The sequence below is a fragment of the Stenella coeruleoalba genome, assembly GCF_951394435.1.
Source record: "Stenella coeruleoalba genome assembly, chromosome: 2".
NCBI lineage: Eukaryota > Metazoa > Chordata > Mammalia > Artiodactyla > Delphinidae > Stenella > Stenella coeruleoalba.
Genome location: NC_137147.1, coordinates 120437026 through 120509114, shown reverse-complemented (window position 1 = coordinate 120509114; position 72089 = coordinate 120437026).

Below are 72089 nucleotides of genomic sequence, written 5' to 3'. Positions count from 1 at the left end.
AAAACCAATTGTAAAAAAAGAAAATGTAATGTTTCATACATTTCTACCATTTTTCCATGTTTATTGTTTGGAGTATTGATTCTTTTTCAATTATTTTTATTATCTAAGGAAGAGAGTTTGCAGGTTCCCATTAACTATGAAATATATGGTGCAAAATTCTAGCTATCCCCATTTTATAATGACCAATATATGTACCAAACATTCCCTCATTTAATCCTCACAGAAAAATCGTGTGCAATATGAATTTGTAAGCTTATACATAGGGAAATTGAAGCTATGACTTGCCCTACATCTCACAACAGTAAGATGCAAGACCATCACACTTCAAATCCGGCATCTACTCTACCCTAATGCTTGCTGGTCAAGTTAGCACCTGTTTTCCTTGGCATCAGGTCTGAACAGCTTAATATAGAGTAGTAAGGTCCCTGAAAGTCAGAGGATTTGCTGGGGTTTATGCCAGAGCAAAATTTCCTGCATTTCCCAAGACACACACTCAGCACATCACCTGAATTCATCCTTGAGCAGGGGGCTACTGCTCCTGGCAGCCAGGCAACCCCACACTAAGATCTGCCTCTGTTCAGCCCTGGATTTCTGCCACCCACCCTCCACTTCTGTAATTACCTCTAAATTTAACACACGGTCATTAATGATGATGCCTATGAGAATGTGATAATGTTTTCCTTCTTTCATTGGATAAGTGCACCTACCCGTCTTACCCCACATTTTTAACAAGTGCAGCCTTAGATTAGCAAACCACAGGTTTTCTTTCTGACCGTGCTTCCATGGAAAGCTTATAGTTTTCTCTATTCTAAAGTTCACTGAAGTACTTTTCTGCTTTCTTGCAGTTTTTAAGGAGATAATAAGTTCCAAAATTCACCAGCATTTCGCTGAAAGAAGCTTGTCACGGTGGTTGGTAGCTAATGAAGGCCCCTTTAGTTTATCTTCATCAATTGTCAAATATTTGAGTCCGTGAAGTGGTGTGATGAGGTACAAAGACAGATATTTGAAGGGATTTTAACTCATTTGAGCAATTACATGCTTAACTGCCCTGCGATAATCTGCCAGTCTGAGTCTTTTCTACACAGCACAAGTGGAGAGTGTTAGAATAGATGGATTTAGAACATAAAGGCTTAGTCTGAATGGAAGAAAGGCACCAGAGAGATTAATTGCCAATAACAAACAGCAGGGCTGCTTGCAAGTTATATATCACATAGTTACCTACCAGCAGTGATGGAGGCCAGCTCACAGAGAGCAGGACAGGTTGGGACAAAACAGGCATTACACAGAATCCTGACTACCAATGACCACCAATTTACAGGGAGGTAGAGAATTCACTTTTTAAAAAGAATATACATACATAAAATATATATATATATATATATATATATATATATATATATATACACAATATATACATACATTCACAAATGCAACATATACATTAATGCCTGCACCATACACATACATTTATAAATGCAATATATACATATGGTTAAAAAATAGCAGCTTTTGTCAACACACACATTTAGAGATTTTAGAGGCTTCTTCTAGGGCCATTCTTCTAATAGTTAACTGAGTCTACTAACACATTACTCCTATAACCTAGAAGTTAAATGTCTTTTAAGTATTAGAAATTAAAATAAATGTGATTCAGGATAGATCATATCTTGGGTCAACAAATCAAGTCTTGGTAAATTTAAAAAAATTGAAATTGCATAAAGTCTGTTTTATGATCACAATCCTATGAGACTAGATATCCATTACAGGAAAAAAAAAAACTGTAAAAAATACAAACACATGGAGGCTAAACAATAAACTACTTAATAACCAAGAGATCACTGAAGAAATCAAAGAGGAAATCAAAAAATACCTAGAAACAAATGACAATGAAAACACGATGACCCAAAACCTATGGGATGCAGCAAAAGCAGTTCTAAGAGGGAAGTTTATGGAAATACAATCCTACCTTAAGGAACAAGACACATCTCAAAAAGAAAACCTAACCTTGAACTTAAAACAATTAGAGAAAGAAGAAGAAAAAAAACCCCAAAGTTAGCAGAAGGAAAGAAATCATAAAGATCAGATCAGAAATAAATGAAAAAGAAATGAAGGAAACAATAGCAAAGATCAAGAAAACTAAAAGCTGGTTCTTTGAGAAGATAAACAAAATTGATAAACCATTAGCCAGACTCATCAAGAAAAAAAGGGAGAAGACTCAAATCAATAGAATTAGAAATGAAAAAGAAGTAACAACTGACACTGAAGAAATACAGAGGATCATGAGAGATTACTACAAGCAACTATATGCCTATAAAATGGACAACCTGGAAGAAATGGACAAATTCTTAAAAACGCACAACCTTCCAAGACAGAACCAGGAAGAAATAGAAAATATGAACAGACCAATCAAAAGCATTGAAATTGAAACTGTGATTAAAAATCTTCCAATAAACAAAAGCCCAGGACCAGATGGCTTCACAGGGAAATTCTATCAAACATTTAGAGAAGAGCTAACACCTATCCTTCTAAAACTTTTCTAAAAAATAGCAGAGGGAGGAATACTCCCAAACTTGTTCTATGAGGCCACCATCTCCCTGATACCAAAACCAAAGATGTCACAAAGAAAGAAAACTACAGGCCAATATCACTGATGAACATAGATGCAAAAATCCTCAACAAAATACTAGCAAACAGAATCCAACAACACATTAAAAGGATCATACACCATGATCAAGTGGAGTTTATCCCAGGAATGCAAGGATTCTTCAATATACACAAATCAATCAATGCGATACACCATATTAACAAATTGAAGGAGGAAAACCATATGATAATTTCAATAGATGCAGAGAAAGCTTTTGACAAAATTCAACACCATTTATGATAAAAACCCTCCAGAAAATAGGTGAGGGAACTTACCTCAACATAATAAAGGCCATATGTGACAAACCCAGAGCCAACATCGTCCTCAATGGTGAAAAACTGGAACCATTTCTACTAAGATCAGAAACAAGACAAGGTTGCCCACTCTCACCACTATTATTCAACATAGTTTTGGAAGTTTTAGCCACAGCAATCAGAGAAGAAAAACAAATAAAAGGAATCCAAATCAGAAAAGAAGAAGTAAAGCTGTCACTGTTTGCAGATGACATGATACTATACATAGAGAATCCTAAAGATGCTACCAGAAAACTAATACAGCTAATCAATGAATTTGATAAAGTAGCAAGATACAAAATTAATGCACAGAAATCTCTTACATGATGAAAAATCTGAAAGTGAAATTAAGAAAACACTCCCATTTACCATTGCAACAAAAAGAATAAAATATCTAGGAATAAACCTACCTAAGGAGACAAAAGACCTGCATGCAGAAAATTATAAGACACTGATGAAAGAAATTAATGATGATACAAATAGATGGAGAGATATACCATGTTCTTGGATTGGAAGCATCAACATTGAGAAAATGACTCTACTACCCAAAGCAATCTACAGATTCAATGCAATCCCTATCAAACTACCACTGGCATTTTTCACAGAACTAGAACAAAAAAATTCACAATTTGTATGGAAACAAAAAAGTCCCCGAATAGCCAAAACAATCCTGAGAAAGAAAAATGGAGCTGGAGGAATCAGGCTCCTGGACTTCAGACTATACTACAAAGCTACAGTAATCAAGACAGCATGGTACTGGAACAAAAACAGAAATATAGATCAATGGAAGGGGATAGAAAGCCCAGAGATAAAGCCATGCACATATGGTCACCTTATCTTTGATAAAGGAGGCAAGAATATACAGTGGAGAAAAGACAACCTCTTCAATAAGTGATGCTGGGAAAACTGGACAGCTACATGAAAACAAATGAAATTAGAACAATCTCTAACACCACACCCAAAAATAAACTCAAAATGTAAGGCCAGACACTATAGGCAGAACACTCTATGACATCAATCACAGCAAGATCCTTTTTGACCCACCTCCTAGAGAAATGGAAATAAAATTACAAATGAACAAATGGGACCTAGTGAAACTTCAAAGCTTTTGCACAGCAAAGGAAACCATAAACAAGATGAAAAGACAACTCTCAGAATGGGAGAAAATATTTTCAAATGAAGCAACTGACAAAGGATTACTCTCCAAAATTTACAAGCAGCTCATGCAGCTCAATAAAAAAAAAAAAAAAAAAAAAAATCCAAAAATGGTCAGAAGACCTAAATAGACAGTTCTCCAGAGAAGGTATACAGATTGCCAACAAACACATGAAAGAATGCTCAACATCACTAATCATTAGAGAAATGAAATCAAAACTACAATGAGATATCATTTTCCACCGGTCAGAATGGCCATCACCAAAAAATCTACAAACAATAAATGCTGGAGAGGGTGTGGAGAAAAGGGAACCCTCTTGCACTGTTGGTGGGAATGTAAATTGATACAGCCACTATGGAGAACAGTATGGAGCTTCCTTAAAAACCTGAAAATAGGGGCTTCCCTGGTGGCGCAGTGGTTGAGAGTCTGCCTGCTGATGCAGGGGACATGGGTTCATGCCCCGGTCTGGGAGGATCCCACATGCCGCGGAGCAGCTGGGCCCGTGAGCCATGGCCGCTGAGCCTGTGTGTCCAGAGCCTGTGTTCCGCAATGGGAGAAGCCACAATAGTGAGAGGCCCGCGTACCGCAAAACCAAACAAACAAAACAAAACAAAACTGAAAATAGAACTACCATATGACCCAGCAATCCCACAACTGGGCATATACCCCAAGAAAACTATAACTCAAAAAGAGACATGTACCACAATATTCACTGAAGCACTATTTACAATCGCCAGGACATGGAAGCAACTTAAGTGTCCAGAGGCAGATGAATGGATAAAAAAGATGTGGCATATACATACAATGGAATATTACTCAGCCATAAAAGGAAACAAAATTGAGTTATTTGTAGTGAGGTGGATCGACCTAGAGTCTGTCATACAGAGTGAAGTAAGTCAGAAAGAGAAAAACAAGTACCGTAGGCTAACACATATATATGGAATCTAAAAAAAAGGAAAAGATAAAAATGGTCATGAAGAACCTAGGGGCAAGACAGGAATAAAGATGTAGACCTACTAGAGAATGGACTTGAGGACACGTGGAGAGGGAAGGGTAAGCTGGGACAAAGTGAGAGAGTGGCATGGACATATATACACTACCAAATGTAATATAGATAGCTAGTGAGAAGCAGCTGCATAGCACAGGGAGATCAGCTAAGTGCTTTGTGACCACCTAGAGGGGTGGGATAGGGAGAGTGGGTGGGAGGGAGATGTAAGAGGGAAGAGATATGTGGATATATGTATAGCTGATTCACTTTGTTATAAAGCAGAAAGTAACACACCATTGTAAAGCAATTATACTCCAATAAAGATGTTAAAAAATAAAATAAAATAAATGTGATGATTAGAGAGCCAAAATAATTTTGAAAAAGTTGAACAAATCAAATGATCTGATCTCAAAACTTACCATAAAGCCATAGTAATCAAGATAGTGTGGTACTGTTATAAAGATAGATGTATTGATCAATGGACAAAATAAAATCTTGACATAAAATAAATAATTTCATAAATGTATCCAGTCATTAAAAACAGAATTCTAAGAAATCAAATATCAGGAAAATATATTTTTATTACTGTTGTTGCTTTGGTTACTGAATCTTGATTTTCTGCTATCTTTCCCGGATTGCTGTTTGATAATTTGTTTTTCTAGCAGGAGTTATCTAGAGTGATACCATGTTGATTACGTTAGAACATTGTGGTATATGATGAGATATTCTTCAATTTACTCGTTCATTCACTAATTCATTTGTTTTATTCATCTAGCTAATGTTTCCTAAGCACCCCTTGAAGTTTTTTCCGCATAGGAATGGAGATCAGGAGAAAATGGGTGGAGGGGGTGGCATCTCAGGGGACTTTGAAGACTAGTAGGATTCCCGAGAAGTGGCGAGGGTCAGGCATTTCATGTGGGGGGAAGAGTATGAGCAAAGAGCAAAAATATGGAGAAAAAGTGCAGTGGATTAGGAGTGAAGGGTATTTACTCTGGGAGGCCAGAGATAACATACCATCAGAGAGTTAGGGGAGTAAGAACTGTGCTTCAAGAAGGCTAACCTGATATAAATTGTGTCAGGAGAAAAAATCGGTGGGAGTGAGGAGACCAGTAGCATGGCTTTAAAGATAACCTAAACCAACCCACAATGAAGAGCAGCTGTGCTATGGTTAGGAAAGTGCGGATAGAGTGAGGGAAGGATATGCAGAATTAACAGCGGTATTTGTCCTCTGATTTGATGTGGTGGATGACAGAGGAAAGCATAGAAGATGGCCCCAGGTCTTGAGACTGGTGCCAGAGAGAGGAGTTGATGCCATTAGAAAGGAGAGTGTGGAGGAAAAGGATGGAGAGTAGATTTGTCAAAGTAGATCACTGTTTTCCTTCAGAAAAAGTGTCGGTCGTCCTGGCTCTGGTCCTCAGCTGATCAAAGAGTGGAGCTAGTGCCCTCCTGTGTCATGAAAGAGGACACAGATCTTGAATTTCTACACTGGCATGGTAGTTGAACTTGGAGCCTGGGTGAGATGAACAAGCAAAGGGGACAAAGATCAATTCCCTGGGGGTCAACCTGCCTGAGGGAGGAGGGTGACACACTGATGCTCACTGACTATTTCCTCTGGGAAAACACTGAGTTGAGGGCTTGCACATGATTCCTTTACCTCATTTAATATCCACAGCCACCGTGTAAGACATATTCTTATTCTGACATGGCCAGTAAATGTCATAATTAGGTCTAGTCTGATGTCAAAGCAGGAAGAGACAGGTAAGAGGGGAAAGGGAGAGAGAAAACAAGGGGAAATCTCATCTGTAGCAAAATCAGTGTGTTTAGGACATGAAGGTGTTTTCCTTCTCTGTGCTTCAGTTTCTTCCCCTCCAAACAAGTGACAATCTTGCTCTACATCTCAGATGAGGTTAGATGAATGAAAGGATCCCACACTCATCAGTGAGGAGCTAGCAACTTAGCCCTTCTCTAGAGAATAATGCAAAAATAGATGTGCAAAATGGAGAAATAGTCATTCATAGCCATACACTTTTTACAAATACCATTGAGTCATCTGTATTTGTGTACTTATTGATTAAAACATAGTAAGTGCTCAATAAATCTTTACTAAATGAGAGGATTGACAAAAGGCTGAACAATCATATTTTCACACTTATGGGCTTAATGTATGGATCTATGCTGGGAAGAAATTAAGATCAGTAACTACAGTGTCCCATGGACAGTTTCTTAGTGTAATAGTGCTACCTACTATCTGTCTCCATAGGAGGTGCAGGATGAGGGAGGTCATGGATTTGTTGTTTCTAGGGAACAGGTGGAAAATCTGCATTCGAAGGGAAAAATCAGTAGTGAGGAATTAAATAGTGTGAGAAGGTAGAGGTGCATCATTATTTAGCCAGAAAGTGTGCATAATGAATTAAGTTATTCCCAAGGTATTTTCATTTAATGGAATTTGATACCCTTTATCTGGAAACAAAGTGAACTCCAAAAGCAAGCCTCTGGCATCATTTACCTATAGGACAGACAAATTTGTGCTTCCCACTCATGCTTCTTACCCAGCCTCCTTTGAAGTCAATATATTTGGAATTAGTTTGCCACCATTAGAGTACAGTTTTTAACACTGGAGCATAACTGGCCAACGGGCCCATCCAAACCTTTACAAGACTTGATGACTGACTTGGCCTAACTAGACATATAATGTACTGACGACTACCTGAAAAGCACTGTGTGTAACTAAACTTTTCCCTCCTTAGTCCTTTCTTGCCACAAGCAAGTACTAGACAACTAATAACTGCTTCTAGGTCTATGAAAGAACTTCCAAGAACAGAGGACATGAACTGGTCTTTCCCTGATGCAGCCATGTGTAAGAGATGAACACAACCCAACCTAAAAATTTTTACAAATGTCTGTTTTACCTCAGCATGCCATTAAATATCATACTGTACCCCTTCATATGTCCAAACACTTTATTATAAAACACTTGGTTTCCAAAACATTTGCATAAGATGGCGTCCCCACTTTGGCATACACTTTGGCACAAAAACACCACCAGACCCACTTCACCCCAATGTGGAAAGCATGGTCCTTGGAAAAAGAGAAGTAAAGTTGCCACTCTCCAGTACCTGACAGTCTAGCAGGGATAACAAATGAGGAAGCGACAACAGAGCATGATAAAAGTTATGCGAGAAGTGAGGGTCAGAAACCAGAGCTATGGTCTCCTTTCCCTTTGCGAATACTAGCACACAATCAGAGGATCAAATGACCTAACTGAGCCCCTGCCAGAGAATCTGAAAACAAGCTAGGAAGGTCTTTGATCCACCATGATAATATAGCACATCATTTCAGAAAGTTGTACAGATGACACTTAGTTTTGAACATGACAGTACTGCTCAGGGCCACTTCCAGGTGCTATTTCCCATCTGCCTGCATCCAGAGCATGGTTGTGCACACCCTCAGACTGGCACAGGGTCAGACAATATGTGCTCTGCACTCATCTTTGCCTCACCCAGTCAAGTCTGTCTCCATGGCACCACTAACCAGCAGCTTGGTTCTCCCTTTCCACGTGGGTGCTATTACACTGCCTTAAACCATCCGAGTCACATTGTTCCTCCTCCAACTGGCTGCCACTTCTCAGAAGGGCCACGCTGATGGACACGGCTCTCCTGTCTTCATGCCATCACCACTCATGTGATTTTTCATTTGAAACGATCACCTTTAGCTGAATTTCAAAGTGCTCTCAAAGCAGTAATGAGATTCCCGGGCACTCTTTGGAACCCAACTGATTCTCTTGGAAGCAGCACATGAACTCCACATAATCTATTTATTCCTATTGTTCAGGTGGTAGCATATGGCGATGGCAAAGAGAGTACCTGTGCACTGATATTGTGAATTGCCATCATTGGCAGTCATCTGATGCACTTGGATGACAGTATATGGATGCAACATGGCCTAAGAAAAAGCCGTATCAGTCAGCAAAACAACACACACCTCTGCTGTATGGAACCAAACCTTCCTAAGTCATATGGAGCACATTGTGCTGATGCTTTACTGCTAACCACGGCAAGCCTTCCTTCTAGTCCTTAGCATAGCTCACCTTTCAAGGAAACTACATGTCAACAACTGTGCAAAGGCTTCTTTTTAAAGGTAAACCTGATGGGTTACTTTTCTGCTTAATGTCTTAGAGGTCACCCCTCCCCACCCTACTATAAATGTTAAAGACCGCACTCCATGGTGTGAGCTGGCACATGAGTCATCTCCCATCATCTTCCATTCTCCCTCCATAAGGAGCTATTCATCAATTGCCAAACACATGCAAGTTCTCTTGTGCCCCTCTAGGCATCTACTCACAATGTTTCCTCTCCCTGGAATGCCATTCTTCCTCCTTCTACATAAAAAACATCTTCTTGGGCTTCCCTGGTGGCGCAGTGGTTAAGAACCCGCCGACCAATGCAGGGGACACGGGTTCAAGCCCTGGTCCAGGAAGATCCCACATACTTCAGAGCAGCTAAGCCGTTGTGCCACAACTACTGAGCCTGTGCTCTAGAGTCTGTGAGCCACAACTACTGAGGCCGTGCGCCTAGAGGCCGTGCTCCACAACAAGAGAAGCCACCGCAATGAGAAGCCCGCGCGCCGCAACGAAGAGTAGCCCCCGCTCGCCACAACTAGAGAAAGCCAGCGCGCAGCAACCAGGGACCCAACACAGCCAAAAACAAAATAAATAAAATAAATAAATTAGGGCTTCCCTGGTGGCGCAGTGGTTGAGAGTCCGCCTGCCGATTCAGGGGACACGGGTTTGTGCCTCGGTCCGGGAAGATCCCACATGCCGCGGAGCGTCTGGGCCCGTGAGCCATGGCCGCTGAGCCTGCATGTCCGGAGCCTGTGCTCCGCAACGGGAGAGGCCATAAGAGTGAGAAGCCCGCGTACCGGAAAAGAAAAAAAAAATTTTTTTAAATATTAATTAATTATTTTTTAAAAAAAGAAAACATCTGCTTGGACTTCAAGGTCCAGTTTAGGTACTGCTTCCTCTTTGTAGCATGGAGAGTCCCTCCTCCTTTAGTGCCCAGACTGCTTTGTACATGTATCTCTTGTGCTATTCCATCCTTATTTATCTATATATTTGAATCTCAGGCCAGTCTGACTTCCTTGAGAGAAGGGTCACATCTTTCTGATCTTTGCTTAGGTCCCTAGCAGAACGTGTAGCACATGGCGGATCCTCTAGCATCATGTTGTGAACTTCAGCTTTCTTTAGATCTGTGAAATGCAGTCAGGGCTAAGACTTCCTTTGGGATCAAAGTCAAGCACAAACTCAAATCTGTACAGGAGCCAGGTGAATGGCAGAAGTGAAATGAGTAATGTACACTCAGTAGAGACTGCGATACACTGAAGCACTCATGACTCATGACTGGCCCCAAGGCAGCTGTCACGACTCAGCTCCAGTCAATCATGACTGTGCAGGACTGTGGACTAGGTCTTACTAGACTGTTGGATTACCACCACCCCAACCCTCACCACCTCCCCCAAACCGAGAGACTCCAAATTTTTTAAGATTAGTTTCTCTTACTTAACAATCAGAAAAATTCAAACTTCTAAAGTAATGTGTAAACCAAATATAACACATCTGTGGGATTTTAACCTCCACTCTACCTAACCTCTTTTAATCCTGTTCCAAGGTGGGGTAGGGAAGCTAAATCAGTCTTCCCCTCCCCCAAGCACGTGCCTCTGATGTGCAGAGGAGAGCTTGGAGCTGATTAATTATGAGTGTTAATAGCCTGACACTTAAAGTGATGAAAAGAAACAGCTATATCGTTAAAGGGTTAGTTTAATACACTAGTCTAAACGTTACCTTTTCTCCACCTAACACACCCTCAAATTGTCACCTCCAAATATTGAAGCATAAGTGTGCTTAGAATTTATAACACTGAACACAGCGGAACAAGGTCAAGCCATAAGTCTAACATTCCATATGTCTGAGTTCAGTATCTGACATCCCCATTCCCTTGGGGTACAACTTTTTAATTATTATTTATAGATCATCTTTTTTTAACCACCTGAGAAGTGCAATTATCACCCTGAGATGCAATGTCTGAGGTATCATTTTTTTCTGAAATGGAAATTTTCTATCCAAGTAGAGATCGAGGCATACAACTTATTACTATAGTACCCCTGACAACTAGTCAGACATATGAGTGTGCAGATTCTGAAAACTAACTCATAATTAACAGTGGAACTGGATCATTTAAAAAAGAAAAAACAAACCAAACTCCTTTGCTTTCTCATAAGATTCCTTTTTCCTGACTTATCCCCATAGCTATTCCTATTATTGATGGAATTTTTGCCCTTATTACTATCTTGGTCCTGAACATAAAGTGTTAGGATAAATAGTTTTTATAAAATTTAATGAATGTTAGGTGCACATTTATTTTTCATTCCACATTTTGCTGACTGAATATTCTCCAGAGTGCTGGCATATTACCAAAATTGACAGTCATGGCATGCATGGAGCTCTAGCTAACATCTGAAGGGAGCATAACACCCAATGGGTTTTAAATCCAAGACTTCAGAACCAGCAGTCAAGACACTCAGGACTCATTGCCAGTTTCCCAAGATGAAAGATGTTCAAAGCTAGCAGTATGTAACTGCATTAACAACTCTGTAATTTTGAATGGATGATGCTAGGGGAGAGAATGGAGTTAGAAATGTATAGGAGGAGAAAAAGAGACTTGACCAAAACTTTGATGACAGAAACCTGGCCAAAGGACATAACTGTATATGATGCATTTCAATCCCTGTGTTCCAGATGACTACTCTATGAAATGTAGGCAATATTATGCTATATCCAATTAATTCATGTCTTGAGTAGTAATCTTGGTTTGCCCTTTCCTGGAAAGAGTTCATACCAGACTTCATTCTCCTAAGAGTAGAGCTAAAATCACCATTGAGCTCAGCAGCTAACTTTCTATGATCTGCTTTCACCTGTGGGTTGGAAAGGACCTTGCAGTTCAGCTAGTGACTTCCACCATCTCACTAGTGTCTGAATCCCCTACATGACAAGTCAACAAAAGGCCATCCATTCTGTGGTTCTGTACCTCCTGTAACAGGGAGCTCAGAAATATCTTTCCTATACTGAATCTTTCCCTTTTAAACTTCTATGTGTTGATCTAAATCTGAGCTGTTGAAGATATACAAAATACAATGAACTTATCTATATGACATCTATTGGACCTTTCTTCAAACAGCTGATGACAGCACCCATGACCTTCAAAATCTTTTAAGTTCCTAGTTAAACAACCACAGTTCCTTCAGTTGCTCTGCATATGATATGGCTTCTTGACCTTTGCTTGACAGAATAACTCCACCCTGGAAAGTAGTTTCTAATCTCACATTAGTATCAGCTGACTATGAGCCTTGTGCCAGCCATTGCTTATTAGGTAAGTTTGGAAATTATCTTCATCTGGATTTCTCTGACTTCACTTTTATTTCTGGAAAATTATTTATAATTTTGATTTTTTTTTCTGCTGAGCCATAGTAGTCATACAAGTCAGACTATTCAGTAGCATTTTGATTATTCATTTACTTACCCACATTTTTAAACATCTACTCTGTGCCAGGCAGTGTGATAGATCAGTACTGAGGTTATAGCTGCTGACAAAACATTGTTCCTGCCTTCATGGAGCTGTCATTTCTAGCTAGATCATTGACCCAAATCAATTCCTTAGTAGTTATGGTCTCTGTATCCTAGGAAAAAGGAAAGACTGGAGAGAGAAGTTGTTCCTTCAGAAAAGCTCTTACCCATGAGCACTTGCATGTGGTTGCCTTACTACAATGCAGACAGAAAGTAGAAGACCATCACCCTTTTCTAGAGTCTATGAGTGAGGCAGGAATTGGTAAGTTGACAAAAGAGTACATTGTCCATGGGCAAAGACCTTCATCAAGAGAGCCAGGCCAACTGGGAAATAAAACCCCTCCCTGAGAACTTCATTGGCCCTTGCATGTATCTCTATGTGGCCCTTATCATTTGTAAAGTAATTGTTTGTTTTCATATCTGCCTTCCCTGTTAAACCCTAAGGCTCCTGAGGGGAACGGCTCCATATCTGGCCAGAGGATGGCGCCCAGTGGACAGTCAAGGAAAGTTTGTTGAACACATGCCTTAGCTCTCATCTCCCCTAAGTGATTTGTTGACCAAGATCATTCATTGTTCCAAGTTATTACTTTATGTTGCCATTGTGAGAATTCAGGATAAATACTTTGCTTGTGGAGAAAGAAGCTCTGGAAATAAGGGTTTGCTTTAGTCCTCTTTACTATGCCACTTCCATAGCTATAATTACTTGGTGATACTTGAAAATTATATCAGATTAACAATTAGAATGACTCATAATATGCAATAATTGTCATAGCTATCATCTAGATAGTCTCTTTGATTTTTCTTTTTTACAAAAGTATGAAATGGAAAGATGGAAATAATATATTGAAAATATATCAAATAGTTTTTAAGTACTTGTTGGAGTCAGTTAATGGGTTATACTCTTATTTACATTTTAAATGAACCTAAAAAAATCAATCATGCAGGGTAGCCTTCTAATGGATACACTTATGAATATACAATGCATTTGATATGGCATGTTAAACTTAAAAAGGATAAAGATGTTTGCTGCATCTACCGACAAATCCTATTGATAAAATTGGTTCAATGAAGTTGTCAAAATTTACCAACAAAAAACAAATGACCTCTAAATTTATCATCACTAAAGTTTCCTGCTAATTAGCATCTAGAGATATTGTGTTATAGATGCTTCTTTAAAAGCTATCAGCCCTCCAACTCTGCATAGTGACATGGTATCTATCAACGTCTCATGGTGCCTGCAATTCTGACAAAAGGCACTGGGAAGAACTGGCACGTACCACCATATTTGCATTTTTGCATCTCATTAAGGACATAATTGCATACCAACACAGCAATTCTCCTTCACTGTCTCAAAAAACATTATCAGCAATGTCTGAAATAAATGCTTAAATGTCAGCTACTGACAAGCAAGAAAAGCTGACCTTTGAAGGTTCTCATTCTTCTGAGATGTGCCCTACTATGACTTACTTCTTAATTTTCTGTCTGTGTTTAATAACAGAAAAGGGACACAGGGACTCTTAAGAATTGTGATTGAGTATGGAAAACTAGAAGGGAATCAAGAAATTGCAAAATGGCTACCAACTTACTATTCCTACTAACAGTCATCTGGAATTGATTGAATATTTGCAAAGACAAATCCTTAAAACCACAGAAAATTTAAAGAGGGTGAACATCAACATTTTTTTGTTTACAATGCAATTTCTGCAAAAGTATAGAGTGCCTCCACATTAATAACTAAAATGAGTTTATCCATGATTAATGTTATGACAACCAAACAACATTTCTCCTATAAGCATGCAACCCATTTTACACATTGTCACAAGTGGAGGCTAAGTGTTGGACGAGCACCAACAGCTAATCTAAAACTGCACAGAACCATTTACACCCTCTCCTCCAAGACCTCATCTCACTAGAGTGCCCTTAGTCTCATGGATCTCCTATCCTATTGTATGCCTTTATCCTGTCATCATCCCCTGTTTGGAGCTACCTCAATCTGCACAGCCATTTGGTACACATTTTTTCGAAAGCATTTATCAATTTTAACTCACGTTGAAATGCCATAGAAATGTCTGCCAATGTCCAGAAAATGCTAATCAATTTTGAAAATCTACATCATGGCTTGCATCCCAGATTTTCTACCCAATCCACATCAAATAGAAATGATAGAAAATCATGTTAACATGTTCAGCCGCTTGTTTGCTTGTTGTCGCTGAGGCATTGGTCATGCTTCAATGGCAAACTAACCGCCTGCTTGGAAGCTCATCCAGTTTGCACTACTTTGGGTGGCTATGTGGCGACAATGTGAAGTGGCTGTCACACTTCACGTTCAAAGATTGGGATTTCCATATGAATCCTTTCCCCCACTTCGATTTTGAAGAACACAAGGGATGTTTTTTCCTTAGATGGAGAAATATGCATTTTTAATGCTTCTATTTCCCCCAAAGAACATCCGCTAGTGGGAACGCTGCTTCTGTGGTAGACATGACACATAAATTTATATTTCAGACTCACTGAGTAAATCTAGATACTATAGAAAAGAGAGAACAGTTTTTAGTGTGCAAAGCCCATACAAATAAGTCTCTCCCAGCAATAAACAAACAATCAAAAATCCCTCTCAGAATTTTGATTTGGAAGGGAGCTCAAAAACCAGCTGGTTTAACCTCCCCATCATAAGAAAGCTCTTCAAAGACCTCCCAGAAAGACAGTCCTTCCGATGATTAGAATTCCACTACTCCGCGGGAAGGGAAATTTCACTAAGAAGTCCATCTCTTGATTCAAAAATTAATGATAAATCTAGGCTCAAAATCTTCTTTTATTGAAACCTCACTTAATTGGTGCTCAGCTGTTCTAAAGGAACAAACTGTTGCCCTGTTTCTTGACAGTAATTACTTTGCCACTAAGTTTCCTTGGTTCCAGGGAAAGCATAATCTCATTCAGTCCTTGACTTCTTGTGAGATGTGGGTCCCAGATGACCCCTGGCTCTCCTGGTCAACTTCCCCTGGTCACTCCCCAGTTGACCAACAGTCCTTTTGAAACACCCAGAACTGCCCCCAGGACTGGATCTGATTGTCCCAATGGGACAATTGCTTCTGGGACTCTAGATGTTATAGTACTAGGAAAACAATCTGAGGACATTTTAGCATCCTTAGGAGCAGGAATGCCCATGTTGGTGCTAAGAAGTTCATAATCTGCCTTACTTCTTCAACTAAAATCAGTTTGATTCACTATTTTTGTCATAGCTTCTTTTTTTTCTTTCTTTCTTTCTTTTTTTTTAATGAAGCTAAAGAGTCTACAATCTTAAGAGGTCCTCAGTGCCAAAAAGAGGAACTCAGCTTTGTCCTGGGTCTAGCAAAGTGCTAGCATGTCTTGATCATCATCATTGCAGCAATAACAGAATCTAACCATTATTAAGCACTTAATATCTAAGCTCGCTTTATCACAAGCCCATGAAGTAAAGATGATTATTATGCCCCATTTTTGTTTGTTTGTTTTTTTAATTTTTCTTTTATATTGGAGTATAGTTGATTAACATGTGTTAGTTTCAGGTGTACAACAGGGTGATTTCATTATACATTTACCTGTATCTATTCTTTTTCAAGTTCTTTTCTCATTTAGATTATTACAGAGTATTCCCTGATGCAGTAGGTCTTTGTTGGTTACCTATTTTAAATATAACAGTATGTACATGTGAATCCCAACCCCCTTTTGGAGATGAGGAAAGTGAGATCCAGAGAGGTTAAGTTACTTGCCTAAAGCCACAGAGCTAGGAAATGGTGATTCTGACTCCAGCGTGCCCACTAACCAGTGCAGAAAGTGGTCTCAGAAAATAGCAGAAGCTCAGAACCTATTTGACACACTAAACTGAAGGATTTTCTTCCTGTTATACATATGTTTTCCTACTGAAGGAAAAGAGCCTAGCCACCGAGGTGACGGCAGCATTGGGACTCCAAAGGCAAGCTGTGCTTTGTACTCTCCATTCTGCACCAATGGAACAGTGAGCAAGGTTAGGGTGAGACAGGAAGGTGCCATCTGCTGTTAGTAGAAGACTATGCTTCACAAGCATGAGCCCATCTCTTTGCAGATCACAAGGCTGGCAGTCTTGAACCAGGAGCCTATCATTTCTCCCGAATTTGAAGTGCCCAGAAACACCAGAGAGCCCTGCCTCCCAGATCCCCATGGTCCCCACTTCACCGTGCGGTGCCAGCTCAGTGATGGAAGTATCCAATGATCCCCAAGCCCTGCTGGATTTCAGAGGACTGGTATCAAGTGACAGATTGATTTCCCGTGGTCATATGTTTCATGCTAAGACTCAGTCTAGAATTCTTCTACGTGGTTGTATTATTTGAAGGAGAAAATGACGGCCAGCAGGTAAAAATAGCAGAACTGAAAAGAAGCGCTACATTTAATTCCATCTAATTTATGCTGCTGTGGGTGGGAATCAAAGTTCATCTCCTAGACATTAATTAAAGCAGAAATGCAGGGAAATGTCAGTCCTCTGGCTGCCAGGGCCCTTTTCAGGAGGAAGCCAGAAGCTGGGAAAGTAGGTCTGCTATTTCCTTGCTGTCACAGAGCTCATAATAGAGGGCAGCAAACTTCGTGGGCTCTCAGAAACTGTCCTGTCTCCCAATCAAGAGCGTTTCAGAAGGAGAGGACCTTGGGCCTGGAACCCAGCAGCTGTATCCATGGGAATTCCACACTGACAGGGAGGAGAAGGGATTCTGTGCAATTAAGGGCTCGGCAGTCAGCCCTGATCACATGTTGGCATTCCCAAGCATCCCCCTAAAAGCGAATTTTTTATTTTATTTTATTTTATTTTTTATTTTTTATTTTTGGCTGTATTGGGTCTTTGTTGCTGCACGCAGGCTTTCTCTAAGTTGTGGCGAGCAGGGTCTACTCTTCATTGCGGTGTGCGGACTTCTCACTGCAGTGGTTTCTCTTGTTGAAGAGCACGGGCTCTAGGCGCCCGGGCTTCAGTAGTTGTGGCTCGCGGGCTCTAGAGTGCAGGCTCAGTAGTTGTGGCGCATGGGATTATTTGCTCTACAGAATGTAAGATCTTCCCGGACCAGGGAACCAACCTGTGTCCCCTGCATTGGCAGGCAGATTCTTATCCACTGTGCTACCAGGGAAGCCCCCAAAGTGATTTTTTTTCACCCACCCACACCCTTTGCACAAACAAAAATACTGTGCTCTTCTGTTTGTACTCACCGCCCTGCCCTTTGTCCAAAGGTGAAAAAAACCTTTTTATGGTGAAATAAATGAACATACATGACTGTATACGTTTAAGGGGTACAGCGTGATGGTTTAATTTACATCTATTGTGAAATGGTTACCACAAAAATGTGAAAAGGAAAAGGAAAAAAATAATTTTCCTTGTGATGAGAATTCTTAGGATTTACCCTTTTAACAGCTTTTCTATGTATTATTACACAGCAGTGTTAACTATAGTCCTGTTGTATATGACATCTCTAGTATTTATTTATATTATAGCTGGAAGTTTGTGTCTTTTTTCTTCTTCAATTTAATGAATTGTCAATTAAGAACCTTCAAGGAGAGAGGGGCAGGGAGATGCTGGCTTTAAACTAGGGGAAATATAAAGAAAAGGGAAAAGTAAGACCAGAGTAAGGCAATTTCTTTTCCTAAATTTAGAAGGCCTTGACATCTCTGGGAAAACGTGCTGTGTTACAGTGTGCAAAGTTCTGCAGGAAGGGAAACTGACTTAAATAAATAATTCTAGAAAAGCACTACGTTTTGAGGCCAAATTCTCTCTAGACCTGAGGCACAGGGCCACACCTGAAGGCAGTGTGAGATGAGGAATAAAGTGCTCAGCCCATATTGGTCTTTCTTTTCAGAAGACATAAAATGTGCTCTACCATTTTATCCTAGAGATTTGGAGGAAAAAAAAAAAAAGAGAGCACCTGAAAGAAAAAAGACCTGAGCAGTGTTTCTGTGAATATCTTTCTGCCGGACACGGAACCCATTTGGCAGTAATACCAATAAATACTTTTATAGAATGCTGTTCACCTCAACTGCTTTTTGCTAGTCAAGCAATAAAAACAAAACCAGGTTTATCATTAAATCAAGGCACTACTGTTTTGTTAGACCAGGCAGGGGTCAACATATTTTATCTGTAAAGGGTAAGAGAGTAAAACATTTTAGGCTTTGCAGGCTATGCACTTTTTGCCACAACTACTCAGTTCTGCTTTTCTAGCACAAAGTAGCCAGCGAAAATATATGAATGAAAGGCCTGGATGTGTTCTGATAACACTTTATTAATAAACAATGAAATTTTTATTTTGTCAAATTTTTATGTGTCACAAAATATTATTCTTTTGAATTTTTTCAGCTACTTAAAAATGCACACACAAAAAATGTAATTCTCAGTCTGTACAAAAGCAGGTGATGGGTTGGGTTTGAACCCTGGGGCACAAATTGTCAACACCTGTCTTAGTCCCTGTTGAGCTGGTGGAATCCTTTCCTACCTAATTTTGTAATCTGGGTTTGCTACAGCATGTGTGCTGACAGTGTAATTTAATTTCATTATCCTAAATACTGATGCTGGTTGGAGACTATGTTTCTTATACTTGGGCTGTGGGATTCAGGCAATGTTTAAATATATGCAGTTATTTTGGTCAGTGTTGATCAGCTGCATATGACTCGGCAGGCACTGTGCAAGATAATGCATACATGTACCTATATGACATGCAAGATGAGGCATGACCTTACTGTGATTTCAATGGTAATCATGGAAGGTACAAGCTGGTGGGGTTTACATAGGATTTGACATTATCCTATGCGTAATCCATACCACAAATCTGTGAGAGGGTGTTATTTTGCATCTTCATTTCACAGATGGGAAAGCTCAGTATCAGCCCTGTCATTTACATAAGATCACTCAACTTGTATGTAGTAGAGCTGGAATTTGAACCCACGCGTTTCCATTCTCTCTCCTAGGGCTCTCATCCCCTCAGGTCTTCCACACTCAAGATCAAGACCTTAATTTAATGTCATGACTATGACCTAACTTAGCATGAACTCGTGTGAGGCTACTTCTGGTCTCTAATTTCCCATATAATTCAGGTATTTCCTTTAAGAAATACGAATGTGTAGAGGCATGGAGCTTATGTGCTCTGGAGAAAACTTTGTTAAGTGAAAGAATACAGCTACAAAATTATTGGCATCTCACAAGTAGTTAAAGGCATTTGTCAGTTCAACTGCCAAATATTTATATTTGAAGATCCACCCTGTGCTAAACGTTTGTCTAGGCACTGAGAATGCAGCAGTAAACAAAATAGACAGAAATCCCTGCTCTCAGGGATTTATGTTATACTGGGGGGAGACAGGCAGTAAACAATAAAATAAGTAAAACATATGCTATGTCAGATGGTGATAAGTGCTGTGGGAATAAAACGAGCAGTGAAGGGTGATTGGGAGTGCCAGAATGGTATGGGGGTGGGAGAGAGAGACAGGGACATGATTTCGAAGAGGCTTGTCAAAGAAGTGTCACCAAGGAGATAATGTTTGAGGAAATACCTAAAGGAGAAGAGAGACCCAGCCATGTTTCTTTCCAGGAAAGAGGACTGTCGGCAGACGGAGCGGGCATGAGGGTGGGGGTTGAGAAGTGGAAGGCAGAGCCTTCCAAGATTCGGTGCCCAATGGAAACATTTTGAAGGAACCATTGAAGCATTTTAAGCAAAGGAGTGGTATAGTCTAATCTAACTTATAGTGTGATAGTATTACTCCAGAAGCTGTTTTAAGCAGAGACTGTAGAAGGCAAGGGTCAAAATAACTGTAATTGTTTAGGGAGAAATGGTGGGACTTGGACGAGGGTGGCAGCTATTAAAGGTAGCATCTTAGTTCTCGCTGCAATAACAAAACACCATAGACTGGATAGCCTACAAATGACACACATTTATTTCTTACAGTTCTGGAGGCTAGAAGTCTAAAATCAGGGAATGGCAGATTTGTGAGCTCTCCTCCTGACTTATAGATGGATCTTTCTGGAGTGTCTTTTATAAGGGCACTAATCCCATTTAAGAGGTCTCCACCCTCATGTCTTAATCACCTCCCAAAGGTCCCACATCTTAATACCATCACATCAACATATGAATTTTGGAGGGGACACAAATATTTAGGAGGGGACACAAATATTTAGGAAAGGATCAGATTGAAATCTAAGCCGACAGGATTTACTGGCCATGAGATATGGAGCATGAGAGGAAGAAGGAATTAAGGTTGACCTCCAGGTTCTTGGCCCAAGCAATGTGAAGGATGTGACTCCATCCACCAGTACCTGAAATTGGGAAGACAGTGTCAGGGGCAAGTTGCAAGTGGAAGATCAAGGAGTTTGCTGTGGATACGACAAGTTTGACTTGTCTATTAGACACCGAAGCAGGGGTGTAAACAGGCAGTCTGAGGTAAAGGTCAGAAGTTCACACCATAGTATATACCATAGGTTCAGGGATAGAAGCAGGAGAATGAGAAAAGATAAAACTTTGGTCCTGGTCCAATTGAAACTTGCAGATGAAGAATGCAGCCAGTACAATCCCCTTTACATCTGCTACCTTATATTTTTCTTCAACAACTTGAAAGTTTGGCCAGGGTCCACTCATTTGAGGATGATGCTGTTCAGAAATTATCTGCACTCCTTTTACTAAAATGTTTAATATGATTAGCTGGAGAATTTGTGCTTAATTTTATCACCTGGAGATTAGAGATTAGAGGTTCTTTACTATTGACACTTCATAATTTTCTCTTAGGTTGCTCAACTCTGTGGTGGTCTTTTTTAAATCTTGATATTTAAAGTGTACTTAATATCACTGAACTCAGCTTAGCACAAGTAGTATGACATATATTGCTCAAGTCACCAAATCCATTGAAATGCTTAAAATGAAAAGAAAAAAAAAAGTTGGATGATGCCTGAATCCAATACAGGTGGTATATTTTTGCATTTTTCTCTCCATGAAGAACATCAAATGGATCATGTTTTAATCTGCTGTTATTAAAATGTTGGGATACATCTCCCACGTGATATCCATGTTTTTAAAAGGGAATCTATTGCATGAATGGTTGTAATTTCCTTTCACTTTGACAACACTGAGATGGCAAAACCAGTGTCAGCTGTTGGTCCAGGCTTAAAGGATCACACTCTGCTGTCTGTTTGTGTCTCACAAACTCCAAATGCTCATTTGCAAAATATCCAAGGAAACAGTCACATCTCTCCCTGCATTCCCACCTTCTTCTTTCATTTTATAGAAATAAAGGCAAATATTTCATAATTGTATTTTACCTTTTATTCATGTCTGCTAAATTTAATATTAGAAAATGATCTTCAAGAGGACTGTGATTTGGGATAAAACTTAAGTTTCAAGCATAGATTTTATACAGCAGGAAAAGAAGGTGAGAGTATAAAACATGCCAAGGTATATTACACACAACTGGCTGCTCACCGCTTCTCCTGTGAGTTGCAAATGTAAAAGTCTCAGGATTGGGTAAGATTACTTTCGGGAAAAGTGAGAGACTTTCTCTAAACATGACTGTTCTTTTTGGAAAATAAATTGAATTCACGAAGGATATGATTTGTTGTTTTTTTTTTGTTCTGGGGTTGAAGTGAACCCTCAAGTTAAAAGAAAAAAAAAAAAAAAGCAATGTTTCATTCACCTGAATTTTAACTGGTGCATTGGGAGAAAATGCCGGCTGGGAGAGGAAACTTACTGGACAAATTCCCACGCTCCGTGTTGGGCAGGAAGTCTCTAGCGGCTCAAGGGGCAAGCGCAGAGGAGCAAGCAGTCCTGGCTGTCGGAGCCTCGCGGTGTGTCAGCCACCTGGGTTGAGCCGAAGCGCGTTTCTTCGCCTTGATCTCGGCTTACATTTGAGACACGGTGTTACCCATCCTGTTGCCCACTCCGCCCTGGCTTGAGATTTAAATAAAAACAAATTACAGGTCTTAACAGTGATAGATGGACTGCTTTTACATTTGTGTAGAGTATTTTTGCTCTAAGATTAAAGGCTTACGCATTTATCTGCATAAACTAACCCCTGGAGTAGGGTACTGCTGACATTTTCCAAGAAAAATGAATCTCCTAACTTATTCCAAAGAGAAGACTTGGTATTTGTATGGCCAGAGTGACCTTTGCAAGTGCCCTTTCAGATTAGGTGCACTACATGGAAAATTGTGCTCTTACAGTACTCCATAAATCATACCTACCAATTTTCTTTAAAGGGGTATGTAAATATCAGTGTACCAGGTGGGTAAACAACACCAACCTCATACAAATGGCTTGAAAATTGAAGAAAAGCACCTTATTCTGCTGCTGAAATTGCTTTTGAAGCCCAACATCGGGGCTTGGTTTGTAGAATGCATGAAATGATTTGTGCACGGGGAATAGAAAATGGGCTGATGATAACCACCCTGGACACAGTCCCCCTATTTCTGAGTTCTTTCCAGGATCAAAGATACCATTGCTATTTATTACTTTTCTTTGCATACCCCAAATGCATGTACATTTTAACTGACATCTTCATAATCTGCATATTTCAAAAATGATTAGACAGCTATTTTAGCTGGTTAATATTTCTAGAGAAAATTCATGGAAGCATTCTTGTTTTGATCACATAACACTTCATTTAAGAAGAAAGGGGGAAAACTAGAGAGAAAACTAAAGAGAGAAGCTATAGCTTTTGAAACTTCCAAGGTCTTAATATGAATCAGTACTATTTTTGTGATTTAGTGAAATCTGTTCATTGCATCTCCTTATTTTAAAATAGGAATAGGCAAATGGAAAAAAAAATTTTCCTGCTGAGACATTTTAAAGGAATGCCTGTGGCATAAGATACAGCTTGTACTGCACCCAATTGACATGAATAGTTTGAAACTCAGTTTTGTACATTTTTCCATGAGCCAGAAATCCTTGACTTTGATACCTTTGTTAGATTGTGGCAAAAATCATGGTTCATATCCTGAGAAGAACTTTACATATAGTAAAATTCACATTTCTTAATCAGATAACTTGCCAAAGGGGTGAGATTTTTATATCACATAGGGTTTAGGTAAATAACTCTTGATGTTCCTGTGTGCTATATAGATAGTTAGGAAAACTGCAGAATCATTTCATTAAACATATGTCATTTGCCATCGAGCATGCTAGTTATTTTTGAATGAATGGCTTATCTTTAAGGGGAAAAACGGGCTCTGTAATACACTTTTTTCTTCACAATAATTTTTATTTTCTATGTGCCTTCCACTGAGGAAAATATTCCTAGAATGAAGACTTTGGTTTTCTAGCTCTTAAACAATGAAAAATGAGTTTCTGCATTTTTTTATAAAATGAATTTCTAAAACTTGAATCACAAAATGGTACAAGCAACATGTGGTCATCTACATTGCTTTTCTAGTTCTTCTCTAGTTAGTTGCTATGTGTGAGTGCCTTCCATTCTTTTCTACCTACTGGGCATAACGAAGAAGAAAGAATGCCTTCTAAGTCATGGGGGAGGGGTGGAGGGTAGGCAGGGTGTACCAAGTTAATTGCATTGTTTGCCTTAAGCACATTTTCATCTTTGGTTTCTGTTCTCCATCCTTGAGCACAGTATTTCACCATCTATACTTTTTGACTTTGGTTCATCAATTTCCTGTTGCTCATAAGCACAGTCCTTAAGACCCCTTGCAAATAATATTTCCCTGCCTCCCTATGAAAAGGTAAAGGTTGAAAGCTTTTACTTCATATTTTTGTTAGTGGAGATTAAAAATAGAGTGAATGAAATTTCAAAACTTAACCCCATTAATTATACTTTTCACTGTTAATGAAGTCAAAAAGTCTCAGATTAAAAAAAAGAAATTCTTTTTGAACACAAAATTTCAGAGCATGAAAATTCATAACTCAGTACAACTCTTTTTTAAAAAAATATATATAGACCTCTATATTAAGTACCAAATTACAAAACAGTAACTTAAGCTCATCAGCCTACAATTTTTATCCTGCCTATAATGCAGTTCATAATAACTTCTCCAGTCTACACCAATATATGCTACTTGTCTGGAGAAAATGAGATTATTGGAAAGTATATTTTCATCCAAGGAAAGGGACTGCTCATCTGACCTCATTGTCATTGTGCATTTCTATGGCACCTTGTATTTCATAGAATTTTCTTCTAACGCCCACTCTTGTCTTGCTTCGTTCAATAAGTATTTATTGAGTACCTACTCTATGCCAGGGACTGCTCTAGGCCCTGAGGATACAGCCGTGAAGAAAACAAAAAAACATGAACAATAAAATCCTTGCCTCAAGCAGCAGAATTAATAAAATTGTAAAATGAGATCAGCCATTGTTTAAAAATTGAATATGTAAAAGAATAGTCAGTATTTTGCTCTTTACCATATTTTCAAATTGTCTCCATAAATAAAACATTTTGGGGAAATATAATATTTATTCTTTAATTTATTTCTAAGAGGGCTTATTCATTTTCCTACAATGGGTAGATTATAGGAATCATTAATATTCACATTTTATTAGTATACTTCTATTATTAATCATAATGCTTAGCCTTGAGTCCTTCATACCTTTTATCCAACTGGTTTAGTCCAAATCAACTTCTACCATCTAGGTTTTCTACTGAATTTACAGGAGGTGTTACAACTCAGCAAACACTGATTTTCTAGTTTTAATTCCATGACCTGATATCCCTTACTGTTTTGGAAAACCCTGAAAGAATGGCTAATTTCTTTCACTTTATGTCCTCTAGCAGCTAACATAATGCAGACAGTAATAGCTCAATAAACACATTTCTTTTCTACTAAGTTCTATGTCAGGGTCTTCTTTTTTCTTTTTGTCCCAGGACTCACCTGAGACCTGGGATGTGACCATCCTCTCCAGCCCCACTTTCTTTCCCATAACATTTCCATAAGAATTTATGTACAAAAACAAGAGGTGGGCTGGCATTGGCCTGGAGGCCACAGTTTGCAAACACTGTCTAGCTTAATCAAATAACTGAGGGCAGGGGTTGGGGGGGAGGCAAAGGACAGAGAGGTCTTCCAACTCCCATAAATCCATACCACATAGCTAATTATTCTCATGAAAAGTCATCCCTGAATAAGTGGGATACCAATGGACCCAGCCATTTTCTGGCAACAATTATTTAAATTATATTAAAGACATTAAATGTCCAATGTCTCTATGTAATTTGCCTCCCAAATTCTGCTTTTTTTTCTTTTTTTAATGGAACACAGCCAGTGAAATACTATTTCTCTCCTTATAAGCAAACGGGCTTCTTTTCATTACAGCGAGTCAATCCAGCTTCTCTCTTTGCCTTGGCCATTAGAAAGCTCACAGAAAACTTTTGCACTCTATCACTGTAGCTTTTCTCAGCCTTGATAAAACGTTCTCATCTTCTTCCTCTTTGGCTTAACTTTTTTCTCATTCATTTGTTGTTAATGGTTTATTGCTATCATACGTTCACTGCAGCTACTTCTAATCCTTTTGGGAAGTACTGAAAAATAAAATAGAGACCAAAGAGAAGTGCACGAGAAACATTCTGGAAGGAAGAATGGTGCTTTTGCTTCCTGGTGAAACTGAAGCCACTTTGTAAACCATGTCAGCCCAACATATGCTTCAGACTAGTATGTTTGGCCATATTGCAGGTTGAAAACATTTCCCTACTATTGTGCTGATAGACAAAACAGTCTGTTAGTCCAGACGCCTTATGGAAGGTGTATCACATTCTATGTTTGTAAGTGACCTAACTCTGGTCACTTAGAGATCACATCTGACCTCTGCAGGGCAGGCTGACAGGCAGGGGTGGGGTTCTGTCAGGAAGCTGCTGCTGCAAGGCTCAGATAGGAATTAATTCCCTACTGATAGCACGGGGTAGCCTAGGGGCACTGGATGGCTGCCCCCTGGGGTCATTAAAATAAACTCTGAGGGCCTGCTGATGACAGCCAATGTGCTGGGATGGGAGAAGAGGTACAGGGCAGGGGGGAACCATTGCTGAGCTAGCTGAACAGTGCCCCTAACATGGGGCTACCCCTCCTAACTTATCTCAAGGTCCTGGAAGCAGCATGGCAGGCCAGGAGAGGTAGTGGACCAGCAACTAGAAGATGTGTACATGATCTGGCCTCTGTCTATGACATGGTCACTGACTCAACTGCTATGCAATCAAGGATAATTTACAACTGTAACCGAACACTTTCCCCCAAATGACCAACATTAAGCAGTAGAGGAATATTTCTCGAATGAGAGGATGACTCTCTCCCTGTTTCCGTCTCCAGTCCCACTTCCCACTTCTCTCAACTCCTAGCTACACAGCTGAGCTAACCTGTGGTCAACTCTTATGGATAATTAACTATTGCAGTGTAAAGTCTCTTGTTAGATAAGTACAACCACACTGGGGGAAATTATGGATAAAAATACCAACAGTGTTTATAATATATATATATATATATATATATATATATATGTACTAATGTGAATGTACAAATGTATGTATGTATGTATTGTGGCCAACTACTTAGTAGTTGAATGCCATAAGGCACCTTGTGCAAACAAATAGAGAGCTGATGGTGTTTTTTGTTTGTTTGTTTTTTGCGGCCTCTCACTGCTGTGGCCTCTCCCGCTGTAGAGCACAGGCTCCGGACGCGCAGGCTCAGCGGCCATGGCTCACGGGCCCAGCCGCTCTGCAGCCTGTGGGATCTTCCCGGACCGGGGCAGGAACCCGTGTCCCCTTCATCGGCAAGTGGACTCTCAACCACTGCGCCGCCAGGGAAGCCCCGAGAGCTGATGTTTTTAACTATCTCCAGGTAAATATTTAGGATGTCAGACCAGTATTTTGGTAATGACTTGTGTTCCTCCCCAAAACCCTTCTTTTACGTAACAGGCAAATCCAGGCAGAAGTGTTTTGGTCCTAAAGACTGCCTTGCTCAGATATTGTCGGGGCTGTGAAGCTCTTCAAGGATGTGAGTCAACCCCAGAGCCTCTGGGACCATAAACAGATCTCTTAGAGAACCCCCAGCATCCCTAAGACCTGGCTGCAGCACCCAGGATCAACTTTAAACCACCTTTACACCCACGATGACAGGTATCGGTCTGGGTCATGCCTTGAGGAAGTACTCCCAGCAACTGAGTGGAGGAGATGTCAAGACTTTGCATGAAACACAGAGTTCTTAAAATATGTGGCACTGACTACATTATTCCCAGGTCTGTCATGTATTGTTTTAATTCGGTGCAGACAAATCAGCTACAGTTAAGCAAATAGCTTGGAACACATTATTGTGAATAAATGCAGTTTTTTTGACGCTTTGAAAATATGAATGATACAGCTTGGAAAAATACCTTTACTATTATTTTTTTCAATTCCTAAGGGTCAGAGGCGCCCCAGCTGAGAATGCAGAGCTCTTCATTATGACACACCTTGTGATGCGGCGAATATAATGGACTGGAGTTTTTGGAAGCGAATGGAGAAGAGGAAGGGGAAGCTGGCCGAGCTCAGTCAGGTGCTGTACGGATAGTACAGTTCTAAAGTGACATTGTGTTGTCAGGCTTGGCTGATTCTCAGATCAAAAGAGCCATCCATCTTCCCCAGATCTATACAGATCTGTCCTGGGTCAGAAGAATAATCAATAACCCTTAGTTCTCACTTCACAAAAACAAAGGAGCTGTTGGTTTGTTTACCTTTCAGATTGTGTCTTGATTAAGCATCATTAATGGGCATTGTGGAATGAAACTATGTGTGTTGCTAACTCCTCTGGTTTACATTTCAGGATGCAGCATGTCACACAGAGGCAACCCATACATAGTGTTCAGAAAGAGCTCTCAGGAACAAGGTGCACACACGCCAGGGCCGGGATGGCGGGACATAATGAAAAAGCTATGGAGGATTAGAGGTGAAGGGACATTAGAGATAATTCAGCACAAACCTCATATTTTACAGATACAGAAATTGGGGCTCTGAAAGGGCATCAACCTACTCAAGGTCACTTAGCTGGATAAAGTCAATATGAAATGATACACCTGCTTATAGATATATAGTTATTTCTTGCCTGTTACGGACAGTAGTTAGGGTTTGTTACTATGGGTTGGAGTTTTTTATATACCTGACCACTTGTTTTATTTTCTTAGTGAGGTGTAGTCTATCGTGGAAAGATAATAAGCTTTAGAGTCAGAAGGGCTTGAATTCAAAGCCTGGTCTGCCATGGACAAACTGAATAACCTTCAGGGAGTTACTTACCTCCGAGAGTCTGCTTCTTCATTGCCATCCTGAAGATAATAATATCTGCATCTTAAAGTTGTTGTAAGAATGAAACAGAAATATGGTTAAAATCATCTAACATGATTCATGGCACATAGCACGTGTTTGACCCATATTTGCTTCCTACTCTCTCTCCCTTTCCTCCCACTGTACTACAAGTTGGCTCTAACTATTTTATGAGAATTTGTCTTTTTCTTTCACAGCTGCTCCTGAAACGTGGATAACAGAATTTCTGTCTGTCTGAAATTCTGTATAGATGATATATAGGTAGATGGATAGTTAGATAGACAGGTAGAAAGATAGATAGATAGATGCACATGTATGCAAAATTGAATAACTTATGCCCATAGGTAAATGTATGCATACATGTTATGCTTGATCAGCATATCCATATAGGCAAATGATGTGTGCTCAACAAGAGAAAAAAGGTAAAAATTAAATACCAAGATGTAAACTTTATGAACATTTCAATATAAACTAGGAGAAAGAACACAAATTACCTCAGATAATAAGATAAAAAGAATCATCACTAGGAACAAAACTACAACAAAAAATAACTATTCTAACTGAATCCCACTGAGTTAAGATCCATATAAAAGTAATGTTCTTTAGAGTAACAGTCCGTGATTATATTTTGAACCAAACAATGATATGATAGCTAGTTTCCCTGCATATTGAAATAGTGCAGCTGAATTAGGCCTCTGCACCCCAACAATGAATTAAATTCCAGAGACAGAGTTTTGGGTGAAGAAGAGAATAGCTTTATTGCTTTGCCAGGCAAAGGAGGCCACAGTGCGCCAATGCCCTCAAAACTGTGTCCTGACCTGGAGGGGTTAGTGAGAAGTTTTATAGTAATGGTTCAAAGAGGGCGTGATCAGCTCATGGACACTCTTCTGATTGGTTGGTGGTGAGATAAGTGGGAGTGAGCATCACCGACCTTCTGGTTCCAACCAGTCTGGGGTCTACCTGCTTGTGGGCAGCATACAGTTAACTTCTCCCACCTGGTGGGAGTTTCAGTATCTGCAAAACAGCTCAAAGATACTGTTATGTATTCAATATACCTCTTAAGGGGGAACCAGGACACTGCTCCAAGGCTGCACTTTTTTTTTTTTTTTTGACTATTTCTCCCTTGTCTCTGCATCCCCTCCATTCCCTAATTAACAACTGTTTGAATCTGCCCCATGGAGGCTGAATGAAGCCTACTTCCTGTAATCAAGAAATGGGGACACAGAAAGGCTTTTGTGCCCAGGAGCCCCACAGGGTACTGCTTGGTATAAATAGGAGTCCTCAAGCTATCCCAAATATCCCCACTGGAGAAGTGTCCAGAAAACTGAGATAGGTGTACTGAGCTGGGACAGCAGTCAGTATTCAGCTCCAATTGTTTTATATTTTCAGTTTTCACTTTAGTTTCCTTTTCCTGGGTCACATTCCCCCTGGTGGAAGGCAGTAGGGTCAGTCAGTGAGAGGAGTTTCAAACAGACCCAGGAAGACATCACATGCACCCTGGTCGTGATCCTAACAGCTTCCTCTCCACCTCCTGCCTGGACTCCCTGTAAATGGCTTCTGCAGTTACTCTCCTAACCTCAAAAAATTCTCCAAGTTGTGTGTCCTTCTCTTGGCCTCACACCCACCCACTAAAATCTGCCTGCCAGATTTTTCTCCTACTAAGTCACTTACACCCAGATTTCCAGGTCTCTGGCCGACAATTTAAGTGGACAGTCAACCTAGCTTTGATTTTATTTTCTCCATAAATCAGTGCCTCTGTGTGGCCTCGGTCACCAATCCCTGGTTGCCTCCCTCTTTTATTTGGGTCAGGCCCAGAAAACATTGTGTACCATCCCGCTATGAGTGAAAGTTTGCCTACTGGAGTTTCTGCTGTTCTTTCTTATGGTTCCACCATGTGCTGTCTTTGAAGGTCAAGATCTCCTTTCAAGCTAAGAGCTAATTTATGCTATATGCATCCTGTTATCATTGAGACGTAAATAGGATCAACCGTATCATTGTTCAGACGTGATGGAAAGGAGAATCCAGTTCTAAATGATGAAAAGCATGTGACTCAGAGGAATAGCCCTCATGCTTGGATGCCCTCCTACTTTTCTTGGGCATTAACTGCCATCCATCCTCATGGCAGACCAGCAAGGATGGAAACATCTTCTCTACCTTACAGACAGTGAGTATGATGATGAGAAAGTTTACCCACGTGCGTAAGCCACATAGCTCGGAAGTAGTGGAGATCAGATTTGAACCCGGCTCTAATGGACTGCAAAGCCTGAGCCATCACCAAGAATATACTGTTCAGGCTCTTCTGCTAAAGGCAACTAAGTTTGTAGAAAAATTCTGGACCGTTGTGGAGTTTGGTTGGGCTGGGCAGTTCTGAATAGTGGGGAACTTTCATCTGGGTGATATGAGGAAATGAGAAGCCTGGAGAATTAGCCTAGAGAAGAGAGCATTCAAAGGAGCAGGACTCAGAGTAACAGCTCTCCTGCTACTTTCCTTGGATATTCTGCTGGAAGCAACTCTGTGATGATGAGGACAGAATGGGGTGAAAGGGTGACATAGGTAAGAAACACCGAAGAATACCTGAAGGAGCTTTCTAACAAGTAACACTGTGCAAAATTTCCCCAGAGGAAATAGTGAGCTCCTTGTCATGACATGTATTTTAAGCAGAAGCTTTGGAAACAATTTAGTGATATTGTTAGAACACAGCCAAATACCTAAATGGAAGCTAATAAGACTGAGTGCTTAATCTGTACTAGGTACTTTTCTGGATACTTTCCACATAACATCTCAATTAATCTTCTCAACAACACCGAAACCAAACTGGGTATTATCCCATTCAAAAGATGAGAAAATTGATGGTTAGAAGGGTTAAGAATTTGCTGTAATTGAGAAGAGCTGGGATTTGAGCCCAGGTAGTAGGCATCAGAAGTCCTGCCTTTATCTAAGAGGCTTCGAATGGCCCTGCTACTTTTGAGATTATATGAAAACCTCCTTCCCTTTCAAGATTAGAGGTAATAACTTCTCTATCTCCCCACACTCACAGATATTGTCCATTTATCATCAAATAGTGATACTATGGTCTTATTTCTTTACCATGTCAGTGCATAACACATTAAAACGAACAGTAACCGGGCTTCCCTGGTGGCGCAGTGGTTGAGAATCTGCCTGCTAATGCAGGGGACACGGATTCGAGCCCTGGTATGGGAGGATCCCACATGCCACAGAGCAACTAGGCCCGTGAGCCACAACTACTGAGTCTGCGCGTCTGGAGCTTGTGCTCCGCAACAAGAGAGGCCGCCATAGTGAGAGGCCTGTGCACCGCAATGAAGAGTGGCCCCCGCTTGCCACAACTAGAGAAGGCCCTCGCACAGAAACGAAGACGCAACACAGCAAAAATAAATAAATTAATTAATATACTCCTACCCCCAACATCTTCTTTAAAAAAAAAAGAACAATAACTGAGAATAGTAATGAGTGTCCATTAAAAGAGAACAAATTAAAGCTAGATGACACATCTTTACCAACACCTCAGCAATGCACATGACAGGTCTCTGATACTTAAGGACATATTCAAACAAAATGGCACTTTGAACTATAAATTTATTTGCACTGAAGTAGCAAAGCATTGCCTGCCCCTGCATCTATCTCATAGGAGATTCAGAGCCTGGTTTTGACAGCTAGTTCTAATAATAAAAAGGTTTTAAATGTAAGGTATAACAGCGTTCCAATCAGTGCCTAATCAGGGTTATGCTTTTCAAATTATATTGTGTCTGCTTTCACCTCCTGCCTATTATCTGCAATAAAAACAGAAGTGCTTAAGAAAATCCTTGATCTGTGCACATATATTTTTAATATTAATATGTCAGGCCAGTGGCAATAAGGATATTAGGGAAATGATGGAATTCTCCCCAGCTGGACATGTTAATTGAGAAGCCAAGTTTGGAAGGCAAAGTTCACATTTGTGCAGATGGCGGGACAAAGCCGGGTGTCGATGCAGGTCAGTGTCAGCCCCAATCCCGGCTCTAATGGTTCAAGTCTCTGCTTTCTTTGCATCAGATTGTCCCTCTGGGCTCTGTAGGTTGGGGAAGTCTGTCTCTCCATTTTTTTTTGCCCTTGACTCTGGGGTGGTAATTACTCTTGAGATGTCAATGTGCTTTCTTTTAAAAAAAAGGGAAAAAGAAAAAAAAAGCAGGGGGAAGGAAAAAAAAGTTTAATCTTTCTGGTTGGAGGAAATATAAATTATAGCTCACCCTACCCTTTCCCCCGCAGTCCCCCATCAAAAATAAAAAGAGTAACCATATTATTTGGGGGATGGAGAAGTTTATAATCATCCTAAAATAAGAAGTTGAAATTCTTATGGACTCAAAATAGTGACTGGCCCGATGCATATTTCCTTTTTTATCTGGTTAGCTTTAGAATTTATCCACATTTATTACCAATTTTCCACCTACCACGTATTGCCTTTAATGTGATTTATGTATTGCTACCCACCCTTCAACTACAGTAGCATGGTATCAGCAGTCTTTAATAGTTTCAGTTTCCTAAGTGATATAATTATTTATTATCTCTAATTAAAATTCAGAGTTTGGCTTTCAGCATGAGTCTGGATGTAAAGCCCATTTTAATGAAAAGAGCAACTGTGAGCTCTAAATTTCTTTATGAAGGAGATAACTTATGTAATCACTGGTAACCTTTTTCAAGAATATTATCTCACTATTTATAAAACAATGCCTTTTTTACTTTAGAAATTTTCATTTGCATATGAAAACGATGTATTTATTGATGTTTTTGACTGATGCACATTTTCCATTCAGGAATGCTCTTTTCAAATCCTTCCTATACCATTGAATTTCTCTTTGAAAACTCTAAGCTATGGTCCTTTAAAAGATGCTCATATATATATATATATATATATATATATATGTCTATATATACATATACATAAGTAGCCACTAAGAAAGTTTTCAATTGTTGGTTTCTTTTAAAACTTTCTAGTTTGAAAATTCAGAACCTTTTATGCTTCTGAAGCCACTTGTAATAAGCAATGACACTATTCTTTCCCCCATCCATAGGCATAGACCTAAATACCTTTTCTTCCAGAGACAAAATCATATTGGTATCTAAATATGATGAGTTCTAGCTAAAGATATGTTCAGGTTCCTACTACAGTATTAGTAGCAGACATTTTCATTTAATTCACAACATCTTTTTGTTTGAGTCATTTCACTAATAAACACACTTTGAGAAAAAAGGAACCACTTTCTAATATTGGTGCAGAAATTTGTATATGAAAGTTTTCACATGGAGGCAAGCAAGACAGGGTTTAAGTACACGAGTTTTAAGCTTCAGTCACATAACTTATAATGTCCCTCTTCAGGCTCTGGATTTTGCCAGACCATCAGTTTATAATGAGTCACTATGATGAAAGAGACACCATGGTTTAACTACCGCCTACAACAAAAGGAAATGAATGGATCAACGACTTTTTCCTCCCTGTTCTCCCCTTGCTCAAGCCTCCAATAATTTCCACATCACTTCTAAGATCTTTTTTTATTTGAAACTTAGGACCTATGGGTTGAGCTTATGAAATAAAGTGAGCAAGTTGAAATTATTTTTTTCCTGGGGAGATCTTAAAATTTATCAGAAATCCATTCTTCACTGTGCTATCTAATCACCCCCCATGCACATTCTCTTTTTAATTAAGCAAGTTAACTTATTTGGCATTTATGTTTCAGGCCTGACAACCGGCAGCTTTCAGATTACTTCATTCTTAGGTTGAGTGATTCAGAAGCAAAAAGACCCATATAAACATCTTTATCCAGGTTGTGTTAGACAACATCAATGCCAGAACAGGACACATAGGCATGCCGAAAGGATCTGTCCAAATTAATCAAGATCAAGATTTTGCATCTACTTTTTTGGTCAAGGTAACCATGATGTTTCATAGAGGAATGACTTTTAATTAACTAAATTTCTTCTATAGACCCAGACACAAACATAATGAGGAAATGTGTTCACCATACATGATTTACATTACATTAGAAAAAATTATTTTTAGAATTTATATACATTTTAATTATTTTTCATTAATTCTTTTATGTGTTAGATGTCAGCTGAGCTCCAGACACTATGCTAAGTGCTTGGGGAAAGTGAAGGTGAGTGAGGCTCAGTTTCCGGTCTCAGGAACTTATCAAGGAAGCTGACACATGCCCGACTGAATCTCTTACAGGGCAAAATAAGGTTTCATAGCAGAGGTAGAAACCAAGTTGAGTGGCCTTCCCAATAGAGTCATTACTTTTTTGGTAAGGCAGTTGGCATAGTGGTCAGGAGAAAGGTTCTGGAGTCAGATTGCCGGAATTTAAATCTCAGCTCTGCCAGTTACTAGCTGAGTGACTTCTGTTTCAGTTTCCTCATCTGTAAAATGGAGACACAAATAGTTTTCACTTCATCTGGTCTAGCCAATGAGTAATGAGTCCGAATTAGAGGGTTTTGGGGGAGAGGAGTGGTGGTGTGAGAATGGCAAAAGCAGCTACTATGAACAATACTTTGTATGGGACAGGTGGAGAGAGGTGAAGACATCCAGGCTTTAAATTGTGGCTCTGGGGCTTCCCTCGTGGTGCAGTGGTTGAGAGTCCGCCTGCCGATGCAGGGGACATGGGTTCGTGCCCCGGTCCGGGAAGATCCCACATGCCGCGGAGTGGCTGGGCCCGTGAGCCATGGCCGCTGAGCCTGCGCGTCCGGAGCTTGTGCTCTGCAACGGGAGAGGCCACAACAGTGAGAGGCCCAAGTACAGCAAAAAAAAAAAAAAAAAAAAAAAAAAAAAAAAAAAAAAAAATTGTGGCTCTGCTTCATGATACATATTTAAAATCAGAAAAAAGTGACAAACTTAGCCCAAATCGAAGAGGAAATGGGACAAAATAGATTCCAATATATATTGATAAAAACACTATCAATTTTCAGAGGAAAAAATCTGGATTTACCATAGTATCATTCTGCAGTACTATTAATTAATTTCATTCAAAGAAGTGAATACTGTGTATAAAGATAAAAGCATAAAGTATACTTTATCTAAAAGTATATAAGTAAAAGTATAAAGTAAAAGCATAAAAAGTAAAAAAAGTGTAAAACTATAAAGTACAAAAAAAAAGCTGCAAATATGGAATGAAGTGTGAAGTTTCTTCTACACCTTATAGAATTCCGTTTTGGTGTGGAACATCTGGGAAGCCTGCAGGTGCCCTGGGAGAGTGGAGTCCTCCTATTCACTTGCTAAAACAGAACTGTAAGTTAATGAAAGGTTCCTAAGGAGGGAGTAAAAGTCATGTGTCATAAACATATAATTTATTTCTAAAACGTTTAGATAAGTAATAGTTAAATCTTAACTATTTGGTTTAATTTAATTTTTAATTTATTTAATTTTATCTTGATTTATAATGACAAACCCTACCAATTTACACTGAACAAATGAAACCTAGTAAATACCTCTTTTTTTAATAACACTTTACCCTTATAGGGAAAGAAACTCTTCGTCTTTTGTAGAAATTTTTGTTGGTGTGATTTCACATTTTAGGGCGTCTCATCGTATCAGGTGAAACTGTTTTTACAAAATATCAGTGGAGTAATTCAAGGCAACACGAAGTACACTGCTTCTTTTTATCTATAACTATTCAGAGTCATTTTGAATGTAACATCCCTCCCTCCTTTCCTCAAAGCACAAAATTCATCTCAGCTGATCTCACCAAATATTTTTTCATCTAATGATTCAAATAATTGCTGGTACCCCTGTTAAACATTAATGCATTTTGCATTACTGGCAATGGTAAATCTAAGGTATTCTAAACTTACTTTTAGACTTCAGTAATAGGGAATAACTATTGTTGCACTGTTGTGTTAATGCAAATAACAGAAACCTTAGTGGATCCACAGACAATTCATTAATACTCTGGTCAACTTGATTAACATTGATTCACCATATACACGGGTTGTTACAGAATCTGTGTTGCATGTGGTCAGTAGCAATATCATTACTTACTGTAAGTGTGTCCACAGATCTGGTCTACATTTCATGATTATTACCACAGCTTATTCACATGAAATTATGGGAGATCTTCAAGTCCACAGATTTTGACCACAGACCCAAGCAGGTGTTTGCTTAATATTTTAGTCAAATATCAGTGAGTTAAAGGTTAGGCCGGGGAAAGTGAGAATAGAGGGGTCACCACACTTGCAGGAGGGGGATGAGACTTGATCTTCTCGGGTCTGGAACGGTCAAACCCCAAGGTCACCCATTAGTGATCCTGCCTTTAAGGACTGTGAGATGTCAACAATAAATTCACCATGCCAGAACCTTTAACCCTCTTAATGCTGTGAACACCAGGAGCCAAGGCCAAAACCCAGAAGGAAAGGACCCAGGGAGAATATTCACACAATTGTCTGAGGGATGTGGCATTTATGTCCTTTAGGTTTGCCTCTGTTAAAGCAGACAGCTAAGAAAAAAACGAGAATGTTGTTTGATGTCCAAACTCTCCATGCACACAATTCATCCGTGCACGGGATGCAGACATGATATAAATACGGTGCAAATAGCATTGTTCAATTGTCACATTTTCATTCTATCACAAGTGTATCCAAGTAACAGAGTCTTAATGTAAGATACCACCCCCCTCGTGCCTCCACAGTTAGAAACGATCAATGCATTAAAGATAATGGGATTAGCATAGGACATTAGAAAATTTCTTTCTTAGTAAGAGCAAGATTTACATAGGAAAGACTACAGATTTTAAGAAAGCCTGATGCATGGATCTCAAACATAAGTTTGCTTAATGTAACAATCACTCTCTAATCATTTCTGAAATCCAATCATTTATCAAATATGTCATCAAATGGTTTTCAAAGTCAGTCCCCTCTCAGCAGACAACCACAGTGAACATACTTAAATTTCAATCAGCTATGAACATGCTGATGCTACCAACCCAACTTTTAAACCATTAAAGCAGTTACTTCATCCCTCAAACACAGATTTCAGTTCAACCCACTGCTGGGAATCAGGTTTTTGTTAGCATGCCCCTAGCAGGTCTGTGGGATAGAGAAAAATGAGCAAAGTCACTCAGCATCTACAGAGCTAGAGTAACATTGCGGTCCTAGAAGCAGCTATGTAAAGACAGGCAGAACCAAAACTAAGAAATGATGAAGAAATATTTTGTTAGCTGATTTTTCAATAGTGGATCCAATGATTTTTTTTTAAATCCATTGGAATACTGAGTAGTAATGTTAATTTGTTGTCATTCTTATTTCCACCCCTGAGTTATGGACCACCCAGCACTCATCAAGTCTAGCATTTTTTCTTAGACAAGTGTCCCAGTTTAGATGATAAATTATGTGCTTGCTCTACCTAGAGGTATATTTGAGCAGTCACAATGTGAAGGTGATGACATACATGCTAGATATGAGTGGCTCTATACAAAGGACTAAGGAATTTACAATGCAACAGGTAGGAGAGACAGGGGAGACTGTTTCATGTTCAAAGTACCATGGGAGCAGAGAGGAATAAGAAATTAATTCAGATTAAGAGAATTCACAGAAGCGCTGAAGCAGTAAAATGAAACTGGGGTTCAGAAGGAACAGCATTGATTGGCCTGGAACACAATGTACATGAGAGAGAGAAACAGACCAGGACCGGAAGACTGGGACATGTGGTGGGTACTTTGAACATCATTTAAGGAGTTTAGAACCATTCTATGAGTAACTAGGAGTCTGAGAGATTTTTAGCAGAGAAGTTGTATAGTCAGATATCCATTTAAGGGGGTTCTTTCTCCCTACTATGTATATATATCAAAGGGGAATATTAGAGAATGGTTAGGAGGCTACTGCTTCAGACCAGGGTGGGAAGAGAAAGGCCTTTATTTAGGAGCTTTTCTATACCAGGTCAAATATTCACTCTCATTCAATCTCCCGAACAACTTTAGGAGGCAGGCATTACTATTATAGCGGTTGTTATTGTTATTCTTTCACAAATGAAGAAACAGTATGAAAGAGGTTGAGTTACTTGCCTAGGTTCACAGTCAACCAGGATAGAGCCTGAATTTGAACCCAACTCTCCTCTGACTCCATCACCTTGCACACAAAACTGTCCCTGGGAAACAGAGACGGAGCTTAGAGCCAGCAGGCAGTTCGAGGTGTACAAATACAATGCCTGTTTGTTTATTCTAGAAAAACACTGTATAGCACTTTAGTTTTATAGTCTACCCAAATCAGTAGAACTTTCTGATTTCCTTTTTGTCCTTTGGAAAAAATTAAGTCTACCTAAAGAGTTACAAGGAGACTTCAGAAAAATAGTCGTGCATGGTTGCTGGATTTTAGGAGACACATGAATTCAATGTGCTTCTTTTTTTTTTTTTTTCAGATTTAAGAAACACTTACTAAGTACTTGCATCATTTCAATTCATGTTCAAAAGAACTCCCCCTTAGTACTGTAGTGATCAGATGGAGAAACAGAAGCTCAGAGGGATAAATGTAATTTCTCCCAAAACCAATTTAGCAAAACAGTTACATTGTCAGGGTTACACATTCAGGTCCAGAGGCTTCCAGCAGCTTTGTGAATCTATTCCCAGGTTCTCCGTTTTCTGCACCTTGGGGTGATATGAACGAACCCTCCATTTCCTCAGACTCAGTGTGCTTCTGAACAATATTTCACAAATCACTGGTGTATACGACATACACCTTGGATTGGTGAGTCCAAGACTAAATGAACTAAAAGTGCTGGGACGTGGTGTAAAAACCCACAATCGTCAAAGTCTTCCAAAAGAGGCAACTTCCAGACTCAATAAAGTCTTTCTTTCTTGTCTTCCTTTCCATTGCACAGGTCAAAAAAATCTAACAAAATTAAAAACAATAGCAACAACAAAAATGAATGAGACATTAAGCTCAACAGGGAAGAAACAAAAATAAAATCCTTTTATCTAAGTGGATTTAGAGCCATATTACTAGCCTAATGAACGAACACCCAATGGCTTTTCCAAGAAAACTGGGAGGCATTAATTTCTCCGAATCTGTTTCTAGTGTTACAGAGAGAAAGAGAAAGACACGTTGACCCCTTGTGAAAATATTGATAGACATTCCAAAAAAGACCCTGAATCATGATCAATTAAAGCCCAACTCCTGGTGAGGTTTGAGAATATTTAATGCATCTTCCAAATGATCTGCCCCCTCATCAGGCACACTGTGAAAGATGCTGAGCACACCTGTTTATTTTCCTCTCATTACACAAGGGTATATTTTGGGTTGGAATCATTAGTTGCAACAAATGAAATCTCTATATTTATTCAAGCAAACATAAGAGATGTTTAAATGACTCTGCAAAAGGAGAATATGCACCAAAAACAACAAAATTATGACAACAAATTAACTTGTATAAACTTTTTTTTTAAATCTCAAGTTATATTTTTTCCTGAAACCAGAACATATACAATATGTTTCCATTTTGGTAATGTGTGTATTGTTGGGATTTTCTTTTTTCCTCCCAACTTCAAACATCCTTTGAAAATAACACATTTTTTTCTAAAAATAAGAATTGGCTCTAAAATGATAGAGGAAAAATATGCTTGTCTAACCATAAGTTTTTAGGGAAAAAAAAAAGCTGCTTTAAAAACTGAAAGACAAAGAAAGTATATTTCACTATAAATTATTCATTGCACTCATTTTGGATCAATATTTATAGATATTCACATGCTTCTTATAAAGCTTGGGAGATTCTTTCAAATGTCATAATTTCCCCCTCAAAGCCATTGTCAGAAGCACAGCTTAGGGCTGGCAATAACTGAGCACAACTTGAGGCTTATTCTCTATTCTCTCCATCTTCAGCATCAGGACTGCTTGATACACTGTGGGTTTCTGCCACTGTTCTACCAAATCACCCTGTTGCTGACCTTCTACATTCTGTCAAGTGGCTACATTTTATAGGAACAAACAAAGAAACTGGTCGCCCTTACCCATTGAATAAGAATGGAAATGTGGCCACTACTGCGGTTCTCAGTAATAGAATTTAGGGTAAGTAGAATTTGCCTTCAATCCCGTGAACCCACATTAAGAGAGCAACAAAGGTTCTAGGAACCTGGTTGAGGAGAGCCCTGTTTACATATCACAGCTTTCCGGGAGGACTGCTTTCTATGTTTGGTTTGGTGGGGACAAGTCTGAAGATGAGGTTTATAATAGACAGGGGGTTGAATCAAAAACTGCCCTGCCGACATCAAATCTTCATGTTCCTGAAAGTCCTTTCTCGCTCCTCGAAATCTCAGATTTCTCTACTGTGGAAAAAAAAAAAAAAATCAGTACCTACAAAGTTCTCTTCTTGGGCCCTTTGCTAGGAGCAGGGCTGCAGTGAAAGAAAAATGGGTTTCAAAAGCGGCTACAACTATTTCACCTGTCCAGCTTAAGAACCAAAAAAAATTTTCTCCTTGCACCATCAGGAAAACATTTTCTTTGTACCTTCCTCATTAGGACAGTACAAACAGGTTTAAACTATTTAAAATAATACGAAAGCAGCATTCTTTTCTTGATGCAAAGTAATTGGGTAAGTAAAAGAGTTTTAGAAATTCTAAGCAGAATGAAAAAAATTAGAGATCATCACTGTTACTATTATTAACTGCACAAACAATTTTCTTTTCTATTATATTGAAGAGATGGAGCCAGTGAATTTGCATAATTGTGGATGGCTTTGTAGGAACCAAAAATAAAGTCTAAATCTCAAAGTCTAGGAGATAGTGCAGCCAGGTACCCTCATATGGGTCTTGTAAGCCTTCATCTTCCTGTGTCACAAATGGGTGCTCCCAAAACAATGGTTAGGCTTTCAGAGGACAAGGGAATTCAGCAACAAGGCCTGTGTTTACATTGAATGCTACCGTGAAAAGCTCTTGCGCCTTTTATTCTTGGTCTTAAAATGATCACTTCATTAAAATGGATCTTTTCAATAAATGCATTGCCTTCCCAAGTAGTAACAGCAATTCAGTCACTGACTATATTAGGGTATGTAATCTAGAATATTTTGTTAATGATTTTAGCTGCATAATGCTTTGGCAGTCTTCAGGTTGAGGGGTGTTAACATCAAGCAATCACTAATATCAAGTAATACCTTTAGACAAAAAGCGCTCTACGCAAACTTTGATACATATCAAAAGAGTTATGACAACTCTTCTGGAAAATGATTGAGGTAATCTGAGCATGATTTTTCCTGAGTAGGGTACAAGCCACACTCTAGTAAATAAAGAAAAAAGCATTTCAGTTATATTTATTTTTCCAATATACAGATCCACCCCCAATTTCAGCTGTTTTTTTCCTCTTTCTTTATCAAAAAGCACGCCAACTCGGGGCGAACACACATCCTTTCTATTTCTATTTGAGCCCCCCTGTGTCTCCGGAGAGGGCTGATGGAGTTCAGCATCTCGCTTGAAGCCTGAAGCCATTTCCTCAGAGTCTTCCTTACAAGACTCCAATGCCTCAGCGACTTTCTCCTTCAGCAGTTCCATCTTTGGGGCACGAAGATTTATTTTCTTTCTTCCTACAAGTGAAAGTCCAGCGTGTGAGCCCTCCGCCTGGTACCCAGAGGGACCAACAATACAACCACCAGGATCAACTTGAAAAACTCGTCCAGGGGGGAGACTTCCCAGCATCTCTGTGCTTCTCACTAGGTTAAGTGCTTCATATATCAATGAAGGCAAGCCCTACTAAACCGAATTCCCACAGCAGCTGCATGCCGCCGCAGTTATCTGGAGCTCAATTTTTGCAACCCTCCATGTCTCCTGCATAGAAAGTCTACACACAGCATATCAGTGCATGCATGGACATTCAGGATGGATTTTGACCTTGGGGCCTGAAAATCACATCTTGGTCTAGGGCTGCAGTGAAAATAACAAGGTGTTTAATGGATCAGGAAACATTAACGCGGCCATACATATATGTGTACCTTACAAATATTATTGATGGTCGTTTTTTAACACTCAGACTTCTTTAACATGTAAATAGACTGCTTAAATATAAGAGTTTTCATGTTTCAAAACAAGGAAAGCCCCCTTTTAAAGCAGACCTGACAGTTTTAAGAAAGTCTTTGGATTTTTAATTGACACAGTTGGGGAAAGGAAAAGGCAAGGTTTAGTGAACATTACAGTATATCTATTTGCAGGTGGATTATTTTCTGTGCTTTAAGAAAGTACTTTTCTGTTCTATGCAAAGGAGACTGATAGTAGGACATGGTAGTGGAGGTAGATGGGGAGAGTTTAGATATATAATCTGAACACACATGAAGGAGGGCAACCAGATTCCACATTTACCAGCAATGTGGACCTATACACTTATTTAAAAAGTGAAAATATTATTTTCCTATGTACGAAATAATGTTATGCTTGATTACTGTCAAAGGTATGAGAGTAACAACATGGCATGTTTCCTAAGCTCTACCTCTCTACAAATAAAATAAATAGTAATGTTTAGAAGAACCCAAACTAGAAAAGCACTGAAGTTATTTTAATAGAAATTACACTATGATCTTAGCTGGGAAAGGTGTTTGTCATTTTCCCATCATTGTTTGACCACTGAAATTTTCTAAAAGAAAATTGCAAAAAACTCCAACTCATCCTTTGAAAAACAAATTAAGCAAATAAATATTGCCTTGAACTAAGTATAAAAGCACTCTACAAAATGATAATTTCACTTTTTTGAACTAATCCAGAATTCATTGAAATTTGATTACACTGGTATGTTATTTCAAATTTGAAATTTACAAAAAATAAATTACTACAATGTGTAGCTGTCCTTAAAACCATCAGCTATAACACATATCTTTAGAAAAAATAAGTGTTATACCTTCTTATGATATATTTATATGAAATGTGTTTTGTTTTATTCACAAAATGATTTATTTTATTCCATATTTTGCTTTCTCTACTATACGCACCTTAATACTTTTGCATAAAAGTTGCCAAATAAACATTCTTTATCATGTCAAATGCATAGCTTTCGTCTGCATCCTGTTTATTAAGACACCCTTTACGAAGTCCCTCACATTTTCAAAAGAACCTATTGAAATAAAATTTGAAGAAAATGTTCATAAATGAAGCTGGAGAGAACTTCTCCAACGTCTGCAGATTTAAATGTCAAATTCCTATCAAAATTTATCACAGTGATAGGGAAGCACATAATCTTATGAAGAAAAGGAAGCACATTTATCTTTAATAACAAAAATAAATAAAACAGCAGAAGACATTTATTGTCCCTCTTCCATCCTCATTAGCAAAAATCTAGCAAGCGAACTATCACAAGTAGTGTTGACTTAACAACTTTTTTTTTGGTGGTAGGGAGTGGTGATGAAAAGGGTAGATTAAAATGATGTATGTCAAATATTAGTAGCCTTTTAAGAAGCCATCCCCCATGGCCCTTAACCCCTTACAGATGGCAAATCAGGTGCAGAGCAAATGAAATGAAGATGATAGTGTGTTGACAGGAGCAAGCAGATTCCAGTTTTCATCCTGCAGGACAACAGGAATGACATCACATCTTTTCAGACTGACACCTTAATGAATTTAGCAACACCTGAACTTTTCTGGCACTGGACACCTTTGACATGGGTAGGTCCTTTTGTGTCAGTAATAATAGGATTCTGTATCATTCCCCCACTCCATATTTGATGGCAGAATTACCTTTTGGGCCCTAACAAGTTGACAGGGTTTCATTTTGCGTCCTCTTTTTTTTTTTTTTTTTTTTTGCGGTACGCGGGCCTCTCACTATTGTGGCCTCTCCCTTTGAGGAGCGCAGGCTCCGGACGCGCAGGCTCAGCGGCCATGGTTCATGGGCCCAGCCGCTCCGCGGCATGTGGGATCTTCCCGGACCGGGGCACGAACCCGTGTCCCCTGCATCGGCAGGCGGACTCTCAACCACTGCACCACCAGGGATGGCCTCTGCTTCCTCTTTTAATGACGTCTTCTTTGCAGGTGAACTGGAAATGTAATGACTTCCTTTTTTGTCCTGGAGGATTCCTAAATGTCATTGAGAGACCCAAGACATCTCAATCTGGCTTAATGCAAACAGGAAGCCAAGGGTTTTTAAAGGTGAAATGGGTCTTGCTAATGAAGAAGTATCACTCTTCCTGGGGCAGGCAGCTTGTTAGTTCGAGTTAGGTGAGTGTCACAGGTTAGGGTTCAAGCATGACATGGGGTGTGACTCAAGATGTCATCTTTTATTTATTGGACTTTAAAAAAACAAAACATCATTGAGTGCTTGGGCAATAAAAACAGGGAACCCTTTCTGCACTGGAGAGCAATCCGGAGAGAAAGGTAATGAGCTCTTGCCTCAGAAATTTGCCATGATGGGGTCCCAATGATGATCAAGTTCAAATATGTGAACTTTAAATCTGTGAATGGTAAAGCCACCCTGTAAATACAACTGCCTATTCATGGGGACCAGAAACTCAAGTTTTCTGTTTATCTCGATTCTTCAGTCTTTTTATTTTTCCCATGAGTGTGACTCAATAGTTACATAGTTGTCTCTTTGTTTCCTTCCCCCTTCTTTTACACAATAAAAAGGCAAGAAATACAATACTTGTGGCTATCGTGAATTTGCAAAATGGTCCTGAGGCCCAAAGGGGGGTGGAGAGGAGGCCGCCCAGATTTAAAAACTTGGCACCGTTTAGAACTTCCTACGCATTTAAATCATTTCGAAATTCTCTGCTTTGCTGTCTTTTTCTGATATTACTCACCCGGCTGGTCACCATTTGGGGGAAATATAAGAATGGAAAATCCGATTCATACAATGACATAAAATCCATCGTGGGTGAATAAAGCCAAGCTTCCCAGCAAACCCAACTTAAATGTGGATGTGCTTGCCCAGAGCCGAAAGGGTTAAAGAGACACCTTCTCCGCTGTCGGCTCAGGGCCACCGTCAACTTACAAAGATACACCAAAATATAATGTCCCAAATTATTAAATGATAACATTTTCAACCCATCCGAGCTAATTAGCAGATTCTACTTGCATCGTGAGGCCATTCTCCCTTTCTTTCTTTTTTACCTTAAAATATCTAATTACCTCGGCCAAAACTTTTTGGATTCGGAGGTTGGTGAAAATTCAGAACCTAACCCTTTCACGAGAGGGCTATCCCTGCCACATAGCTCCTCTCTTTTTCCTTGTCTGCGGTGTAGAATCCATATAATGATTAACTGTTAGGTTTGCCCCGTTTACCTTTATGGAACAAAAATTATTCCTTCAAAGATGAGGAGGGTTTCTCAATTAAAACACTTCTGTGAGTCATGGCCTCTGTGTCATTTTAGGAAAAACACACAATGCCATTTGGTTCTAACAGGTAAAATAATGACTTCTTCACCTGTCAACGGCTAGCTTAAAATTCCCACACATGTAGGCCATTTCTGTTTCATCTGTTCTTTGAATTTCAGCTGCTTTGCTTTTCAATGCCTCTGTTTCACTGGTGTCTCTTTTGTGTCTGAGACGCTCACACTGGGTTCTCCCTCTTTGGTGCTGGGCTTTCTTTTCACAGTGACATTTCAACATAAACAGTCAATATTCATTACCTCAAAGGAGACTTCCCTCCTATTGCTGACCAATTAAATACCAGCTGAGATAGGCAGACAAAGGTAAAGGAGCTGTAACACAAGACAGGCTTCGAGCATACTTTCTGCTCCCTTAAAGGAAGAAAAATTGTCATCAAAACAAAGAAAGCTGGGGATTGAAGGACTATCTCTATCCAAGAGACACAATTCCGTTGGATGCTATGGTTCCCTGTCTTTTCATCTGGCGTACTGCAGAGTGTGGGGTTTTTTTTTTGTATTTGTGTGTGTGTGTGTGTGTGTGTGTGTGTGTGTGTGTGTGTTGTTTTTAATAATTCAGCACCATGCATTTTTGAGGTTTCACTGAGAAGGACAATCAGCCCTTAATTAGTTCCTGACTGAAGATGGCCATATTGGCATAGGCTGTTTACTCAGATGCTGGTGGACCTGACCTTTATTTTCTTCCTCTGCTGACTAATTTGATTTAGCTTGATTTCTGCATTTCTCCACCACACAAGAGCGACTCAGGAGGTGCCACTTAGAACATCTGTTGAGACTGAGCCCTTTATGGTGAACTCTCCGCTGTACGGGAATTACTGGGAATGGCTGGGAGACCTGTCAGCTAAGCCCTCTGAGCTGTGCTTTCACTTCAGGGGGGTTGGGGGGGAATGTTCTGGTATATTTCCTTGACTCATTAAACAGTTCAACTCCCTTCCCACCCAGTCCGCCCCTCCCCCACACTCACACGCTCTCCAAGATACACGGAAAAATGTAGGGCACTTAGAAAAACATTTTCTTAGGAAAGCTGGAGAGACTTTTTAAAAAATAATTCTGCAAATTTCCAACTACTTCTCTCTCTTTTTTTTCTTTTTTCTTTTCCCCACAATTCTGGCCAGCATACATGTGCCAAGCTGCAAGAACTTTCCTCTCCACAAATGAATTGTGTAGTAAATTGGGCATTTGGATCTTTCTTTTGTGGAATTGTCCCCCAAGTAAGCCATTTATTCCACCTTCACCAAATGTCGTCCTCTTTGGTGCTGATTTTTATATTTGATATGTAGCCTAGATTTAAAGGCTTGTAACCCAAACTATCAGGACTGCCATCCACAAACAAATTCAACATTTTCTGAAGGACTCATTTAGATAACATTCCCGTGCAGAGTGACCTTAAAGCAGAAGGTTACATATAAATGAAGTACACACACCCCATTCATTTTCATAAACATACATATGCATCCTAGCTTTGTCATCAGTTCTAAAAGCCACTACAATATTCCTAAAACAAACAAACAAACCAGAGTCACTCTGGATGGCAATCCTTACTCAACTTCCTTTAGAAACAGAATTAAAATCAGTGACCAATAGTCAAAGTAATGCATAGTCCAAATTTTCTGTGTCTTATTAATCAGCTGCTTGAGAGAAGTGAAATACCAGTTTCATTTTTTGAGAATCCCTCCTGAATTATTACTCTGTTTTGTCTTGTAAAAACGAAACTGCAATTAATTCAAGAAGTTAAACTTTTATTTCTTTCGATTTTTTTTATAAAGAAAAATAAACTTTAGCTCATAGGAATAATATTTTTTTTCCTCCCAAGCCAGATTAGGTGAATTAAATCATCAGAGAATTTTGTTTTCCATGTATGCTTCCAGCAGCTAGAGGGCACAAAAGAATGCTTTTACCTTGCCTTGTCTTTTTTTTTTTTTTTAATCATGGAGTGGAACTATATAGACTCAGAAATAAACAAAAATACAGGGAAAGCTGGTAGATTTTATGGCACCTTCCTTCCTCAGGTGTCAATCTTTTCACATTTTCCTTCCAGCAGGAATCCAAATTCCTGATGACAGTAATAAGTGACAGGGAAATAGCGGAATTTCACCTTCCCCCAAAAAAAGAGTAACTCCCAAAGAATGAGAGACTCGGACTGGGGCACGATTATTCCAAGTCTGGCCCATTGTTATTTTTCTGAACTATTTTGTAGAGCTCTTTTTGTTCAAAAGCAATATAAACATATGTTTAACCTTTATCGTTCTAGCATCTTAAATATTAATGTTGGTGGTGATTCTGCATGAACAACATCTATTATTTTTTCACTAATAAGAGGCTTAAACGAATAAACATGAAAGGCTTGGAGCAACCTTCCTGTCAATTAAGAAACAGTCAGTAGTACTTCAAATGAACAGTTCCAGCAGGTCTCACAGCAACTGGAATCAGAGTGGAAATGCATGCTTCAAGAGACACAAAAGAGACCCCAACTCATGACTCTTAAGTTTTGCAAACCATCCTCTCCACACTCTTATATACCCCCCATCTTGTAAAGCTAGCTACTAAGATTCCATAGTAAAAGGCATTCTTTTTGGAACATTTATTTGAAAACATAATAGTTTGGCATTTTTCTGCAAGAAACACTAATAAACCTCAGGAGGAGTCACATCTGTTGCTGGAGTACAAAATGGGTTGGGCCTCAATAGCATAATATATATAAACACTTTTTCCCCCTAATGAACTGTACCACCCCCTTAGGCATAAATGAGTTGGATCTGGATAGAGTGCCATTTGCCAAATTGTAAATTGCCTACATTTATTTTGGGAGTGCACTAAACAGAGTGCTAATTGCCTTGTTTAGCACTTTCCTTTCTTTCATTTGCACTGGTGTAAAATCTTAGTAAATTAACTCAAGGCTTTTATTATGTAGGTAGCATTTGAACAACCAAGAATTAGTGAGGAGGCAGCATGAAAGGACTGATAAAAGAGGAGTTGGCTCTACCCATAATGCCATTTATATGTCCCTTGAATTAAAAGGATGGAATTAACTTTTAATCCTTGGGCTTTTTAAATAGCTGATGTTAACACAGAACGTATTACGCAGCCATTTTATTCAAATTTGCTCACTTAAAATGGGTAGAATGTTAACAACCATGATCATATGGGGAAAGTGCAGCTCGCTGTATTCATATACACAAGTGTATATATTAAGGTTCATTCCAAATAGCAATTTATGTAGTTGCAGTCAATTGCATAGTCAAGATTCCAGCTTATTGTCAAAGACAAAACACTCCAAAGTCATTAACATCCACTGCTGTGCAGTAGCCTATGTAGAATGAGTTGGGAGTCTCGTTGCCATTCCTAATAGACAGGTGTAGACTTCAGAAAAGCCATCATCAGATTTACCACAGCACAGAATGCACACTGGCTGTTTGACTGTAAAGCATAGAGGCAAAATAGCCCCCAGAGGCTGAAGATCTTGTACTCTTACAGGTGGCCTCTTGTGGGGGGCTTGTCCAGGGAGCTGTGGAATCTTGCAGATGCAGATAAACAGATTATTCTCTTCTCAGTATTCTTGGTTTCACTCAGTTCTTGGTTCATTAGGTTTTCCAGATCCTTTTAAAACTAGGTATACAGCCTCAAATTTTTCCTTTCAAAAGAAAAGAAAATATGTTGCAAATGGTGATTTAAGATGAAAAGCAATAAAACCCATCATCTTTGATTTTTTTTCTCCATATCTTTTCCTTTAAAAGTCAGAAGTTGTGCTTAGATGGGAGTCTGCCAATATGAAAAGCGGAATGATGAAACAAAAATTGATTCAACTCCTAATCATTTGTATTAACCTCTCATACATAGAAATCTGCAGGTTATTACAGAGAGACTAGAGGAGATACTTAAATGAGGACAAATTCTCTGGTTTTTAAGAAGTTCGACTGGGCCTTGATTTTGGTGCACACTGACTTTAGAAATGTTTTTTCTGGAGCGGTATTATTTATGTTGTAGAGGGTAGCAGGGGACACAAGTGTCCTTGCTCAAGGTAGTGGCAATGGAAGAAAGTTTTAGAGTATAGAAAGGCAGTCGGTATTTGCTATGTTGAATGTCACTGTGAATCCAGTTAGAAAGATAAATTCAAGTCTTGATTATCTTATTAGCAGAAAAGGAACAGTATGTGTTTTGCTCAATATTCCCTAGAAATCCAAGTAGTATCTGTGATTTGTTAATAGATAATATGCTAACGGTACAAAAGATTTTTAATTCAGGCAGACATTTGCGGATTCCAACTTGGCCACTGGAACTCTGATCTCTAACAAGAGACCTCACCTTTTTAATTATTTGTTTCTTCATCTCTAAAATAGAGCAACAATACCAATGTGTAAATGCTGTTGTGAGAATTATATGACAATGAATATAAAGTTTCTAAAACATGTACATACTCCATAAAATTTCATTCCTCTTCTAGTCCTCTTTTTATTTTTTTCACCTCTAATCCCACCTCTTCATTAAGTTAATGAAGCAAAATTCCCACTTGGATAATAGAAGACATAGTAGTATAATTACTTTTGTTCCTCCAGTGTAGAACGTGATAATAGAACTCCTCAATAATAAATATCTGAGGAAAGAATAAATGAATGAGAAAAAAATCACACAATGTTTTAAGATTGCAACTGGAATAATAACAAATTCAATGGGAATATTAGTCACCAATATTATTTACTAATCCCACCCAGACTTAAAAACAGCTGGTAGATTTAATTGTGCATATAATTATAGAAGATGCTTGTGAGATATATATATATATATATATATATATATATATATATATATATATATATATATATATATATATATAAATAAAATACTAAAGGCTTTATGATGAAACACATTTTGTGAAGTCTCCAGGCCAGAATGGTCTGGAGCCATTTCAGATTGCTAACTGGAATTCCATACAATTTTTAGAGATACTATGTCGTCTACCTATTACTCAGCACCAAATTGCAGTTATATATAAGTTTTGCATGAAATAAGATAGGACTGAATATATTTTTGAAACAAGTTTATTTGACAGGGAAGCAAAATGCTGGCTTAACTACTAAACTTTGTCTGAGTTCTCATTTAAATAAAAAGCACATTGACAATGAAAACTGGTGAGAATGAAATAGGAGAAAGCTGAGAGAGGATATTTTAACCTACATGATCTATTTTATGTCTTTCATAATACAAAGACTTTTCTAATTTGGGGTGATTGTCACTTTTAATGGAATAACTTAATGGCAGTTCTATGAAATAATAGTTCCATATGAAATAACATAGGTTTCAGTCATATGAGTCCTATGAGAATTCATTTAAGGACTAATCCTTGATTAGAGTTAAACTGTGCTGAAGATTGGTCTTTATAGAGTCCTTCAAAGAATTGATTCCATAGTTATATCAATATAAAAATTTACTCTAACAGAATTGGCCAAAGATTTCATAAATTCAAGTTTTTGTTTCCCATGAGACTTTCACCAATGGCAGAAGCAAAAGACTGGTCACTCATTCTTTCTTTTTTTAAAACATCTTTATTGGAGTATAATTGCTTTACAATGGTGTGTTAGTTTCTGCTGTATAACAAAGTGAATCAGCTATACATATACATTTATCCCCATTTTTCCTCCCTCTTGCATCATCCGTTCTTTAATGAAAGGAACTGAGAGTCTGACTAATGATAGCTGTTTCTATCATTTCATTCCAACATGTTTTTCTTTCTTAAATCCTTAGACAAATAGTCTACAAGTTAATTGTCCATGCTTCAACTTATTTTAACAAACTTATAACTTTTAAGGGTTTATATTTTATCTCTAAAAACCAAAATGGTACTCCTCATGCCTCACTTTCTAGTTTTTCTCACCATCCTTCTTCCTTTTCTTTGATCTAAACTGTGACATTTTTATCTATTATCAGATACTCTTAAAAAGGAGCTTTAACAGAAACTATTCAAACAGTTAAGCCATGATTATTTTCTTCAAAGAAAAACATATTCTTTATGAGTTACTTTCCCATCTTACAGTTCTTGGGGTTCAGTCTTTTTGTTTTGGAGTATTCATAACTCTGATGAGCCAAATCAGCTTCCATCTTGAATAAACTTGCCAAATGTTTCATGAGTGTGTAATTTTACCATCTAACTGGCCTTGGTACATGGAGCCAAAGCTACCTCAGACAATCGAAATGCTGGAAAACCCAAACAAAGTATATTTGTTTTGTTAAGAAGGAATTTATAAAAATGAGAGTATACACGTTTTGAATACAAAAGTATTCTGCATCAATCTTCACAAATACACCACTTTTCTCATAAAATGTGGTATCAGTTTATTAAGAAAAACTTGGTTTAAGGCTACAATTACCTATTAGTTATCTAAATTCCTATAGGTTCTTTGCATAACAGAGGGTTAGTTTTTAGCCACTGAAAATATTCCAGACTTAGAACCTTAGCAGGACAGTAGATGCTAATCCAGAGTAAAACTTGAACGAGAGAAGCAGGCCTTGTCCATTACTTTCTCAGGCTATGATCACTGGATCAAAAACAAAGATACTCTTAAGTACGACTCTGTGAGTTAAAAGTCAAAAAATATAAAGCCCCTCATAATCCCAGAAGTTTTCTGGGATGTATCTAACCATAAGTATAGTAGAAGAGATTCCTACACCACAAGCTTCATTAAATATTCAGGCAATTGTGCCAATAAACAAATGTCCAGAGATTGCCTAGGATCGCAGGTTGGCTAAGACTCTTTCCAGTAATGAGGTGAACAATTCTCATACAGGCTAATTTCTGTCTGTTTGGTATACTGCCTATTCTGACTACTAGGCATGAAAGACCTGTTTAAATGCATTTTTGAAGTGCTACAATATTTTCCTTTCTATTCTTGGAGTTAAAGCTAAAAATACTTGTGTGTGTGCCTTTTAAAATAGGATTTATATATACAGGTCTTGTTTTTGTATACATTCCCCCAGTCTATGTCTTTTGGTTAGAGCATTTAATCCATTTACATTTAAGGTAATTATCAATATGTAGGTTCCTATTGCCATTTTCTTAATTGTTTTGGGTTTGTTTTTGTAGGTCTTTTTTCTTCCCTTCCTCTTTGTTCTCTTCTCTTATGGTTTGATGACCAACCTTAGTGTTGTGTTTGGGCTGCTTTTTCCTTTTAGTGTGTGTAGCTATTGTAGTTTTGGGGTTTGCTGTTCCATGAGGTTTTGATATAGGAGTCTATATATGTACAAGGTTGTTTTAAGTTGCTGGTCTCTTTCCTGCCTAGAGAAGTTCCTTTAGCATTTGTTGTAAAACTGGTTTGGATTTCTAGTAAAGAAGATCTTTAAATCTGTTGCTTTTAAAGAGTTGACTCTGCCCTTCTAGCAGAAATATATCTTAAGAAAAAATCTCAGATGAGGGAAGGCCTTAAACAAAATGATTTAATTGAATTATTATTTTAAAAAAGTATTATTTTAATATTCAATAAAACATTTCCTATAACCCAAAATATTCAGAAGATGAAATGTTGGATGGTCAAATAAAAAAAAGTATTGGGTTGGCCAAAAAGTTCATTCGGGTTACAAAAAACCCGAGTGAACTTTTTGGCCAACCCTATATGTTTATAAAAATTCTAGTAATATTGACTGGGGAAAAAAGTATAGCACAATTTACATATGACATGATCTTGACTCTATAAAAGAGAAAAATACAAAGATAATTAGAAGAGAATCAACTGTGTCAAAACAGTTACTCTCCCTGAGCTGGAAGCTAAGATTATGCAAACTATTTTCTACTCGAATAAACTTTTCTCTGTAATGATTTTATAATTAAACAAAAAGAGATAACTGGGGAAAAAAGAATTCTTCAACATGATTATTCAAAGCAGTTTCTTTGTGGAGATGTGACTGCAGTTAATGATACAAAAAATGATACAACCTGTATGTACACTTGTCTTCAGTCACTCACCTCTTTATAAATCCAGAATAACATGAGGACCAAAGAAACAAATTAACAGTAGCACTAGAACCTGAAGACAGGCTCCTTTGCTGAACTAGAAACAAGTTTAAGACACCTTTCTCTAGCTTCCTTTTCTAAGTGGTGATGTGAATTATTATAGATTAGATTTGCAAGGTTCATTGCCCTCCGTTTTTATCTCCGAAGTAAAAGACATAGGTGGACACAGATGGTTCAAGAAATGATAAAACAAATACAAAAACAAAGAAACAAACACCAAGGGCTGAAAACTGCATCCTTCCTCACGAGAAATTCCAGTTTCACTGACCACCTTCTTGCAAGATTTTAGTTCATGTATTTCTTTGCTACCTCCATCTCCCATGATTCCCCTCGCCTTCTAGAGTGCACACACTCACACACACACTCACACACATTCTCACACTCACACACACTCTCACACACTCACACACACAGAATTGCCTCTACATCTGAGTTAGCCATGAGCAATTCGGTTTTCCTTTTGAGCACACAGACAGCTCTTTGCGTTTTTAAAGAAATTTCCCGAACAACATTGGTGTGTGAGGCTCACTTAATTCCCAATTCTCTTACTTGAATCTCACCCTTTCTCCAAGTAAGGAAGCTAAAGCTGAGAGATTAAGCCACATTCTGAAGATCACAAAGTCAGCAGTGGAAGCCAGGCCAGAATAAATTCCAACGATAGTGTTTCCCTTAAGAGACCCCTGTCACTTTTAATCTACACGGTTAGAGTTACCCACCCCCCAAGCCTTAAGTCTCAGCAATGCATATTAAATGAATATTAGATAGTATGCTCATTGGCTGAACTTTGAGGTGTTAGAGCTCTCTGTCCACCAGTCTAAAGAAAATTAAGCTTTTTGAAGGAAATGTGGTCTCTATTAGTAAAGGGTTAAACACAGATTATGCAAATAAAGATATTGTCATTTGTCCCCTCTGTTCATTCTGAGAGCTGCTTTTCTGTTGTTGATTTTCTTCTCCTCCAATTGAGAGATTAACCTGGTCCCAATCGAAATGGCAGTCCATATCATACCTTTCCTTGATCTCACAGCATGGCTAATAACAGTGGGGCTCGCCAAGCAAGCGTCTTTATTTTTTTCTTTATTGTTCCAGACTACACATCCGTGAACCTTCAGCATGTTATGTACTTAACCATGGTCAGGTTGATGTCATTATTTTCTGATTGTCCGGGAGCTCCCGGGGTACTGGCCCATATTGACAGAGAAGGGCTGGCATGCTCTTTGTAGGGTAACCTTTGAAAAAGAAGTCCCTCGACCACCTGCATGTTTAGCCTAGGGCTGTGACATTGCACTCGGCCAATTGGTACGCTTCAAAACACATATTAGCACCAGTTGTGCTAGTTCATCATGCTTTTTAATTTTCACTTGGTCTTGTTAGATAAACCTTATCTGTGCCACAAGCAAATGCTTCACAGAGCAGATTTTTCCAGATCTTAGCAAGAAGGTCTGGTATGCATGGGTCAGTGTGTGCTTTGTCTAAATCTAAGCATAGCTATTTGTTAACTTCCCCCCTCTTTTTTGTATTTTTTTCTCTGTTGCCTGTCCATATGTCTAAGTAACTAGCCAGGCTAGCCAAAAGCAGACAAAACCAGGGACAGGAGGACAGAACGACAAGAAGAGTGGGGCAAAGCGCTTCTCTGCGTGAACCTTCTCCACACTTAGCTTTTACAATCCTATAAAAATTGGTCTACTTGTTATCAGTTCAGACTGGAAAGCAAGCAACAGCCCTCAATTGCCTCAGGCTTTGATGTAAGCACCCCTGACTATTTCTGTTTAAACTCTAGCGGATGGAAGACACCTATAAAGATATTAATTAGCTCCAGTTGTCACCAGATGTGGTTCACATTCTCTACGCCAGCTCTGAAATACTGGAATTTTTATTAGGCAAGGTAATGTTTATGGCTCTCATTAAAGTCTGAGTCATAAAAGACTGAAGATGAGATTGGAAGGGGCGGGGATGGGGGGAGAGTTTTCTCTTTATTTATCAACTTTCAAAAATCCAAAAGACCTGTGCTTTAGATTTGAGTGGCATGCTAACGTTCAGGGATTTGGCAAGAGTCTTATGGTGTTTACACTTTGAGGAAACCCTTTGAGTTATACTACATAAAATGACTGGTTTGTGTCAGAATTATGAGTTACATTTATATGCTTAATTATAATAATATCAGCTGGGTAGCACTGCAACCATGCAAAAGAATTCAGTACTAATTGTTACTGGACTGGATACTTGCTTCTGGGGTATAATATGACAACAAAAGGAATTAATTGTTTATTCAAAATGGGTGAAAAGTACTTCTTAACTGGCAGGGTGGGGTGGCAGGGAGAGGAAGAAAACCCAGAAACATCTTCCAAACTCTTTTCTCCAATGGTCCCCTTCCAGCCCATTTGCTGCCATGCCTTCAGGACTCTTAGGAAATACTTTTGTTAATTTTTTCTCTTGGATGAATGAGAGGGTAATGGCTAAAACATGCTACTAGACTATTTATTAAAAAAAAAAAAGAATTCTTAATTTGAGAAAGATTTGCAGGCCAAACTAGCTGCTTGGATTCCTTCAGTATCTTCCCTGACCTCATTTTGAAGATCCCCCTCTCATGAAACCTACACACATAAGACCGGCCCAATTCTTCCGCCGGCCCACATGATAATCCATGGTCTGGGGTCCCCAAATGTAATCTATCTTCATCTTGAATCCTCTGATGACTTATATCAGTGTATCCAATTTACAGTTTCATAAGATCTTTGGAGATTTTAAATGATATTCAGAAATATGCTTATGCATTTTTAAAAGAGTCCTTTTTTCCCATCTGAACTCTTTTAACAAAGGTATTACACTAAGTACGAAAGCTGTCCAATTTTTTCCAACCTTTTGGTTCTTTCTAAAACACAGTCATTTTGTTAGACATTGAAAATGTCTTGATTTAGTTGTCTTGCTATTTTGGGCCTGTCCTGCCCCCTGCAGTGGTAATAAGGATGGGGGTTCCTGCTGGGCCCTGAAGAATACCATTTCACGGCCGCCACAGAGCTGGCAGCTTTTATTTATGGAGCCAAGAAAATGAATGGGTATTAGTGTCCAAACATTTCAACATGCTCCCGCGGCCATGCACAAAAGGGACTGATTTGCAGCAAATTTCCACTTATTTTCCAAAAGTATTTACCTTACCGAAGCTTGGCTGATCACTATAATGGCTTAGCTAAGGGGGAAAAAAATGACCATTTCAGAACCCAATTTTTATATATATATTTCTGAACCTTAAAAGTGTTCTACTTCTTCCGAATAAATATAATATCCTTGGTTGCTAGGCTTTCATGGATATATGGATAAATCTAAGGTGCTGGGGTTTGTAGTTCTCATCGTCATTTTCAATTCAAACAAGAAAAGACCCTGCACAGCCCAAGGAAAGATAGTTCATATCAGCAGATATAGGCTAGACATAAGGGAGCATGCTGCAAGTAACCGAGGTCATCCTTGGACACTCTCAAAGAGTAAGTTCAGCATTTTAATGTTTGGAATTTGGTCCAGGAATTGAGGGCAAACATGTTCTATGTTTACGATTTGACCTCAGACTAATTGATTTGTAGGCAATCCTGAGATGCTATAAATCACTTTACATTTTTACAATGTGCAATTCACTCCTTTTGTCAAGAAATATTCATTGAGCACCTACTTTGTGCCAGGCATTTAAAAACTGCCTTGCAGAGATGTTAAAATGTCTTTAAATGTGGTGTTTCAAGAGCTTTGCTCAGGGTGTCTATACCCTCTGCTCAGGTACACACTTAGGAGATCACTTCTCCATCCATTCTGCAAGCCCTGTCTCTGAGCAGGGCTGCTCTTCATTCTCTAAGTATGGTATTGCTTTCTCAGCTCTGGACCTTGGTTCTCTCCTTAGTACACAAGGAATATCTTTTGCTACAAATCAAAGTTCCTGCTCCTCAAATTCCAGGCAAAAGATCTATTCTTATATAATCAGTCCCCCAGATCCCTACTCTGGAACTAAAATCTCCTTTCTCTGAACTCCATCATGTGTTATGACTGTTGGGTTTACTTGTGTGCACAGACTACTGGATAGTAACCATCTGAGGGATGAATTAATTCTGGTCACCTTGCCTAAGACTTGTACGCACTTTGCACATAGTAGATGCTCTCTCAGGGAGATGGGGAGACCTTGATGAAAGAATGAGTCCATGACCTTATATATCCATCTCATTGTCTTTTTTACTCCACAAGAGGCAAGATTTACAAGTCAAAGAGATGTGTGGATTTTCTCTTCTTCCTGTTCTTCCAAAATCTGTGTTTAGTTTTCTAACATTTATGGCAACTACACCATGGCTGTACATCTCCTGGCCACCCTTCAGAGTGTCATAATTTTATTGCCCAAACTCCTATGCAGAACAGTATGACAATTTCAAACTTCTTATATAAGTCCAGATCTAAACTGCTAAAATGTTGCTCACAGTATAAGAAGTTATTAGAGTATAAGAAATGTGAAATAAATAAAAGATACAAAACCAGAAATTATTTCATTCTGGCTCCATTAACTACTAGCTGTATGACTTTGGGCTGGTTACTTAATTCTCTATACCTTAGTTTCCTCATCTGTAGAACGGGGGTAATAATAATAGCAACTTCATGAAGTTACTGTGCAGATTTAGTGAGTTATTATAAACACATAGAAATTTCTCAACAAATATTAACGATTATATCATATTTGAGAATGTATGAAATTTAATTTAGAGTAAACATTTGTAGGTTTACTTGTAGTCTTTGAATAAGAGAGAATAAATCTCCCAGGCATATCTTCTCCAATCAAAGCTACTTCAGCCAAGGATACTATACTGCCTTTCCGCATAACAAGATTAATTTTGGAAAAGCTTCTTCCAGGAAATTCTGTCATGTAGGCTTCTGATGTCCTGGGTCTCAAAAGGTTTCCAGCCTTGGGTCACTGATTGGGCCACTCCCATTGTGTCCAGGTCTGTATCATAAGCTAATAAATTGCCAAATGACCTTACTCCTTTAGATTGCCAAATGGATATTCTATAGACCAGACAATCAATGGCTCTTTCAGCCAAGCTTTCTCCTGACCCTTATGGTTTGCCCAGGCATCTGTGCTGGCTTTTGCCCTCCTTCATAAAGAAAGTCATTCAATTCCTGTGGATTTACTTTAGGACCAGAGTTCCATGGATTTTTTTGTTTGTTTTGCTGACAGGTGAGATAGTTTATTCTAGTCAAACTCTGCCATTGACAAATGATGTGACGCCATTTACTTTTCTCTGTGCCTCAACTTTCTCATATGTACAATGAAATGATTAACTCAGAGGAGTATTTCCAAGGAGCTTTTGAACTGTACATTCACTAATCTTAAAAGTTCAGTTTTAGGGAGAAAAAAACCTCAATCTCAGAAACCTTCCTTTACATCTTCAAAAAGTGGAACTAGATGTGTTCTTATTGGAAAGCTCTCACACAAGTCATCAGCATCTTGGTTTTGGGCAAGTCTACCTTAGCCATACTTCATGTTTTTGACCTGGCAGGGGCACAAATTGACCAACCCATTACCAAAGTCCAGTATGTCAATTGTCTCCCTTCTCAGATGAAGCAGTATCTCAGACACATTCCTAAACTTAACCAAACAAGAAACTTGCCCACAACTTTCATGTCACAGTGAACAGAGCTAAAAGCATAACAGTGAATAAGACACAGATTCACCCTCAAGAAGTTCACAGGCTAATACAAGAAATACATGTAGAAATAAGTAACTACACTATGTACAAAACTACTATGTACAAAACTACATGTGGGCATTTGAGCATGTTTATCCCATGTATGTTAGAAGTGGGGGATGGAAGTGGGGGAAGAGAAGGAGAAGGAGAAGAGGGAGGAAGAAAGAAAGAACAAAATAAAGTCTAAATCTGGGCATGGTTTTTTGGGGGAAATACTAGAAGAAGCAAAATTAAACAGCTTTTCTTTATAGGACTTCTCAGGGCCTTGAAATTATGACTATGTATTGTGAATCTCTAAGAGTTTATTTGCAAAAAAAAAAGGAGCTTATTTTTCCCTTTTATTGTTCAGATTTAACTGTTGACATCTTGGGAAACAGTAGTATTCTACTGGATATAATTGGGGAAACTCTACTGGAGAGATAATGATATGTATGAGTATAGAAGCTGAGTAAAGTAATCTGAAGTCATGCCCTGACTCTTTTAGTATTATAATAATTCCTTCCTCAAGGACTTATGAAGATTAAGTGAGTTGGTTATATAAAGTGCTTAGACCAATGCTTTGCATATAAAAATATTTAATAAAAATGTATTATTATTATATCATTGTTATTATTATTGCAACAGAGTAGAAACTCATCAGTACTATTGGGGGCTGGAGTTTATTCAAGAAATTCCTAAAAAACTGTATGAAGATTCCTTAAAAAACTAAAAATAGAGTTATCATATGATCCAACAATACCACTCCTGGGCATATATCCAGAGAAAATCATAATTTGTGAAAAGATACATGCACCCCAATGTTCATAGCAGCACTATTTACAATAGCCAAGATATGGAAGCTACCTAAATGTCCATTGACAGATGAATGGTTAAAGAAGATGTGGTGAATATATGTATAATGGAATATTACTAAGCCATAAAAAAGAATGAAATAATGCCATTTGCAGCAACAGGGATGGACCTACAGATTATCATCCTAAGTGAAGTAAGTCAGACAGACACAAACATCATATGATATCATTTATATGTGGAATCTAAAAAGTGATACAAATGAACTTATTTACAAAACTGAAATAGACTCACAGACATAGAACAAACTTATGGTTACCAAAGGGGAAAGGGCAGAAGAGATAAATTAGGAATTTGAGATTAACAGATACAAACTACTATATATAAAATACATAAACAACAAGGTCCTGCTGTATAGCACAGGGAACTATATTCAATATCTTGTAATAACCTATAATGGGAAAAAATCTGAATCACTTTGCTGTACACCAGAAACTAACACAATATTGTACATTAACTATACTTCAATTAAAAAAAAAAAACATTCTAAATTAGTTCCCTAACTGTTGAGTTAGATTCTCCAGGGAGAAGGGGCAGAGGTGGCAGGAGGAGAGCTTGGCAGGCAGAGGAACCAGCATAAGCAAAGATCCAGAAGTGGAAAGCCTGGCTTCATTCGTTTAGAAATGAGTATGCAGCAGATCAATGCCCAGAACCTCTCCTAAAACTAACGGGAAATTGGAGAGGGCACCAACCGTTACACTGCAATCTCCATTCATCCGCCTTTTCAAAAGCCTCCTTAGTGAAATACTTACTTCAGTTCACAGCAGCCCTATCCAAAGGCCATTATTAAATACTATTTGTTATTGATGCTTCAAATTAAACCTAACCATTATTTATTACAGCTTCTTTTTCCAAATTTATTATTTCCAGGAAAAGACATAAGCAAAAAGTTCAGTGAACTGGTAGAACTGCCACATTTACCGACACTTTCTAGAAGCTCTACTTTCTTAGGCCTCTCACTGTGTGGCCGCTCCCATTGCAGAGCACAGGCTCCGGAGGCGCATGCTCAGTGTCCATGGCTCACGGGGCCTAGCCGCTCCGCGGCATGTGGGATCTTCCCGGACCGGGACACGAACCCGTGTCCCCTGCATCGGCAGGCGGACTCTCAACCACTGCGCCACCAGGGAAGCCCAAAGCTCCACTTTCTTGAGTCTTCTTACCTATATGACATTTTAAAATAAAATATCAGTACTTAAGAAACCAGAAAATTCTTAGTGTTTGTGGCAATTTACAAGTAATTTGCATTACACCAAAATCACAGCAATGATTATATGACAGTACCAGCCTAGTTTTTTTTTTTAATTACATTGTTTCTTTCAAAGAAACAGTCTAAACAAAGGTCAGATTTTTTAAATAAATATTTATGAACAGCCTGCATTCATATTGTGCCATTAATTTTACTTTGTAATTATTCAAGTATTTTGCAGAATAAAAAATTTTCAGAAATTTCAAAAATGAAATCCTCTTTCGCTCTCTCCCCCTCTCCCGTTCCTCTTCCCATCTTCTTCCTCCATTCTGACTTGACAGAAACCAACTACAGTCATCCTTGTTATGGAGGGGGATTGTTCCAGGATGGATACCAAAATCCATGGATGCTCCAGTCACTAATGTAAAATGAGACAGTATGCAGATACAGAGGGCAGACTCTAATGAGACATGGACTTCCACGTTTACTTTCCAGTGCATTAGATATTGAATTTGATAGAGCTCATAGAGGAGGAGGTGAGAGAGAAAGAGAATAAATTTCATAAAGTCATCAGTATCTCAACAAATAAAAGTAGTAATTATTAAACACATAGTACTCACTTATTCAGCTGCACCCTGCACACACAGTAGGCCCTGCAATCTTCACCAGTGAGATGGCCCTTCTTTACAGATAAAACGGAGACTCCTCAATGCTGATAAAATCTCCCACTTTACACAGCTAGTGAGTGATGGAATGTGGACTTGAAAACAGGCCACACAGACTGCAAAATCTAGGCTTTACCCATCTGCCTCCAGGAGTTTCTCCTAGAAAACCCAAGAGCTTTATGTCCACAGAACAGCTCACTGGCTGAAGGCAATTTAATAAACAAGGAATCCCTTGAGTTTTTGTTAGAGTCAAAATTTGGAGGAAAAAATTTTATCTCTAAGTTGGAATAAGATTGATTAGAACATCTATGGATAAAGCTCCTGCTTCTCCTGGATGTCTGCAAGCAAGGACAGATACCGATGTTAGCAGAACCAGGTGGCTGCCCCTGGCTAAAGCGTTAATTTAGCTATTTGATAGCTTAGCCTCCCTGAGCCTCAGTTTCCTCAAATGTAAAATGGGGATGATAACTTCCCTTCTGCTTGTTCCTGAGTTGTTGAGGGCATTAAATGAGCTTAAAAATATGAAATATACATATATATGAAAATAGAGTATAAATATATAGAATATTAATTAAATATAAAATATAAAATTATTGTAATCATTATATACTCCGAACTGATTAGAAGCCCAGTCTTTCTCTGAAACACCTGGCTTTATTATTTTTTCTTGCTTTTGCTTGACATTTTAGGATGAAAGAAACTCAATATCAAGTCATATGAAAAATTCATCCAACCCAGTGTTCTGTCTGTGACAGCTATCAGCTTTCTGAGTTCAGCTAGTATCTCTATCTCCTTTTAAATGAGTGTTATTATGAAATATTTAAAATAGAAAAATAATTAGAAAATGATATAACAAACATCTGTGTACTCAGCAAATCTTGTCATTTTTCCATTTGCTTCAGGTCTTTTCTTCAACAAAAATATATAAATAAAACATCACAGGTACAGCTGATGTCCCTCATGTGTTTCTTCTGGATTTTATTATTATCTCTTCCCTTCCCAGAGGTAAACACTGGCCTGGAATTGGTCTCTTATTACCATGCAACTTCTTATATTTTTCCTATAATATTTTTATATTTTTACTTATACTTCAAATATACCTATACATTTACAAACAATAGTATGATTTTGCATGCATTTAAACTTTATTAAAATTGTATCATATTGTACACATTTGCCAATCAACATTTTGTTTAGATCCAGCTGATTAGTTGTAACTGCTATTTAAGTGTGACTCACAATTTACTCATCTGTTCATTCTCCCAGTGGTGGACACTGAGGTTGCTTCCAATTGCTTACTGTTACAATCAAAGCAATGAATATTCTTATGTTTGTCTCCCTGGGCACATGTGGGACCAGTTCTCTAGGGCAGTGATTCTTAAGGTGTGGTCTTGAGACTAGCAAGATTGGCATTATCAGGGAACTTATGAGGATCTTATTTAACTTTTTTCACAAAAATCCCTAGCTGATTCAGTACCATATTTTGAATTTTCCTTTTTTCCTCCACTAATCTACCATATTACCTTTGTTATGTGTCATGTTTTAATGTATGTATGAGCCTGTTGCTCAGCTCTATATCATATTCCAATTTTTTTCCATCTATATTAATTCTATACTGTATTTCTTATTACAGGTTCACTTTTTTCCTCAATCAATATTAATAAAGTCTAATTTACTATTTTACTAATTTTATTTTTCTGGCTTGCTATTTCATTAATTTCTAATTCTACCTTTCCTTCCTGCTATTTTTTAAATCTGTTTTTTTCTCTAGATTGTTTAGCTAAATGCTTGGCTAAATAATTTTCAGCATTTATTCTTTATAATGCAAACATTTATGGCTATATATTTTCCCCTAAGTACTGCCTTATCTACAGCCCATATAATTTGCTCTTTACTATTTTAGTGTCTACAACTAAATATATTTTAACTTTCTCTATGTTTTCTTCTTTGCCCCATGAATTATTAAAGGAGTGTTTACATATCCAAATATGGGGAGCTGTTTGACTATTTTTCCTTATTTGTCTTTATAGCATTGTAACAGTCAGAGAACATGTTCTATGTGATATTCATTATTTACTATTTACTGACACTTTCTGTCTTGCTCTGAACTTCGACAGTTTTGATTCATATGTCCTGTATAATTTTAAAAGAATGCGTGTTCTTCAATCATTCAGTAAAAAAATTCAATATATACTTTTCTCTATTCCTTTTCTTTCCTAAATACACGTTTTATACTGATATTTCTTTCATACGTAAAATCAAAAACATTAAAAATTTCCTTAAGTAAACCTAAGAGACCACTGATTATAAAGTAAGCCATTATTTTATCTATCACTAAGAAAGAAAACAGGCTGGTAATTAATTTTTAAATTACAAGACACAAACTGATTTCAAAGATTCAAAGTGTGAAAAAATAAAAATAGGGCTTCCCTGCTGGCATAGTGGTTGAGAGTCCGCCAGCCGATGCAGGGGACACGGGTTCATGCCCCGGTTCGGGAAGATCCCACATGCCGCGGAGCGGCTGGGCCCGTGAGCCATGGCCGCTGAGCCTGCGCGTCCGGAACCTGTGCTCCGCAGCGGGAAAGGCCGCAGCAGTGAGAGGTCCACGTACCGTAAAAAATAAATAAATAAATAAATAAATAAATAAATAAATAAAAATAATTATTTTGCATTTAACTTTGGAACTCATTTATAAGATGCTTCTTTCTGTTCTTTCTTTGTTTCCTCAATTAATTTGTAAGTTTCCTGACTTCTCATATTTTTAATACTTAATAGCATAAGCAATTTGTGTTGAAAAACCTACTTTCCTTTTCTTCTTTATGAGTTATTCGTGACTGTTTGATGTGTTACTTTATGTGTAGGTTTTAACTCTTAGTTAATCGTCTTTCTATATAGTCTTCCTATGGGGACTGAGAAATTCTCAGCACCTTAACCTCTGTTCAGCTCAGTCCCTTAAACCTTCATTGAAGTCATGGGTCTTTCTTCACAAATAAAGGGTATCTCTTCACTGGCTCCAGTTCTTGGACACCTAACTTCAAATGTGGCTCTAGGTGGAAACCCAAAAGCAGCAAATCACACATTTCAATGTATGATTTCAAATCATATATTGTTATAAAAATAAAGAGAGCCTTAAGAGAAACTCTAACTGTAATTGGTTTTCATCAGTAGAAGATATTGTATTCACTGTTTCTTAAACCCAAGAGAGATTTCTGGATGAAACTGGCTATATTAATAAACAAGAGTTACCCAAAATTGACTTGAAAAAGGAGGAAAATCTTAAGCCTACATATAAGCAGTAGGAAATGCACTACAAGTGAAGTCCAAAGACCTGGATTCTATTTCTAAGCTCACTCTGAAGCAGTCTCAGCATTTCATTTGTGAAGTTATTTGTAAGGCAGTCACCAGTTCCATCACCCTACGATTTTTATTTACTATTTATTTGCTAGCTTTTTTCAGTATTTTAAAGCCAGGTGTTGTCATTCAAATTCTTATTTTCTAATCTGAATATATTTCTTATTGGCTTCTTATTAAGTACAATCTTTTGGTACCGAAATTCATATAAGCACTGGAGTTTATTCCTAGGTCAAAGGCCTTAGTGAAATTCTGGATATCTTGCAACACTGCAAACTGGAAAATTACACTGCAGGTAGATAGAATTGCATTGCTTAACCCAAGTGTTTAACCTGGTCAGACCGCCCTAGTTGGATGAATAGTTCTTCATTTTGCACTGCAGGCCCTTTCAGATAACAAAAAGGAAGAGAAAAGAAAAACCAAAAAGTAAACAAACAAGCAAAAGCCTGTGTTTAGTGAGAGAGAGATGGTAAGAGACGTTATGCAATAGGGTTTTGTAATATACCATTGTGACTTAATTCTGGCATCCCTGACAAGTGTTTGATAAGTCAGCCTTGCAAAGAGACCTGCTTCCTGCAGGGTGAGTACCAGAAGCAAGAAGAGAGCCTCAAAGCACTGACTCCAGATATCAGGCACTCCCCTACATGACTGGGAAATTTTCATGATTCCTGGATGGATCAGTTGATCTATTGCCACTCATATGATCAAAACCAACTTTGAGTAGGGTTCATTATTTATCCCTAATGATAATAAGCGATGTTGAACTATCTATTTACTCCTCAAGTAATTATTGAGATTCTACTATGTGCCTGGTGGGATAGCGCATGCTGGACACACAAAGGTGGCGCGGAGGAGTTCACAGATGAGTGGTGCTTCTAGAGAAGAGAACCCAGGGGACTAGGAAACAGCTATTAGCCATGGACCCATGGAGGAGAGTGTGGGTGATGGCGGGGGGCAGAAAGAGTAGTGTTAGGGAAAATGCAATGAAAGGAACTAATACTTTTCTAAGTTTGAACTATTTATTCTTCCCTCTCCTATTCTGAGTATTTCCTGTTCTTGGCATTAACAGTAGATCACTGCTCAATGTAACCTATACAAATTTTTTAAAATTACTTCTTAAGAACACTAAAAAATAAGTTGCAAGGATATCCACCTAAGTACCCAGTGCTGAAAAACTGGTACTTTCTATTCAAATATGTTTAATATATTTCTGATGAGTGTGCTTTGCTTTCTGACAGGTAAGGAAACACTAGCTTGCTTTACAACTGTACTTCTCTCATGATTTCATTCTAACACATCAACATATTTGTTCAAAAATGTGAATTTCTCTGAGTGTTCTTCAGGTCACTCTACCCTTTATCCTGATTTTAACTTTCTACAAAATAAGGAAAAATATTCTAACAGAGAGGTAATGAGCTACCTCATCTGCCACTTACTGGGGATGTAACCTTGGAGTAGTGACTTCTCTGGGCCTTAGGTGCCTCACTAGTGCAGAATCAGTGACAATAAGTGCTAACAACAATAATAATAATAATAGCTGAGATAAAATAATTCCACATCATATGCAATGAGATAAGCCCAGCTAAAAAGAATTGCCTCAAAAAAGTTTTCAACCAAAATTTCATTTACATTTCTAAAAGCATCCCCTATTTCAGAATCTATTAATTTCATTGTAGAGATTGATTTTTTTGTGAAAAAAAAATTATGTAAGAATTCTCCATTTATCACCATGAAACTCACTTCTAAATCAATCAATCTTGTTTCATATTTTGGTTCTTCCACAGATGAGAATCTTAAAATATTAAGTCTAGGCTGGTAGTTTAGGGTGGTTTATAATTGATCTCAAATTTGTGAGAATTGAAGATGGGCTGGAAATTTCAGCCAATCATTATGCAAGTCACTTGCATCATTATGCAAGTGACTGTGCTTAGGGTATGAGAAAGAGTAGGTTTCAGAGGGGCTGGCATCTGGATGTTTGTTAAGACAGCTTTGACCTGGGTAGAAAGGTGAGGGATGGAGTGCAGAAGAGGGGTGTTGCTGTAGAGCATGAGTCCAGGCAAATCAGCCTTAAAATTCATTGACCCATATTAACCACTCATATATTTCCAAGATTTAAATGATTCCTTTGCACTCCCTTGGGCCAACACCACATTTTTTCCATCTAGTTCAAGGTTATCAGTTAAAAATCAAATAAGATTCTCCTGCTTATACCAATGTAATGATCATGTTATGACTATTATAGATTTTCCTCCTATCTATGCAATCACTCTGCCTTCACATGCTCATTTAGCTCCACTGGAGAGCCACTTTCCCCTTGCTCAGTCTTCATCAACTCTTAAAGTTGACTACTATTGACTGCTACTTTTTTATTCCTGGTTATTCTGAATGACATTACCAACTGAGCTTTGATCATTGGGGCAGACGTGTGTGCTAGAGGATTAGGAGGAGGTCTTTGGATCAACTGCCACAAAGAACTAAGTTCTTGTAGAGTTGATATATTTACAAAACAGAGGATACATAGATAAGCAGAACACTGAGCTTGAAACAGAGCTGTCCAATAGAACTTTCTGGAACAATGGAAATATTCCATACATGCTCCATCCAAAACGGTAGGCACTAGCCACATGTCGCTACTGAGTATTTGAAATGGGGGTTGTGCGACCAAGGGATAGAATTTTTTTTTTTATTTTATTTTTTTTTTAATTTTATTATTATTATTTTTTTTTTCGGTACGAGGGCCTCTCACTGTTGTGGCCTCTCCCGTTGCGGAGCACAGGCTCCGGATGTGCAGTCTCAGCGGCCATGGCCCACGGGCCCAGCCGCTCCGCGGCATGTGGGATCTTCCTGGACCAGGGCACAAACCCGTGTCCCCTGCATCGGCAGGTGGACTCTCAACCACTGCGCCACCAGGGAAACCCAAGGGATAGAATTTTAAATTATATTTAACTTTAATTAATTTATATTTAAATAGCCACATATGGCTAGGGGCTACCATACTGGACAGCACAGCTTTAAATAATCAAGCAAGTAATATAAAGATATCAGGTTGCAATGTCAGCTGGGGAGACACATTAGTAGGATGCAACACCATGAAACATAGGTGCCACCAGGGGACTAAATCAAATGTGAGCAACAGGAATTCAGCTGATGAATAGTATACAGAGTCACGATGTGTTTGTGCATTGAACAACCTTATGCTAACACAGAAAGCGTAGCATACCAGTAAACAAGTCATTTTATCCAGGTTTTACCAGGATTACTCTGAAGTGTTGGAAATGTCCTCTGAAACCAAGCTAGATGGACTTTTCTTCAAAGTTTTGGATCTCCTTATGAATCATAAGAAGTTATCACTGAGCCATGGGACACTCTTTGCTGCAGGAATTTAGCCTCTGCCTTCAGAATGGGCAATTCCAAGGATCCTATATAGGACGAGCATCAGTGAAGCCAAGCATCAGCTATCAGCAAGTCCTAATTCATCTGCATGACACATCATCACCATGTGCACATTTCATACACAGTACTCCTTTCCATCTTGCCATGACTGTATCAGTTCGTATCTTGGCAAGGTGATTTAAAGATAAACATAAAGTTCTCTTCTTTGATTACAGGCAAAGCATTGACTTCTCCAGTTTGAGTTTTCACCATTTTGTTGGTTGCTCAAGCTTCAAATCTCTGTGTTGTCCTTAACTGCTTCCACAATGTGCCTTGTCCAACGCATACCACCATCACTACTGGTCCAAAGCTATTTTACCTGTGGACTAAGTTGTTACATACATTAGAACTCAAGAAGATAAGGGATTGAATTCCAATTATTCTATTTACTTTCTGCATGACTCTGAGCTACTTAATATCTTTGAGTCTCCATGTCCTCAATCTAAATGGGGCTAGTTGCATCTACTCATGATATAAGTAAAATCATCTATATAAGCATAATGCTTAACGATTAGCAGAAATGAAACAAATATTAGTCCCTTTTCCCCTTCTTTTCTTTTTTATCTTCACTTTCCATTAGTGTCTTTCATTCTGTTTTCTGGTTTAAATACTACGAAAATAGATTCCAAAATTCACATATCCATTTTTGTCTTCTTCTCTCTCCCAGATTTGTATATCCAACTGCTGACTTAATATTTCCATTTGGAAGTCTAATAGATATCTCAGACCTTACCTCAAACTCACTCTGCCCTCAGACCTCCACATCTCAGTTAGTATTCATCTAGTTTTAGGCCAAAAATGTAAAAATCACTCGGACTTCTCCCTTCTCATATTCCAATTCCACTTCTTCTCCATCCCTTTCAAAACATTTCCTAAATCCAGCCACTTCTTTCCACACCCACTACTAACAGCCTACACAAACCTGGACCATGGGCATCAACTTTGAAAGCTGTCTCTGCTTCCTCTCTTGACCATTACAGTCTATTCTCCAAACAGCAGCACTCAAATGCTCTTTTAAAAACATAACTCAGCCCACATCATTCTACGGCTCAAAACTCTCTACTGTCTTTCCATTGCATTTAAAATAAACTTCTTACCAGAAGCTGCCAAACCCTACATGTTCTGACTACATGTGCATTGAACAACTACAACTTCATCCCTTACCATTCTCTGCTTCACTCTCATGTACAGCTTCATGTTTTTTCTTGTGGTTCCTTCAGCAGTTTAAACCCTGTTCCCTCTAACTACAATACACTTCTTCCAGAACTTTAGCTTATTCCATCCCTTCACTCAGACTATCATTAGAATGTCACATTCCCAGAGAGCCCACCACTGCTCTCTTTCCTTTATTCTGCTTTGTCTACCTAGTGTCTATCACTATCTGGCATTATCATATCAATTTGTTCTTTTGCCTATTGTCTGCTTCTATTAGGATGTAGGAAATTTTCTGTTTCGTTCACTTTGGTATCCCAACAAATAAATCGTGCCTGGTGCATAGGAGGCACCAGTTAGTGATGAGTTTGCTACAGATGTACTGGAGTTATTCATCCCCACAGCGCTCAGGCTTTGAAGATCAGGAATTGGGAGCCCCCAGAGGGTCTGCCTCTGACAGAAGCTGCCTCATCCTTTACTCTGGTGCACCATCCACAAATTATCATCATGTATCTATGCCATGGCATGGACTTATCTAGCTGGAGACCAATAAATCCTAGCTAGTTAGGTGCTCAATAAATGATGGGAATTTGTGACATTGTGATTTTTGCAACAACTCTGCTGTGTGGTTGTGTGACATAGGAGGAAAATGAGACAAAGGAAGACTGAGAAACTTGCCCAAAGTCATCCAATCTGTAAGTGATGAACCAGAGATGAGAACCCAGGCTGACTGACCCCAGAAGTCATGCTCAATCCCTGCACTATAAATACTACTTCCTATGTTAGCTGCTGTAATTAACTGAAACTAATGAGCACAGAGGATCTTAAAGTTTGAAGGTGCTTTAGAGATTATCTAGCCCCACTGTTTCATGTGGAAAAGGGAAGTAAAGGTTCTTCAAATAGGTAAAGGACCCACGCAACCCTATGGCTCGCTAGCCCCAGGATTGCCACAGAATGTAGATCTCCTGATGTCCTGCCATTACCAGGTCTTAAAAGGTACCCTTGATAGGCAAGAGACACATCCAGGTAGAGGTCTTTGGAGTCATCCCTCCCTGATTTAACATTTATATTTGTTGATTACCTATAGAACACAGGCTTCCAATTCTTTAATCTTCACATTCTTTTACTTACATCCATTGATTAGGCATCTCTCTGGTCAATGAAGAAATAAGAAAGGAAAAGAAGGGACATTTTAGAATTTTAGTGCAATGATGAAAATGATCAATTCCTCCTAATTCTTAAACCTAATTCTTACGTACAGGTAGATATGCTCCACAGAAAGCCATGTTTAAATCTGTACCTACCTCATTCTTTTGCCAATTGATATACCCACTAATGGTCCTTTTATCTTAGATCATTCTTTTTTACTGGCATTACCAGATTACCATTATTAACACTCCAGTTTAATAGCCTTTAGTGTAATTATTCTATGCAATTTTCTATGTAAGATAATTCTCAACTTTTAAAGCATTGCAATCTTTGCTAAATAGCAGGA